This window comes from Zootoca vivipara, chromosome 3, assembly GCF_965207765.1.
Source record: "Zootoca vivipara chromosome 3, rZooViv2.hap1.1, whole genome shotgun sequence".
NCBI classification, from domain to species: Eukaryota; Metazoa; Chordata; class Lepidosauria; order Squamata; family Lacertidae; genus Zootoca; species Zootoca vivipara.
Genome location: NC_142586.1, coordinates 95164856 through 95236041, shown reverse-complemented (window position 1 = coordinate 95236041; position 71186 = coordinate 95164856). Strand labels below are relative to the sequence as shown.

The following is a 71186-nucleotide window of genomic DNA, read 5'->3' as shown; positions in this document are numbered from 1 at the left end:
AAACGTGATCCACCTGGAGCAGGAACTGGCAAGCCACTCCAGTATCCCTGCCAAGAAAACTCCATGGACAAAGACAACAGGCATATAAAAGTTATGACGCTGGAAGATGAGCCCCTCAGGTCGGAAGGCGTCCAACATGCTACTGAGGAAGAGCGGAGGACAAGTACAAGTAGATTCAGAGCTGATGAAGCGGCTGGGCCAAAGCTGAAAGGTCGCTCAGTTGCGGATATGCCTGGAAGCGAAAGGAAAGTCCAATGATGTAAAAGAAAAATATTGCATAGGAACCTGGAATGTAAGTACCATAAACCTTGGTAAACTGGTTCTAGTAGTGCTCCAAAAAGTACAAACAGGCTCTTCACTTTAAAAAAAGGTGCCTAGCTCTGCTGTCCATCACCGTTCCAAACAAACTGGTGGATAAATTTGTGCAGTGGCAGACCTTGGGTTCTCAAATTTCAGCGGCATAGGATCGCTGCCTTAAGAATCTTATAGCTGCTATTCTGGTTTGTCATAATGAGAGCTTGATGATGGATTGCAACAATGAAATCCTGAGGCTCGACGACACCAGCAAGCTGGCAGAATCATAGATCTGTTGCCTGCATGCCTCTAGAGCGCAGGCGAGAAATGGGTGCCTGGATTCTACCTGGCTGCCGCAGCACAACTTGGTTTCAGCCGTAAGTCTCCATGTCTCGAGGACCCAGCTCCAGAAGTTGCTGTACGATTCCCATCACCCTTGGCTGAGTTTGATGAGAGTTGAAATCCAAAAGATCTGGAGAGCCACAAGTTCTCCATCTCTTCTCCGGCTTGTACAGTGCAAAGGTCTGGGGCTCAATGGCAAGTGGCAGCAGTCATTCCTCAACTCCTGAGCCATAATAAACTTAGCTTGAAACCAGTGTTAGCAATTTTGGGTTAATACATTCTTCGGCCAATTCCACAGCCTATGGAGTATGTCTAATTAATTTAATCATCACCCTTAGCAAGAGAGCATATTAGCTGCATGACCTCTCAGGATATCAGGATTAGCAGATTGCATAGAGGAGTTGCAGGGCACCGAGGAAATTGAATTAGCAACGCTAACGAAGCTGGGGACTTTCCACACTCGTGAGCATTAGGGGGTTCTGTGCCTTGGGGATCAGGGACACCAGGCGTATTCTTTGCCAGATTGTGCAATGTGGATACTTCCTTAGGGATGGGGAGTAAATGTGCATTTGAGTTTTGTATTTATTGAGCAGCTTGTGATTCAAATGACCTAATTAACACACACACACACACACACACACATTCAAATGAAAATACATACAGATCCAGGAACCAATCGGCAGTTTCAGATTCAGCTTAATAAAGGATTTTAGTTTTCTTCCCCCCCCCCTTGACCTAAACAGTGCACCTGATTCTGTCTAGCATAAAAATTCTATTCTGATTTATGCCCACTGAATGAAGGTGGGTTAACTCTTAAATTCTGGATCTCAGAGGCATGCCAATAATCCGCAGTAGTGTTTTGACACCCTTGCACTGCTACTAGGGCAGGCTGTCTTCAGCAAAAAAAAACCATATTGTGGCAGGACAGCAGCAGCACAGTGGGGAGAAATGGGCAAAGTTGGAGATGAGAGCTGAGGTGAAACTTTATCCTTGCCTACGGCTACTTCCTACCCCAGCGTTAATGTAATGTCATACCTTGCAAAAGAGGTGCTATAAGTTAAAACCCTTCACACCATCCACTGGAAGCACCTCAATACTGCTTTAGCAGTGGTCTCTTCCAATCTGTTAGAGCAATACCTCTTCCCAGGAAACACTGGGAATTGGTCGATGGGCCTGAATCTAGGGCACCATGAGGTGCCTCTGCAGCTGCCTCAGATGGCTGGGGGAACATAAAAAAGGAATGTGCTAATTAACAAAAAGACCCAATGTTTTCTGATGGGTGCTTTTAAAAATTTTTTTATTTTAAATAAGACATTTTAACCGAGCACATTCCAAATTAAGATGAGGGCAGCACAGCACAGCTCATCACAGCACAGGAAAGGAGGAAAAGTTGCTGGTACAGCAGCGGATATTGGAAAACAGCAGCAGAGAGATTCAAGAAAAAGTTACAATTTGGAGGATTGGGGAGGGAAACTCTGAAAGCACTACTTCCAACCTGAAATATGAAATGGGAGATTGTTCAGTTAAGTCCTGAGGGCACAGAGAGGTTTATTACGGTCATCAGCTGTGTCCCATTTATATAAAACCCAGTAATTATATTATCTTGTCTGTGCACCGAAAGCATGCCATCCACTGTTCAGTATTGTCGTGTTGTGGGCATGGCTCCAAAGCTTTTCTGGCTGCCAACCACGTTCAAGGTAGGCAAGAGGTGCAAGGTCATGCATTGGCTCAATATATTGGACTTTGGCTATAGGAAAGCTGAACTGTAGCTACAAGGCAAAATAAATAAATAAATGCTAGTACAGTGTTATCATTTTGTTCTCCATTGAGTGGTGGGAGTTCTCTTTAATCCTCGTGAATCTTTTTAAGAGTCAAATGTTTGACCCATGCATCTCTAAGAGCAACTTAATTGTTCTAGAAGCTGCACAGTGCCACCCTGGGACCTGTTACTTGGACACAGTCAAATGTGACACAATGTTCATTTATTAATTTAATTTATAAAAATATTGATAGACCGTTATTCTTTTTAAATAAAAAATACAAACAAACTGAAACAAACCATAGCGGCTTACAACCATTGTACACAAAACCATATAAAATGTTAAAATCAGAAATCAGCTAACTGTTGTATTCTTAGGTAAAGGTAAAGGGACCCCTGACCATTAGGTCCAGTCATGACCGACTCTGGGGTTGCGGCGCTCATCTCGCATTATTGGCCGAGGGAGCCGGCATACAGCTTCCAGGTCATGTGGCCAGCATGACAAAGCCGCTTCTGGTGAACCAGAGCAGCACACGGAAATGCCATTTACCTTCCCGCTGTAGTGGTACCTATTTATCTACTTGCACTTTGATGTGCTTTCAAACTGCTAGGTTGGCAGGAGCTGGGACCGAGCAACGGGAGCTCACCCCATTGCGGGGATTCAAACCGCCGACCTTCTGATCGGCAAGCCCTAAGCTGTGTGGTTTAACCCACAGCGCCACCCACGTCCCCGCGTTGTATTCTTAGTTGCCTGCATAAGCCCGATGGCATAGAAAACTTTTCAGCAGGCATTTAAAAGTTGGAACGAAAGGTGCTTGCTGAATCTTTGTTGGCAGAGTATTCCACAATACCGGGTCAATGACACTAAATGCTTAGTTTTGTTGTTGTCAAATGAGCCTCACCAACTTGGGGAACAACCTGTGATGCTCCCCTGCGACTGAGCTGGAATATAAGGGTTCAGGTGGTCCATTGAGGTACCCTGGACCTAAGCTGTTCAGGGCTTTGTAAATAACTATAAGGACCTTAAACCTGGTTTGGTAATAGATGGGCAGCCAACACGCTGTTTTAACAATGGGGTCACCTGCTCTGATGCTCCCATTGGCCACAGCCTGGCTGCCACATTCTGCACCAGCTGAAGCTTCCAAATCAGGCCCAAGGGCAGCCCCACAGAAAGCGCATGGTAGTAATACAGCCTGCTGGGAACTCTCTGTTATACATTATTATGAGACAGACAGAACAGCCACAGTTAGGCTTATCTGCTATGAAACGAACAAGTTTACAATTGTGTTTGAAGCTGGCCATAAGCTGAAGTCTCATAAAGATGAAAATGGAGAACGCATCTCTTCCACATTCTAATTTCACCCTCTTTCCCCACAGCAGGTAATGAAATTATCTGCGAAGCTTCATGGTAATAAAAGGTTCTTATTTAATTAGCTGTATCTAGAGATGTGATATGCCTCTTGCCCAATCCCCCACCCCTCTTTATGTCAAGACAGAGGCTGGTGTTTTCAAGGTTGACGTGTATTATATAAAAACAGCAGAAATGAACAAATCCAGACACTCTGGTGTCTTCGGCTGAAGCAGTTCGCTAAGAATGAGCCAGCCGAAGCTGAGCACATTGAAGATTTCAGATGTCGTATTGCAACTTCCGAGCATTGGCCAGGCTTGCTAGGGCTGATGGGATTTGGAGTCTAGAGACACCAGGAGAGCACAGGTTCATCACCCCCAATGTAAATAATAAAGCAAGTTGGCATCTATCTGTTGACTTCACGTAATTGATTCTTCTCTGACTAGCTATGGCAAGGGCATGATGCTTCATTTTTTAAAATTAAAATGGCCCTGGAAGTACAGCTACTTCATTTTCTGCTCCTTTATTTCCTTTCCAAGTAACAGTCAAAGAAGGAAAAAAGATATTAACATGTTAATCTTCAGAAAATAAAAGGTCGGCTTCAATATCCCGAAACCATCTGGGATCCATGTTTTCAAGATCCAAGTGTTCTTGCCAAAGCACAGGGTATGTCAGCTTCTGATGTCAGTTACCCTGCTTTGACTTGTCTTCTAGTTCAGCTGATACTGGAGTGGGGGGGGGAACTGTTCAGGGCTAAACCATGAATAACTATTCCTCTTCAGCTTTAGGGAGCCAGCCCTATAGGGCTGGACTCAGGCGTAGGTCCACAACAGAAACAATAAATCGCCCGAGACCCAGTGCAGTCAAATCTTTATTCAAGGAAACAAACCACAGCTCAGACCTAATAGTCTCAGCAACACTTTCTATGTGATCTTGCCCCAATGAGGCAGTTGAGAGCACTTAAGGTTCCCACCTTCCCAGTGTCCACCAGGACTCCTCCTCTTCTGGGTCTTTCCCATGCAGTCTCAGTCTGTGTCTGCGCACAACCACCCTCCTCCTCTCTGCGTGTTTCGTTTCCCTGCAAGTTCTAAGAGACCAGAGAGGAGAGGAGCTGGTCACAGCAGGAGGGGGAGACTCACTGGATTCTTCAGCAGCCTGCCTCATCTCTGTGTCCTGGCCCCTCTCCCCTCCAGCCTCAGGGTCTGAACTGCTCTCTGCCACAGCCTCTTCCTGCTCACTAAACTCTGTTGCCTCTCCAGCTTCCACCACCACCTCCTCCCAGTCTGCTCTCTCTTTTCCCTCTGGCCATTCATCATTGTCTCACCCAGTGCCGAATTTACGTATAAGCTAAACAAGCTATAGCTTAGGGCCCCACTCTCTTGGGGTCCCCGAAAAAAAATTGGATTCCAAAATACATTTCCAAAATATAAGATAAAAAACAAATAAAATAAAACCTACATACAGCAACAGTGTTTTGTGCTGTGTAGGCTCCTATGATGTAAGTAATGGGCCCCGGCTGCTAGCCTGCTCCCTAAAATATCACTGGTTTGCTCATTTCTGTATATAGGGTGCCTACATTCTGCATGTGCAAATGGCTTTTGATACCTATTAGGTTCATAAATTACCATATAACATATATTCAACACAAAAAACAGCAACAATTTGGTGTTGACAAAGGACAGCTGGACATATAAAGGGCCCATTACCTCCAGTGGCTTAGGGCCTGATCAAACTGTTATGTACTGAGCTGAATCATAGAACAATAGGATCCAGAATCAGCAGTCTGATTGGTCCGCAGGAGCCACCCAATCCAGCTCCAGGTGGAAGTGAATCCGCAACCTGATTGGCCTGCAGGAGCAGCCAATCAGGCTGCTGGCAGAAGTCAATCCACAAACTGATTGGCCCACAGGTGTAGCCCTGAAGTAGCCAATCACGCAAAGCCCATTGTGTAAATAATGTATATAAGCAGATGGTTTTGGGAATACAGTAGGGCATTCTTCTCCTTGATGACTACGAGCTGAATAAAGAGCATGAAATTCACTCTCGACTCCGAGTATATTTCACAAACCTAAATCCGGCTCTGGTCCCACCACCAATCCCCTGGCTCAGAGCCTTCCCCAGCTGGTGCCTCCCGCCCCTCCTCTGCATCCAGCCAGTCCATAACACTGCCTTCTTACCTACAACCAATCCAGGAGGCAGTACTGCCTATCAGCTTCCTCCTTCATAATTCCATTGTTTTCCTTTTTAAGCTCAGCAGAGAAAGATGGGGACAAAACTGGAGTTAATTCGGTCTGCCTGTCACTGGCTCTGACTATTGTGGGCCTCTCCGCCTTCTACCCAATGGGCACCAGCCATTGCTGCCTCCTTAGAATACAGAAGGGAAACGAATCTGTATGCTCCCATTTCTACAATATGGAGGTGGGCTGGGCATGCACTCTCTCCTGTACAACCCCTTTCCCCCATTTAGAAATAGAAAATCTCGGAATGGGAATCAAGGGAGCTTGTATTTCTTCATTCCAGATAGTGCCATAACCCCTAAATTGCAACTCTTCTGAGCATGCTCAAATATGACTCCAATACTGTTATGGTAAGTGTAGCACTGATACCAACTGCAATTTATTTCCTTTTGCAGTCACCTTTAACATTGTACAGAGGGGGCCTTATAGAAAATGTGGAAATACACTTATGCATTATGTTTGTAGCTGGTGTGCCCAGAACACCTATTGCCATATTCCATACATTGTGGTCAACTCATGTTTTCATACACTCTGAAGATTTTAAAAAGTGGAAGAAAACAGCTATAGGAAAAAGCCATCCTCTGAGGCTTCCAGACTGTTTTGACAGCTTGACCACCCTTTATCTGTTTGCAGAAAAGTGTGAGGAAATCAGCCGGCAGCTATAATATTGGGCAATATACAAATATTTAAATGTCGAATCCAGAATGAAAAAGAACTTGTACCTTGTACCATTTGCCAGGACAATCATGGTGTTAAGTCAGTGTAATGTAATGGTTAAAGTGTTTGAATAGGTCTTGGGAGACCACAGCATTCAACTCTCCCTTCGGCCAAATAGCTCACTGGGTAAACTTTCGCCATACAGTTTCTCAATCTAATGCCTTTTATTGGAGGAAAGCTGGAGTGTAAACACAATAATCTACTCTATATTTTGGGAAGTTGTTTGTGTATCAGATGAGGGAGCAGATTTTCATCTATCTTTGAATGGGTGCCGTTCTGAATCAAGGTGATGGAATGGACCTTTCAAAACGGCATTGATTTTAACTACAGATTTCAAAATTGCCCTGATGGCTTGGTTTCCTGGAATTTTCCCAGCAATGCCTGGTATAACGTTGCTAGTAAATAAATAAGCAAGCAATCTGGATGTTATCCCCAATGACCCCATGCTTCCTATTGCTCGATAATGTTATTGTTATTTATTTATTTTTTAAGATAACTGTTACACATTTACAAAAAGAGAATTTTAAAAAGAAACAAAGTAACCCTCAGTTTGAGTCTTGGAATTGGTACTTGATAGTATTGTATGGCATTTTCACATGCTACATATATCTCGTTTTTGAAACCACATGCAGCCTAATTAAAAATGAGCTACTTTCTTGTTTGCAGCTTTACATTTAACTTCTGAATAAAACACAATGATAAAAATAGACGTGCTACCTAAACTCCCTAAATGGATGTTTGCATAAACAGCAAGAAGCATGTGACTGTGTTCTTAAGTCAGTGTTGGTGCTAATTATTCCAACTGGTCTCCTGACTTTGCTGCATGTACCTTTAACAAACACTCATGTTTTGCATTAGGTTTGTCCTTCCTATCACATCAAAAAGGCTGAGCTAAAAGACTTGATGCTTTAAGTTTAAAGGATTTAACATTTCAACCACTTATTCTCCATGTATTCTTCTACCTTGCATTGGATGCCCCCATCATCAATTAAATGAGAATCTACCTTCTCTTCTTGAGTGTAATGACACCCAGAAGCCCCACTCCAAAATAGGCACATTGGTCATTTCCATACAGTTTCAGTTTATTGAGCATTAATCCTGGTATGTTTGCACAAACTTTGTAGGGAGGTTCAGCAGCACCGGATATTTATTAAGCATGCCTTTGGATTAGCTGGCGGGGAGATTATAGGACATTCTGTGGTGGGGAGATTATATGACGTTCTGAGAGCCAGTGTGGTATAGTGGTTAAGAGCAGTGGACTCGTAATCTGGTGAACTGGGTTCGATTCCCTGCTCCTCCACATGCAGCTGCTGGGTGACCTTGGGCTAGTCACACCTCACAGTGTGTTTGTTGTGGGGGGAGGAAGAGAAAAGAGATTGTTAGCTGCTTTGAGACCACAGAGCCTAGGGCTTGCCGATCAGAAGGTCGGTGGTTTGAATCCCCACGAGGTGAGCTCCCGTTGCTGGGTCCCAGCTCCTGCCCACCTAGCAGTTCGAAAGCATGTCAAAATGCAAGTAGATAAATAGGTACCACTCCAGCGGGAAGGCAAACGGTGTTTCCGTGCGCTGCTCTGGTTCGCCAGAAGTGGCTTAGTCATGCTGGCCACATGACCTGGAAGCTGTACGCCAGCTCCCTTGGCCAATAGAGCGAGATGAGCGCCGTAACCCCAGAGTCAGTCACAGCTGGACCTAATGGTCAGGGGTCCCTTTACCTTTACCTAAGGAGAGTGAAAGGCGGGATATCAAGTCTAAACTCTTCTTCTCTCCAGCAAGTGTTACCCCACACACAGAGGCGTAGGGGGACGCTGCGACACCCGGGGCAGCAAATTGCCATGCACCTGGGGGCACGGGGGCGCTACGTAACAACGCATGCGCCGTTATGTAGCGCCAGATCTAGCGCGTGCACAGTCAGCACAGGGTCACGGTGACCCTGTGCTGACTGCGCACGCGCTGGATCCGGCGCTTGTGCAGTCCAATCGGGGTGCCGCTGGCCTGCAGCGGCTCCACGGAATACCGCTTGTGCACAGCATCCCATTAAGGGGTGCCATGTGAGAGCGACACCCCGTAAGGGTTGCCAAGCGCGTCCGGAACACCGTGGAGCCGCTGCAGGCCAGCGGCACCTCGATCGGACTGTGCAGGCGCTGGATCCAGCACGTGCGCAGTCTGATTGGGGTGCCGCTGGCCTGCGGCGGCTCCACAGAGCACCGCTGGTGCACGGTGACTCGTTAAGGGGTGCCACCCCAAACGGACTGTGCATATGTGGGCGGAGGCGAGCCAGGGAGGCCGAGTGTCTGTCACCCCCCCCAGTGTCTGTCACCCCCCCCCCGCTTGCTCTGCCCCTGCCCACATTCCAGGTGCAATGCCCCATTTCTTTCCTAATTTCAAAGTGTCTGGATATTTTTTTTGGGGGGGGGGGAAGCAAGTTTGTTGTGCAAGTGTGCCAAAACAGCTTTAATTGCGCAACCTGATTTTGTTGGTGTTGTGATTGAATCTAACCCAAAAATAACAACAGTGCAGAATCCCCCCTGCTCTGTTACAATCAGGACACCTATTTGCAGAGCTTTGAGGGCATGGATCAAGGATAGATACAACTGGCAACAAAGGAACATAACAAATTTCTCAGACTTTATGTCTGTCAACATATAAATACGCTTCTCCCTCCTTTGTTTTGTTTGGCACATCTATGCACTTAGAATTGCATTGCACAGGCAGCTACAGTAGGCCATCGATTCAGGGGTTTCAGACCTAGTCTCTCAAAAAATGGGTGGCAGTAAAAGGGAAACAGGAAGTTTAGCAGCATTGCCTATTGTTGCTGTTTTGGTACTATGGTAACTCATGAGCGCTAATCCTTATTTCTAGTCCACGCGGAGTAACAGTGATCACAACGGGAGTTTTCCCTTCCCCTTCCTGAACCTGTAATTTTAGAACACCGATCATCTACAAATATGTTTGAGTAATTTATCAGTGGTGTAAAAATGAAAGTGAATGCCCCTCCTCGTAGCTCACTCCTTTTCTTGGTTCTCAAACGCCTAGGATCTCGAACAACTTGAAACCCAAACACTGCAAACCCGGAGGTGTTCCGATTTGCACTTTTTTCAAAAGCCGAATGTGCTCTGTTTTGAGTTTTACTCTTCTGATTTGAGTGCCACACGTTTTGAGTGCCACACGTTTTGAGTTTTACTCTTCTGATTTTGAGTGTTATGTTTAGGTCTGTTTTTGCTATTTATTTTGCGTTTTTGCAGGCGGTTTTGTGACTGTGGAACCCAGTTCAGCTACTGATTGTGTTACTGCAGGACATTGTTTATTGCTTTCATTTTATGGATTAATGGTCTCATTAAGATAGTAAAATTTATGTTAAATTTCTCTTTTAGGGGTTATTTTTAAAAGTCTGGAACAGATTAATCCATTTTGCATTACTTTCTATTGGAAAGTGCACCTTGGTTTTGGAACAGACTTCCGGAACGGATTAAGTTTGAGAACCAAGGTACCACTGTGCTTAGATCTAGACTGGCTTGTAAACTCTGGCACATACTTTCCAACTTACTCCTTTGCAACCTCTAACCTCATTTCCACTGTGCTCTTTGCTATTTTTCCAATGCCATTCTGGTACTCGAGTCAACAAATTTGTGTTAGTTTCTGGCCAAGGTTCATTACATAATTCACATGACCTGAATCAGTACATCACTTTCTCTCTGCCCACATGTTGGAGCATGCCAATAGATTACCCAAAAGACCAAGCACAAAGAGTCCTGAGAGGTATAAACTTTATTGATTTATATCCAATCAGCATGTTATGATATGATCACACCTGCTCATACAGCTGACATTCTTACAGCCAAAAGACAGATTCCCCCCCCCCTTTTTTAAAAATACATATTTCCCCCCTAGCAGGAAGGAACTTTACAAACATTATTTATATTAGGAATTAAAAACAATGGCTTTTGTCAAAGACGTGCAGAACAGGGCTGGTCAGCACTGGATCTTGTAGTGCTTTAAACTTCATTCCCCCTACGTTTTGATTTTGATTTAAAAAATAACACTTTCATCATCAGCACAAAGAACAAAATCCAAACCCAAACAAAATCCAGAGGTGAAACAAAGAGGTAGACAGTAACCACAATGCACAGTTCTTTGGGCTGCGCAATGTGCTTCGGCTCGCTCCTAAGAGTTCCATTTGTTTCTACTTTCCTATTACGGCCACTTTGCTTAAAACATTGACACCACTTGACTAAGGGTTCAGACTAATGGCATCTCTGTGCAAACAAGGGCTTCCGCCAGGTTTGTGTAGGACTCAACCTCACAATGGTGTTCTTATAGCACGCCCTACCCAGCCACATGCAAATCTGAGCTACAGTGGCAACTCACAAAAAGGGTCGTGTAGTTGCATAATCACGGCCATAGAGGCAACCCTCATTTGCGCTTGCAAAGTAGTGTCTCTACAGAAGTTCTGTCAGCTTACAAAGCCACACCTTCTCCCTGTGGTGTTGCTTTTAACCTGAACCAGGCCTTAGTGTTACTAGAGCGCTGCATCGCAGGGCTGTAAGTCCATGGCACCATGGCACCCTGTATTGCTTATTTTAAGCTAAACGTTCTTCAAAGTGGTTGCATACATTTCAAACAAACAAACAAACAAACAAAGATACGTTATGGCAGCAGCCTTCTTCTTTCCCTTAAGCAACTCTGAAATGTTCATACCTTTATATTGGTCACTAGATCCCTGCAAACATCTATGCAGTTATTACTGTGACTGAGTTAAAATGGCAGGTGACAATCCAGTCCCTTCTTGCAGAAAAAGACGAGTCTCTATGCTATTCCTGAGAACTATAAATAGAACTATTCCAGCTGGAAGCAGAATTAACAAACCATATATTTAGCTAACACACATACAAACTTGCAGCAAGAACAAATAACACAACCGATTCAATGTTTTATGGGAAACAAAATGAACCCAGCACATTATTTCCCTTTCTTGTCTATTAACAGCTGTAATATGGAAAACAAAAACTCCAAACCCAATAATGCCATATATTTGCCTGCGAAGATGAAAGCATTTTTGGTATCTGCAGAAGTATAAAAAAGAAGAATGTTGATTGGTTATTTATTTTGATAAAGAAAACGTTTCTGAGAGAAAAAAATCAACTTGAAGCACAAAATCCAAATGTGACCAGTCCTTTAACAGAATCACCCCATGGTGCCTGTAGTCATTCCAATCACATATGGCATAAAATAAAAGGGGAAGAAAAAGATACACAAAAGAGAAGGCAAGAGACCAAACTAAAGAATATGGCATCCCAAACCCCATCATCTTCATCACCATCAAGGAGGAAATTCAATGCAAGATTTTACTGGACATTTAAGAAGTATAACAATAAAATGCATAGACTTTCTCAAAGCCACCATATGTTTAAGGAATTTTCGTAGGCAGGTATTCAACAGGACAACCTACAAGTTTTGTACAAGAGCAACAAAAGTAATTCACAACTAATTGTGATGACCTTGCAGTTTAATCTTCCCTTTCCAACTCCCTCCTTACAAAACCAAGCGTATAACTCTGCAAAACATGGTTATTTCATATGTACTTTTTCATGTGGCTCCCCACCTCCCCTCGCCAGTATGGTAGCTTCAGCTGTAAGCTTTGTTGTGTTTGTTTTTGGGAGAAACAGAAATCCACGGCCAAAGGCCAAGTGTCAATACCATTCATTCATTCATACCAACCTGTATGCTGAGAAGTCCAGAAAGAAATTCATTAACTTTGGTCCCAAGTGCATGTAACGTTTTATCTAGAGGAAATTCTCAAAGCCTGAACTGCTGCCCCACACAATTGTTTGGTATCCTTGTTTCCAGAAAGCAGCTTTGGGGCACAGAACACCAAGTGCTGCAGCGTTAGGATATACTGTAATAAGGGGGTCCCCATTAAAATGAAAAGAAGCCGTGGAGTAGATATAGGTAGGTTAGGCATGGTTTGCATAATTGTATTAGACTGGCCCAGTTCACAGACGCATGTTCTATCTCTCAATGAGCCATCACTGACCACAGGCTCAACATTACTTCGCAATGCAATGCTTTTCCATAAAAGCAGTTCGCACATTCAGTTATGAGTCACGTGCTGAACAAACCAAGTCGCAAAAACGAACGTTTGCAGATCAGACCTGACATCCACCATATTTTGGCTGGATTTCAAAGGAGTATGGTCTTGCTTCCTGAACACCACAAGACCTTTGGATCTTTATAAAGTAAGGTTTACAATTGTAACTGTAACAGAAGTTCTTGCTAAAAACAGCATAACGCGCAAACGTTAAGAAAGCTTGCAGAACAGTGACTTTCAACTCAAAGAGTGGGGAGGAAGGGATCTGTGTGAATGGCACGCATCACCTTAAAACGGTTAAGGCCATGATGGTTTCTTGTTAATAAATGGTTAGCCTTCAAAACGCTTAAAATCTTCTTCGGTTGATGTTTTACACTACCTAGTCAACATACTGATGCAAAATTGCAAGACTAAAAATAGGTTCAGCTGAATCTCCAACACCCACACCAAACCTGAGAAAGCATCGTAATTTTTATCCTTGTGTTTTCTACTGTTCCATAATGTTGAAATGAAACTGTCTCATGTAAAGCAGTTAGATTTGTTAAAACAATGTTCTGCTGGGCATATTATTCTACACAAACTATTCTGGATAGAAAATAAATACGCAGGGCATAGTAAATCGAGCTTTGTGAGTGGGTGTTTGCCATCCACCATTCAGGCTTTGCCAAAGAAGCCTTCATTATCGTGGAATGCTCTCCCTAGGGAGGTTCAGCTGGTGCCTTCATTATACACCTTTTGGCGCCAGATGAAAGGGTTCCTCTTCAACCAGGCCTTTGGCCAACTAACATCTGATGAACTTTTAAGTGTGCTCTGTGCGTGTGTGTGGGATTAACAGTTTGTTCTTGTTCTTCTTTTTATCGTGTACTTTGTGTTCTTTATGTTGTAATTCTACGGGTGAAGGGCAGTATACAAATTTAATAATTAATTTTAAAATAATTATGATTCAGAGTCTAACATTACATCCTCCAGTCACGCTGATGAAAAATGCATGTGTGTGTTAGAGAGTCACAATGTCTGAATTGCCAGGAGAGTTTTGCATGATGACCCCAACGCATCAAGGTATGTCCCACAGCCACCAATCCCCGTATGATGGCATACAAGTATGGTAAGCTTCAGCATGGGATGAGCTGGCTCTACACTATGTTTTTGGAGAGAAAGCAAGGGTGCCTATTGAAGTAGTTCGACACAAATTAGTGGTCCCTTTCTAATCTTCAACTATTCTGATACCATTATATAAATGCACCTCTTTCATTGTATGCTTACACAGAGGAACATGAATTGTAATGTGAGCTAGCTGCTGCAAAGATGGAACTGCGAGGTGCTCATCTAGATGACTCGAACCAATGGATTCAAGTTACAAGAAAGGAGATTCCAACTAAACAACTCTGATGTTTTATTATGTTTTTAGATGTGTTGGAAGCCACCCGGACTGGCTGGGGCAACTCAGATGGGCGGGACTTAAATAATAAAATTATTATTATTAATATTAATATTTTTATCATCATCAAGAAGAACTTTCTGATGGTAAGAGCTGTTTAACAGTGGAACGGACTCCCTTGGAAGTTGGTGGGCTTCACTGGAGGTTTTAAAGCAGAGGTTGGATGGCCATCTGTAAAGTGTGATCTAGTTGAAATTCCTGCATTGCAGGGGGTTGGAATTGATGACCCTCGGGGTCGCTTCCAACTCTACAATTTGGATACAGAATTGTAAGATACTGTCTTATGTCGGATTAGGTGATGCAAAAGATGTTGAGGAAGTTCATTATATTCCAATGTGCAATGAATCCTCTGTCTCCTCTTTGTAAGAGGCAGACAACCCAGGACAATGTCCACTCATAAGAACAAAAGAGCCTGCTGGAACAGGCCAATGACAGCATCCTCTGGCCAACCAGATGCCTATGTTGAACCCTCACTCACTATGAAATACTTCATTAAATGGAAGGCTCAAGCCAACATTAACACAGGGCGTTTTCAACTGAACTACTGTACTCAAAAGGACACAGGCGGCACTATGGTCTAAACCACAGAGCCTAGGGCTTGCTGATTGGAAGGTCAGCAGTTCGAATCCCCACGACGGGGCGAGCTCCCGTTGTTCAGCCCCAGCTCCTGCCAACCTAGCAGTTCGAAAGCATGTTAAAGTGCAAGTAGATAAATAGGTTCCACTCCGGCGGGAAGGCAAACGGCGTTTCCGTGCGCTGCTCTGGTTCGCCAGAAGCAGCTTAGTCATGCTGGCCACATGACCTGGAAGCTGTCTGCGGAAAAACGCCGGCTCCCTCGGCCTATAGAGCGAGATGAGCGTGCAACCCCAGAGTCGTCCGTGACTGGACCTAACGGTCAGGGGTACCTTTACCTTTACTGTACTCAAAACTGGACCAACCTACTGCGTATATACAGCATTTCATGTATATATACACACATTTTAAAAATGTTCTCTTAACTAACTTTCCATTTTTCTGTATTCCGCAAACGTACTCTGGATTTGGTTCTGATGAATTCAATGCAGCTATAGCAGAACAAACAGGAAGTCTGATGAAGCAGCACAATGCATACCTAATTTTCACTACCTACATTTAGATGCAAGCATGGGCATAGCCAAGGAGGCAGGGAGAGCAGCAGCAGCAGCAGCAGCAGCAGCACCCACCCCCACCCCCGATCAAGTAAAACAATAGAAATACTTAACTGACCAATCATGTCGGTTCTGCCTCCCCTAACAAAAGTCCTCCCCCCCCCACAAAAAATCCTGGCTACGCCCATGGATGCAAGTCTTTGTTTTGAGAATAATCACGCCCTTCCTAAAATAGGTCGTATGTCCAAATAAATTATACACTAAAACAGCAGCTGCTGCTTTGCATCCCAGTTCAAGATGTTTGTCATTCAGGATCGAAGCTACATACATCAGTACCAGAAATGAAGCAAACTGCTTGCTATAACTCAACAAGGCAAGGAGGATTAAAAACCAAAGAACTCTGGCCACTCCCCCCCCCAAAGGCTTCCTTCTGTAAGAAGTGCTTTATTTAAAATGGATTTTATTTCTATGTTTTATCCTTAAGTTTGCATGAAGTTCAAAAAGCAGGTCTGAACTGCCAACTGACTTTTCCCATTGTATCTGCAGTGGTCTCATTCCAGTGAAATGTACTGGAGTTATCTTCTAGAATGAATGGCGGATGTTGCCATCATCCATGCCAAAATGCATTTCATTATTTAAAAACACTATTCGCCTGTATTCGGTAAGGTGACGTTTCATTCCCATAGCTAGGGGAAATTCATCTCTTCCCATTCCCCCTCTTCCCCACTCAAAGCAAAAGAAAAAAGGATGATGCTGTGGTTTTATATTTTTATTTTGTATACTACTCACCAAAATTGGTTCTCATGTGACTTTGGGGGGGGAAACCAGGAGAATATATACCTCAAACTTAGCACAGACAACTACTGTTGGCTTGGCTTGGCTCTTAGAAAAACTTACAGTCCATAAAAAGACAACATTCTGTCATTCAAGCTTCGTTTGCGCGTCTGTATGTGGAAATTAGGAACTGTTTCCTAGGAATGGTTCTTTTTAAATATATCTTCATATAGTCATACAGACAGGATGCCAAACGTTCCAAGAGTGATAGGTAACAAATATATTTCCTTCAAAACCATTATAAAACTGTAACGTTATTACCTGAAATCCTGCTTTAGTGCCAGTCTGCCTCTTAAATTGAAATTCCCTTTCTATGACAGTGACATTTTTCAGCAAGATGGCAGATTTCGTAATGCTCTTCATGGTTCAGAGAATTTTTACATTAGTTGAGGATGGTAAAGCAAACGTTTTACCCAATGACTAGATATACTGTTTCATGACTCTGCTAACTTCCTTTTATATTTCCCCCCTATAAGCAAAGAATTGTGGTGCTTGGCATAAACCCTCACATGGATGTTCCAGTACTGTTGTGTCAAATGGAAAAAGGCCTCTATAAAGGTTAAAAACAACGCCCACCCATATCACCTGGGCTAGACTGTGGCAACAGGTACACTTTAGGGATGGCAATCCACAGACCTTTCTGAACTGCTAATAGCTATCAAGAATCCAATTTGTCATGGACAGCATCAAAATTCCTTTCAAGCTATGCTCTTTTCTACCACTGTATTGCATTTTCAAAATTGTTTTGCAAAGAAAGAAAGAAAAGATCCCTACCAATTTACAAAATGCACCGTAAAACCAGAACGGAAAGCGGGTTATGTGATGTGCCATCTTTGAAGTACCTTTACACAAGGAAAGACAGAAAACATGGTAAGAACAGATGGGTCAATGAGGTATGCACAATTTCTTCAATACTTCATGGCACAGTAATGCCTTTTGCAGAGCGCTTTTCCTTTTCTAGCTTTCCCATACAAGATCTCACTGAGATATTTTTTTCCAGAAGAAGAAGAAGAAGAGAGAGGTCTCTACTAAACAGGTAACATGGGGCACTCACAATACCATAACCAGGTCTGCAGAGTACATTAAACAGATCCAGCATGATTAATTACAATACAACTTGAGCTTGTGCAGATGAGGGATCTCTACCACAAGACTTGCAGTACAGACTACTGGAGAGAAAGTTGCTGAAGATTCCAAGTTTTTACTAATGCTGAATACTACCTGCGGTGAAAGCAATCTTGCTGCAGATGTTCACCTGTGGTGGTTGTATAATTGTATCTCCTGTTCAAACACCGAATTTGCTGACGTGGATGTGCGAGGAAGACACACCCTTTAAAAATATGGACAGTTCTTAAAATACATCATTAGGTTGCTGTGTTACTGATTCTCTCTCCTAGCGGAGTTTAAAATTCCCGAAGGGGGAGAAAGTCCATCCAGTAATGTTCCTTTATCCTGGTATATTCACATTTGAACATAACATGATGCACTCTGTAAAGTACCAAGTTCCTCCTTTTGTTCTTAGGTCCCATTCATTCACCTTTTAAAATAGGCATTGATAAAAATACTGAAGAACACAGTACCACATACCACCTGACAAAAACGCAAACAACTGTACGAGTATCAGCCACAAATTGCTAAGGGTCATCTCCCGGGAAACAATTTCTGTCTGTCCCTGCAAAGGGGGGAATGCTCCTGGAAGAGAAGGAACAGTCTGTTAGTTACACATTCAAGCTGCCTTTTCAGTGTGTTGCCACATCATGGACAGAACAAGAACTCGGTGCAATGCAGATATAGCACAGCACTGCTCTAATTAATCAAGATAAGGGTTACTCAACAAGCCATCTCATAACATAATTAAGTTTCGCTAGTGTGTTTTCTTCTTCTCTGCAGTAGGAGAAAAGGACAGATTTGGATCTACAGGATTGCAGATTTGTTTAGCTTCTTAGGCCCTCCATAATTTCCCCGAATTTCAAGTGAAATTAAGGAAGCAACAGCTGCGCCATTTTTGCAATGAGACAGCATGACAATGGCTTGGCAGATTTGTATACACATTAATATACTGGGTGCGTGGCATATGTAGTAATTAGAAACATAGAACTGTAGAGTTGGAAAGGATCCAAAGGGCAGGTAAAGCTAATTATTTGTAAAGCAGCCTCCACCTACAGATGGTATCAGATTTCCCTAATGTGCATAGGGTGGAGAGCTGATTGCTTGGATCTTCCTAGTAGACCTAGAGAAAAAGGGCTCAATCGGTTAAGCCAGGCTTCCTCAAACTCGGGCATCCAGATGTTTTTGGCCTACAACTCCCATGATCCCAAGGTAGCAGGACTAGTGGTCAGGGATGATGGGAATTGTAGTCTCAAAACATCTGGAGGGCCGAGGTTGAAGAAGCCTGAGTTAGGCTTTCAGAATGAGATTTGTAAACATTTGTTAAGAACTACCTCGGGCAGCATGGTAGCAGCATATAAAGTTAAAATAACATGTGCATTTTAAAATGCTTTAATTCTCACTGGGGAATCTTCCTCCACTTCAGCATTACCACTCTTTACAAGTTATGCTTTCCCCTCTTCACATGTCAGAACATTCCCTCCAGCTACTGTGGAAGGAGAATTTTCCTGTTGCCCTTCCCAAAGGCTCATGCCGCTCTGTATCTCGACTCCCATGCAATAGCATCACGAAGTGCAGCAAGACGGTAAGAGAATATGTAACGCCAACTTTTGCAATACCCGCATGGCTGATCCCATGCCTGCAATCTTAAATTCATGCTGCAATAAAAGCCCTACTGAATTCAATGAGGCTTACTTTTGAGTAGACATGTAGAGGACTGGGCTGAAAGTGGCACGTTCAATACTTTTTAAAAAGAATCATTTTTGAATATGTTATTTATTAACTGGCACATAACAAAGCCAACAATACAAAAAGAAAAAGAAAAAGTTGCGCAAAATTCAGGTACATTAGAAATGCAATGCCCAAGGCCTGAGATGATAACTAGAGATGGGGTGGCTTGGGGAAAACCCAGAAAAATTGGGAGAAACCATAGGGCTTTCCCAATTTTTCTTTTTTTGGGGGGGGGGAGGGGGAACAGGAAAATAGAAAAATTGGGAGAAAACGTCCACCTTCACATCTCTAATTATAGTGGAAAGCTTAATCCTGGACTTCTAATTAGTTGAACATTAAGTGAAAACATGCATGAAAGGAGCCGAATTTTAAAAATGCTTGCTTTTTATCTTAAGAAAGTGTTACCTGTTTTGTAAAAGTGTGACAAAAGATCCTCCTTTTCGATGAACCGTTGATACAACCAAACGGTGAGGGCTGCAGGCTCAACAGGTACATCTTTAATTGGAAAAATCCTGCATTTCAAAGACAGACAGAACAGTACACTAGACATATGGAATAATTTTCCATTTGTAAGGTGAATCAGGTGAACTCTGGAACAGGACCTGGCATATTCTCCACTACAGCATTTATTCATTCTATTCTCAGAAGAACTGTTTGCATAACTTTAAAAAGTGACCAATTTGTTGGACTCATCTCTTACAACAATATTTAGGGGCACACTTCAAATATATTAGATTCAGGTAGGTAGCCGTGTTGGCCTGACGCAGTCAAAATTTAAAAATTGTCCAGTAGCACCTTAGAGACCAACTAAGTTTGTTCTAGGTATAAGCTTTCATGTGCATGCACACTTCTTCAGATACACTTCTTTTTCAAATACCTTAATTAGTCAAGTGCAATCAATCTGAGGGCATGTCTAAGCAAAAGATTAAAGAAAGAAAAAGTCATCACCTGTTGGTAAAAGACTATAAAGAGGAGGCAAAACAGTTCTCCTTAGGAAGGAAGATGCAGTCAGTGCAGCCACTAAGAAAGCTCTTCTACCACCTTGTCAATGTACTTTTTTGGGGGGGGGGGGAATGCAGACTCTGAAAGTTCTTATATTCAAACATTGGTTCCCTGTACCAAACCAGTCCAATTCATATTTCACAATGAGGAGCGTCCATCAAGCATATTTATGTTGGCACATTTCTTCTCCAACTTTCCTCTGCTCCTTTCTCAAGGCCGGTTCCCATTGCATCTTCAACATTTATAATTCTATTCATATGTAAATAAAACATGTCTGCACATATGCAGTGCCTTCTGTTCCTGAACACATTCTAGTTCCCTGGATTCAGAATTTCAATTTAGTAAGCGAAGTACGGACAACTAGTATTACCCTATATTCCCTCTATCTGCTGCAAAGGAGAGTGTTGGGGGGGGGCAATTGTGCACCAAACAGGACTTTTCCTTAATGTCAGAACAGCATCATTTATGCCACAACAGCCAGGGTCAGTCCTCAAAGGAAGAGCCAGGGAAAAGCATCCTATTGTGCTATCACTATAGCACTTAACTCTATGCCTCAAATACTCCAAAACACAAGATCAAATTGCACCCCCTCAAGCCTTCATTATACATATCATAATAGGATGGCTAGCTAGAGGAACATCGTTTCATTGCCCCATGACAAAAAGTTAATTTACTGAATGGAAAATTTCACGCTCACTTCAACCGCCAAATATTTATCTTACTCATTTCACCAACAAATTTCCATTCACATCATCACGGCCTCTCTTTTTCTCCAGGATCTTGCTATTACGTTTTAGCTTCAACAAGCCTGGAAGATATCGAAAGGTCAAGAAAGTAGCTGCTCTCCATTCTCATTAGCGATCTCTTTAACGTAAGTGCCTTTTGGCTTCTCTTACGTAAGACTGCTGTGCATTGGCCTTCCAGTTAAAGGCATGAAATGACTAGTTGAGTTTAGTCTCCAAAAGAAAAAGTCTTTCATAATAGGATTCTGTTTGCCATTCCACCTTTCATTCGCCCTTCCTACACTGTTATGTTTTCATTACCTTCAGCAGATTTCTGAGTGCTATTTAAACTCTAATGCACAACACTGAAAAGATTTTCAGGAACAGGCTGCAGCTGTGTGTGCAATGTTTTATATACAATACATGTTCTCAAGGGGGACCTGGGAGGTGACTGAATAGGATTATGAAGTGCCAGGTCTCAGCTCTGTTCAAATGTTCTCCCCCACCCAAGCATTTCCCCCACTGATCTGTCATCCTGGTCTCCTGGATTCACAACTGCATGCATACCAGTAGATTCCTGACTTGACCTTTGGTCTTACCTCTCTCCCTTAATGCTTCAAGTGGAAGGTTCACCTTTTTAATGTTTAAAAACTGCTGCATGCATTTCAACTGTCACCAAATAAAGCACAAAACTGCTCCAGGGGTTACATGGGAGGGTAAAATGTTCCTTGATAGTATCACAGGCAATTTAAACTGTGCACAGCTGGCTTCTGCTGAAATTACACAGAACATTTTCTATGGAGCTGAACTCTGGAACGGTAAGTGGACTGAAGAAAAGGGGGAACATACATTTCTAAATTTTAATAAATCCACTTGACTATTTTTGTATCAAATATCATAACCCTCCTTAAACCCTTCTCTCCTTCCGCTGTGTGCCAGCTTCAGCATGAAGATCTTGGCTTGTTCTAAAGCAGAGCTTTGCATTGCACAAAAAGTGGGGGAATCTGGCTTAATGCAGGTCAGGATCTTCATGATGAAGCCAGAGTGTGATGGAAGGAGCAAAGGGGTAAGGGAGGGAGGAGCACTTGTTACTGGATTCATAAACAAGACAGGAATGGTTGTCCAAACTGGACCCGAGAAAGAGAGAACAGAAGAAAACAGTAAATGCTGACCCTTCTCCTCTTCCAAATATATTTCTCCCAAGCTATTTCAGGCAACTCAGGCAGGTTAGCAGCCAGACTTAGTGACAGGTCACTGTGGAAAGGTGGGCTCAACCCCCACTCTCTAGCCTGCACTCAGTGGTCTGTTAGTTGTAGGCTGTATGCATTAAAACTAAATGTAATTGGCCCCCAATATTCAGTAAATTTTCCAAAGCCTCTATCTACTTGCTTCGTGCCATTATCTGAGGACCACTTTATGCTGTGTGTGGCAAATCCAGGCTAGATACCTTGAAAGCGAGTCTTGTAGTAAACACCACTATTGTTTGCAGGGCAAATACATGTAAACGCATGGTGGGCATATGGCAGGTGAACGCAAGACTAACCAGACTTCTTTGGCAAATGTGCATGACTGATGTCTGACGTCACACCTGATGGGCAGAGCCAAGTCAGATCTGGCCAGCCCAGCTGCCCCACACAGGTCTTGGTGATACACCTGCTCATCCATGATCAAAGCATGGCTCCGCATGGTTTATTGAAGACTGACTTGGCATTCAGCATTCTTCATTACAGAAGTCATGGGCAGACCCAGTAAATGTTTGCCACACTTGCAAGGGCCATATCGTATGATGGTATGTAAGATCACCATGGATGGGTAGATAGGGTCTCTATGTCCAGTTATTAGCCAAGCGAGGAACAACTTCCTTGCTTTGGTTTTCAAAAGACACATTTGACTATAACTGAAGTACTGGCTTTAATTCAAGGAGTATGCTGTTATAGTCTGACTTTCTTATTGCTATTGGGAGGTAAAAAAAAAACCTCACCTATCCCCACAGCAACTTCTATCTACCATACCAACATACACCCCCCAAGTTAACTTATTGAAAGTAATTTGCCTGTCCAAAAACAAAGAATAAAGTAATGTGAAAATTTTATTTCAAGCCAGTCATATTCCAAAATGTCCTACAAGTACCTAACATATTTGTTCCAGGTCTCGATTCAAAATTAACAGAAGACAAACATATTTTTCCTACCTGTAATGTACATGTGTGATTGTTGGTCGCCTGTAGCCAAGAATCCAGGTCTGGATGTCTAGGGGTTCAGCTTTGGGATATGCAATGGTTGTATCTATCACCCACTGAAGACCTTTTGATTTACTTTCTAAGAAGGGGAATTACAGAACAAAAGAAAGGAAACAGAAAGAGTAAGATTTTCAATTGTTAGTATCCTACTTCTGTTCTAATACAGTACATCACGCCAACTCATTTGATAATCTGCATTCTATGATTTGATAAAGTACCATCCTACCCTGTTTCTCCAAAAATAAGACGCAGCCATAAAATAAGCCATAGCAGGATTTTTAAGCATTCAAGGAATATAAGACATCCCCTGAAAATAAGCCATAGTGTGTTTTTTTGAGGAAAAATAAATATAAGACGGTGTCTTATTTTCGGAGAAACACAGGTACTACACGATGCCAAAGCAGGTTATGTTCAGCTCTTACTTCTCAAATTAGAGAATTAGCAGAAAACTCCCTTATATTCCAAATCATAATATAAAAAAATGGCTACCCTTGATCATGACTTCATACATTTCAATTACAGTGGTACCTCTAGTTACGAATAACTCTACTTACAAATGTTTCTACTTACGAATGGAGCTCCGTCCGCCATCTTGGATGCAGTTTAGATAGGATTTTTTTCTACTTACGAATTTTTAGATAGGGTTGCTTCTACTTACGAATTTTTTCTCCCAATGCATTCCTATGGGATTCGACTTACAATTTTTTTCGACTTACAAATGTGCGTTCGGAACGCATTAAATTCGTAAGTAGAGGTACCACTGTATTTAAATTCTGGTTATCCAAAGACCCCACTCCATCCCCTCCCCAATCCCTCTCGCCCTGTTCTCTTACACAAAATCTACCGTGTATCCTCCAAATAGCCCTAGGAAAGAATAATTCAGGGTATATTATTAGCACTGCTGCTTGCTTTAAAGAACTTCTCTTATTGAAATACATAGATGTTTCTATGGCTATATGTACATTAGTAGGATTATTCAGATGTACAATGTGAGGATGCTTTAATAACAACATAGAATCATAGGATTATAGAGTTGGAAGGGAACCTGAGGATCATCTAGTCCAACCTCCTGCAATGCAGCTGTCCCATACGGGGATCAAACCGGCATCCCTGGCATTATCAGCACCATGCTCTAACCAACATGATTTAAATTATCAATAAGCATTAAAGGCACACCATTAAATATCTGGCATTCTGTCAACAAGTGAGATGCTAATTAAGCCAAGCACTTAAAAAGCTTAACCTAGTGCCATGTTCGGTGTAGGAGCACTTTCTCCCTGGGCAGAGGAAATGACATACGTCTGATACACTGCTGAAGCCTGCAAGTGCTTGCAACCTCTGGTCTCAACAGGCTTAGTACACAAATCTGTTTTCAATACCAGGATCAGCATGGAATGTATGAAGTAGTATCAAAGAAGACATGGCAACCTACTAATATATTTGTTTTGGCATAAGTTCTCATCGCCTAGAGACCTTTCTTTTCTTAGTTACTCATTCTGTTTCAGGCTTTCAAAAGCTTCTTCATCACACTTTCTCAATGCAGACTGAGCCCTTTTCAAAATATTTTTTAGCAAACAAAATAGTGGCTATTATTTAATAACTCTTTAACACAACAATATATAGATACACATTTTAATTTATAGCCCATTTACATCAACACTTCATTACTATTTAAGTAGAGGTTTTAAATCACAGGAAACCATATATTCACAATCAATGACTAGAGGATATTCTCACAATGCCAAGGAGAAAACCATCACCATACCTAAGAAAGGAAGTCTTCATAGAAACAAGAACCAAAGTACTATATGCCAACTTGGTTTATGACAACAAAACTACCATGAAAATATTAAAAGAGAGCAACTGAGATAAAGTGAAGCATGTGGATGTAGCCTATCTTGATTTCAGCAAGGCCTTTGACAAGGTGCCCCATGATATTCTTGTAAAGAAGCTGGTAAAATGTGGGCTAGACAATGCTACCATTCAGTGGATTTGTAGCTGGCTTACTGACCGAACCCAAAGGGTGCTCATCAATGGCTCCTCCTCATCCTGGAGAGTAGTGACTAGTGGGGTGCCACAGGGTTCTGTCTTGGGCCCAGTCTTGTTCAACATCTTTATCAATGACTTGGATGATGGGCTTGAGGGAATCCTGAGCAAGTTTGCAGATGACACCAAATTGGGAGGGGTGGCTAACACCCCAGAGGACAGGATCACACTTCAGAATGACCTTAACAGATTAGACAACTGGGCCAAAGCAAACAAGATGAATTTTAACAAGGAGAAATGTAAAGTACTACACTTGGGCAAAAAAAATGAAAGGCACAAATACAGGATGGGAGACACCTGGCTTGAGAGCAGTACATGTGAAAAGGATCTAGGAGTTTTGGTTGACCACAAACTTGACATGAGTCAGCAGTGTGATGCAGCAGCTAAAAAAGCCAATGCAATTCTGGGCTGCATCAATAGGAGTATAGCATCTAGATCAAGGGAAGTAATAGTACCACTGTATTCTGCTCTGGTCAGACCTCACCTGGAGTATTGTGTCCAGTTCTGGGCACCACAGTTCAAGAAGGATACTGATAAGCTGGAACGTGTCCAGAAGAGGGCAACCAAAATGGTCAAAGGCCTGGAAACGATGCCTTATGAGGAACGGCTTAGGGAGCTGGGTATGTTTAGCCTGGAGAAGAGAAGGTTAAGGGGTGATATGATAACCATGTTCAAATATATAAAAGGATGTCATATAGAGGAGGGAGAAAGGTTGTTTTCTGCTGCTCCAGAGAAGCGGACACGGAGCAACGGATTCAAACTACAAGAAAGAAAATTCCACCTAAACATTAGGAAGAACTTCCTGACAGTAAGAGCTGTTCGGCAGTGGAATTTGCTGCCAAGGAGTGTGGTGGAGTCTCCTTCTTTGGAGGTCTTTAAGCAGAGGCTTGACAGCCATCTGTCAGGAATGCTTTGATGGTGTTTCCTGCTTGGCAGGGGGTTGGACTGGATGGCCCTTGTGGTCTCTTCCAACTCTATGATTCTATGATTCTATGATTCTATGTTTTATTTTCACCCAAATTAATTGGCTAACTTATTTGAAATGTTTATATGTTGCCTCTCAGCTAAATAGCATTCAAGGTATCTTAGTCACAAAATAACTCAACCACCATAAAAAAAATACAAAACAGGAGAATAAAATACAGGTGGCAACCATTGTGTGGGGGGGCTTCCATTGCTGGCCCCCACATATGTCGGTGGAGTGCACAAATGCCCTCGCTGCCCTGTTCTGTCCACCGTTTTGCCCTTTTCCAGGTCCAAAAGGACCCCTTCATTGGCACTCGTGTGTCAACTGGACACACGCAAAGTTGTCACAGCCTGTAGTGCGCAGACATAAAACTACGGACAAAAGCAGCAGTTAAAATAATATAAGCATGTGTCACATTTTAACTGTATGCTTTATTGTCCACATAGTGCACTGGCCCGTAACTCTGTGACATGTATGCCTTTCAAATGCATATAATGGACTGCTGAGAAACCTTAGGCCAATTGACAGGTTGATTTGTTTCCATAAATATGTGCAATGCATTAGGATTTCTGCCAAGAGCGACGACGTTGCAACAGGAAAGAGATGGTTCCTAAACCCCTTCCTTACATTCTTGACACAGAGATCTCAAGCAGCCAAGCTATTTTGATCTTTCCAATTAGAATACTTTTGTTCTGCATTAGAAGACACTGAGAGTTTCTTTTCAGCAAATGGTCCAATTACCCTGGTGTGCTGGACTTAGCAGCCAGCTATGTACATCAACTTTCCTCTCCAGGGACTGCTTGCTTTGCTTCAGGTTTCATCCTGGCTTTCACTTCTTCCATGCTATATATGTTGATATTCAAGCAACCCTGGAAAATTCCCCCAAGGATCCTCTATACACATTGGAAGCCAGTATAGGCTACCTTGCATTGCAGGGGAAAAAATTACAGCATGAAGAAAGTAGGTCTCATCACTCTCTCCATTTCTGTTCTTAAAACCAGAAGATAGAAAAGGAGGTGTTGCAAGCAACACTAGCTCCAACCTACATGTACACACTCTGCAAACAGTTGAGGGAGTCACTATAAAAGCAATAGCCACAGTGCTGATGTGCCCTGACCAGTGACCTGATCTGCACACTCTGTCTCTGCCAGAGGCGAAAGGGGAAGAGCGCGAGAGAGAAAGAGCACACATGCACAAGCTCCATAGCCACACTGAATTACTGTACTTCCCCAACTAGAGAAGCAAAAAGAACGGTTGCCACATCTTCCACGCTCTTCCTCTTTTCTGAAAGCAGAGAAATATCTGTGTCCTAGTGTGCAGTGATGGGGACCATGAATGTAAGACGCTGGCTTATACAGAGTCAGACCATTTGTCCATCTAGCTCAGTGCTGTCTGTGAGACCAGTGGCATGTCAAGGCTGGACCACAGGCAGTGAGTGGCCTGGAGAGTCAGGATTCGAGGACCATCAATACCTGAGGGCAATCCAGAAAGCTGCACCAGGGAACAAGCCAAGGGTCTGGACCAACAAACAAGACCACAGAGGCAAGTTGTGATAGAGTCAGGTAGACCTTGCGGTTTGAAAAAGGGTCAGCTGAAAAATGAAGGGCTTTATAGCCCTTCCTGCCCAGGCCAGCTTGAGAGAGAAGGTTCTTCCCTGATCTGGTGCTGCACATGGTTCATTGCATGGGGCAAATGGGCAGCAGTTCCTTACACAGCAGCTCTCTGGTGTTGCTAACAGAGGATTTTTTTCGTGCCCTAGCTGAAAGATGCTAAAGACACAACCAAGGGTCCTCTTTGTGCAGATGCTCCACCATTGAAGAAGAAGAAGAGTTTGGATTTGATATCCCGCTTTATCACTACCGGAAGGAGTCTCAAAGCGGCTAACATTCTCCTTTTCCTTCCTCCCCCACAACAGACACCCTGTGAGGTGAATGGGGCTGAGAGACTTCAAAGAAGTGTGACTAGCCCAAGGTCACCCAGCAGCTGCATGTGGAGGAGCGGAGACGCGAACCCAGTTCCCCAGATTAGGAGTCTACCGATCTTAACCACTACACCACACTGAGTCTTGGCCATTCCCTCAAAGGTTGCATCTGTTTGCATGGGGTAATTCTTATGCTCTGAGGGCCAGGGGTGCCCTGACTTCAGTCTTGCAAGGTCTTTTTAAAAGGTCAGATTGCCCACGGCCCACCAATTTGTTTTACAATTACAAAGCATACTTTTTTGATTATTTGATTTCTATGCCATTTAATATATTAAAAAATACCTCTAAGCAGTGTACAAAAAACTGAAGCAACAACAGACAATTTAAACAAAATATTGGAAAAAGACATTGTTGTTGTTGTTGTTAATACATATAAATCAGTACCAATTCAGTTTTCTCCTAACACACCCTACCTTTCAGCCTTCGGGTTCTCAGCCAGGGTCCAATCAAACCCTCAACTCACTCATAGAAAGCTCACAACGAGAAGTTGTGGAAACAGTGGATTTTATCCTAGTCTCTCACTCTAGACTTGCTTTTGTCCTCTGCCCCTCACCCTGCCCCTAGTGTGTGTGTGTGTGTGTGTGTGTGTGTGTGTGTGTGTGTGTGTGTGCACACCCATCCCAAGCAGCACAGAGACATGCTCTACTGCTGCCCCTTGGCTCTTAGCGCCCTCACCTTTCAATTCTCCTGCCCCTGCTTGCCTCCTTCTCTCACTGTGCAAGCACCTAGAGGGCCAAGCAGACGTTCCCTTGGCAATTGCACCCTGAGTGCTGCAGCGGCCCTGCCCGCCGTGCTACAACCTCAGAGGAGAAAGTGGAGAGCAAACGAGCCAGGCAGCACGAGCCAGAGTGTGGGCCTGGCAAGGGTGATGGGGCATAGGCCACATGGGCTTCCACCTCGCTACCGCTGTCGCCATGATGCTGCCATAAAAAACCTGGACATTTTGCAAAAAAATATATATGAAATTAAAACTCGCTTGGAATCTTTAACCTAAAAAACGAAGACGTGTCGGGGGGTGGCAGACACATGGCAACCCTACCATAGGTCCCAAATAGAGGTGGGTCCCCTGCCTGCCTCTTCCCAAAACACCTGAGAGGGTTCAAAAAACCCTGGACAAGGCTTGGTTGTATGTGCTACTCTTGGCCAGCTAAGGCCCAAAATTTGGAGAGATGAATGGAAAGAAGTGGTTCACCAATTATTCCTCCTCAGTCCAGCAAAGAAGTACTTAAAATTAATTTGGGGCCAAAGGAGGGCCAAGGCTGCTCATCACTCCCCCCCCAATCCTTCCACTTCAGTCCATAACTCACTGTAGGGTATATTATTATTATTATTATTATTATTATTATTATTATTATTATTATTATTATTTACATTTGTATACTGCGTTTTGTCCAAAGATCACAGGGCGGTTCACAATATAAACAAACAAAATGAGAACACAAAATACAGAATAAAACAAAAGCAAAAGCAAACCAATAGACCCCCTTATTGTGTCCTTAGCTTCTGAGCCCAAGACAAACCTGTGCTATGGCATCAGAGCTGAAGGAGACAAAGGAGCAAGCTCACCTCTGTGGCTTCCAGCTTTTACCACAAAAGTGCCAGAGTAAAAAGCGGATCAGAGACTAATGCTTCTGAAGAAATCCCAGTTGTGCTCCCAGAAGAAATACAATTTTGTAAATACTTCAGAGACTATTCCTAAAAAGATTTTTTTTTTTACAGCGTTGCTCCACTCGAGAATACTCTTAGCCTTCTCTTCCTCTGGAAGCAAGTAAATTAGCCCACGGGGATTTGAATGGAAACCCTGCAGGCTGCGGCATGTATTTATCTATCACTCTCTACAGGCCCTTCCTTCCCTCTGGGTTCCTTGCAGTCAGGGGCTGCCAAGTGCAATAGCTTGGCCTAGCAGTTCTGAATGTACTCTTCAGTAGGGCTGCTTTCATCCAGTGCCAAGGCAAATTCTCACAACACTCAGAGCAATCAAAGAAACAGAAAAGGAAGAAACATCTTTTAGCATTCGAGGGTAACATTTTGGGCTACACGAATCCCAGCCAAGAAATAAACAAATATATAACACACATACACAATCTCCTTTTAGAAGTTTAGCAACCAGAAAAGTAAGGCATCTTTGTGCCACCACCAATATAATTTGGGTATCATAGCTTTGGAAAGGAGAAAAGGTGTAGTATTTATTAAATACAGCAATAATAGATATATTGCTTTTCTCCCAGAAGCCCATCTGACACTTAACAGTATAGCTCAGACCTCATCTAAATGGAAGCATTTGATTTAAATAAATTCCTGTGTCTTGATATTAAAAATCTGCCAAAATATTGTGGGATAAACACTGAATTGACAAAGTGACAGAACTGCTGGCATCATGCCCTGCTTGTGGGTTTCGTGGAAGTGAATGTCTGGTCTAATGCTGGACTATAAGGTGGATTCGTGGTCTGATCCAGGATGTTTCAAAAATCATTTGCCCCTTTGAATATCCAACATGATGAAAAGATTTTAAAATAATAATAGTTGGTTGAAATAAAAAGATATGGTCTCACTCAACTCTGTTTCTCATTTTGTGGGACCTAAATGCTTAAAAGCACACAGTGTGGGCTGTACTTGATATTTAGAGCCAGGATAGGATTCATTGGTTATGCATGCTGACAGACCAGAAAAAGCAAACTCAAAATCTTAAAATGAAGAGCATATTTATCTTACCACATAAATCAAACAAGACACCCCTTCAGTTGTGAACTGCAGTGAAGATTACAAAATGTATTCTACCTGCATTCAATGGGTAAACATCAAATTGATGAATATAAATAAGCCAGCAGATTATCCAATATCTGTCTATCATTACCCAATTTTATCATTAAAAGCCAGCAATATTTAACACTGCATTTCAAGCGAAAGCTCTAAAATATTAACAAACAAATAGCCGGGCACATCCTAGCCCCATCTGATACGATTCAGGAAGGCATATAGCATATTGCTGCTGCCTATAGACCAAAATAGGTCATACAGGTGTTTTAGACTGGATATTCCATTCATTTGTTCTACAGGTGGCAGTAGCACATTGTAGCAGTGACTTGAATGTTTCCCTATTAATTTAGATTTCTCAAATACTGTGCCCACTTCTCACTCAAAAACTTATCTTATTTCCTACTCCTTCACCTCCTGTACTGTCCATTTCTTATACAATCTCTACTTCTCACTCCTGGTTCCTCTTCATAGGCTAACTCCAGCCAAGTAACTTAGAAATATTGGGCTGATGCTCTTTGCAGGATTAGAACATAAGCAAAAGGTACTATGAGTCTACAGAACAACTAGGGCTGGGTTCATAAAGGTAAACAATTAATTTTAAATCAATTAAGCCTGGCCGAAACTAGAATTAGGCAGAAAGCAGCATGTTCGAGGGTGAGGAGGCATCTATGCATCTATCTGCATGCAGTATATAACAAACTCACAAATTTAAACTGGGTCAGCTATTGCACACAAAAGAAAACACTTCTATAAAATGACACCAGAGTTCTATCATATGAGGTCATAATTCAATAAATAACACATGCCGATCTATGTAAATAAGATCTATTCATTATCTACATTAATAAAAACTTGCATCGGTATCAGCAAGTAGTGCATTGCAACAATTTTTTGTGAACTTCAACTATTTCATTCCATTGTACCTCTGTCACTGAACACTTAATTGCTCAGGTTCAATGTTAAGGTAACTGCAAGCCCATTTTGATCCAATGAGGATGTTACTAATGAGACTTTCTATCGCAGTGTTTCTCAACCTTTTTTGGGCCAAGGCACACTTGTTCCATGAAAAAAATCTCGAGGCACACCACCATTAAAAAAGTTAAAAAATTTAACTCTGTGCCGCCCTATATTGACTATATTATTATGACTGTAAGAAACACTTGCCAAAAAGATAGTAATTTGTGTCTCACTTAAGATTGTATTTTTAAAGTTTGGTTGTTAATTTAAAAGAAATAGTGAAACTTTTGTTTCATTAGTTTGATGAATAAAAATGATGTCCTTTTATGATTATGTACTCAATAAATGGGGTTTTTTTGGGGGGGGGATTCCCTGGATGCGCACTTTAATGAAATGTGTGGCGTACACCTATGCAAAATTGTTTTGCTGGGATTCTCGACAGGAAGTGCTGTGTCATTAATCGAAATGATTTAGCCTGCCTAAAATGAAAATACGTGTTAATATCATGACAGACTTATGCTGAAGAGTTTACTTTTCATCAATAAAAGTTTAAACACACCTACACGGAGTTCATAGCCCCGCCGAGGGAGGAGGAGGAGGAGCGGACCCAGCGACACACCCGCCCCGCGGCCGCCTGCTTGGATCCCAGCCGGGTGCGCGGCAGCAGCCATGGCGGGAGAAGGGCTGCCGGCGGGAGCCGAGCACCTGCCTTGACGGCCCCTGGGCGCCCCGTGAGCTGCGCCGGGCTGCCAACGTCGGGAGAAGGAGACCTGGCTGGCAGAGTCGGGAGACCATGAGAGCGTCAGCCCTGCCCCCTCCCACACAGCGCGGACTCCGGCGGGCGCCTCGCGGCCGTCTGGAGGGCGCCGGACAACTCCAGACGTTCAGGAGAAACCGCCGGAGTCCACAGCTGCGCTTTGCGCATGTGCAAAGGACTCCCGAACGTCGGGAGCGTCAGCGTCAGCCCCTGCTCCCTCCCACACAGCACGGCTGTGATGACGGGCGCCTCAGGCGCCGCACAGCTCGGGAGTTGGGTGCAACTGCCGCGGGCCCCGGACGACTGCTGCGGGCGCAGCGGCTCGGCGCCCCTGGCAGCCCGGCACGCCGCGGCACACCAGCCAGTGTCTCGCGGCACACTACTGTGCCGCGGAACAGCAGTTGAGAAACGCTGTTCTATCGTAACACATCAGGAATAATGCATACATACAATACTCCAAAAGCAGGTTTACAACAACCAGTAATCACAATCTTTAGCAGAAATGTGCTCCTGAAAATTGACTCTTCAATGTGATCATTTTAAAGAGCCCAAATGAATCATGACACACAAAGGCATATCTTTAAAAAAATGGACAACTACTGAAAACTGCTTATACTGCCAAAGTCCAGTATTCTAATAAAGTTTCTGTTAGTCCACATTGCCATTAAAAAACAAGATAAACCTTGAAGCAGTGACGTGTGAAAACCAAACTTACATATATCAGACACTATAACCATGTAAAATGCTGTCCAGGTGAAAAACAGAAAACTTTCATCCTGCGGAATATCAAATAATTGGCTATGTATGCACCACGTTCTTGACAAGATTAGGATATCCTGTAGAGTTATATAAAACAACGAAAGGAAGGACTGTAGACAGGACACTGCTGGCAAGCCCAATGAAAGTGCCAAGCAACTACAATATGCTTCATCAAATACTGCGCAAGACCAACTGTCAATGTCAAGGTCTCAAGAGAGAAGAAATCGCATTTGGTGTGCCAGAAGCTGGCCAGGTAACAAAGAACTGCACGCAAATGAATGAATATGCCTTTTTCCTTGTAAACTCACATTCCTACAGATACCCAAATTCAGCTGAGTCTCAGATCTTAAATAAGTAATTTCACTTACATGGTGAACATAAATTGCTTGTTAAATTCTGCTGTATCTCCAAAAAGTCAGAGACTGTTTTGCAAAGCAAAATGCAAAGAAAGCTCCCCCAGTTTCTCATATTAATTTTGAACACAGCTGAATTTTGGAAAGCATACCTCTAAAGCCCCATTAAAACAATGCTACAAATTCAACACACCTTCACTCTGAAATAAGTAATGTAGAAAAATAATGTGGAAATTCTTCTTCCGATGACAAGGCCACGCACAAGTAACATCCAGGCTACATTACTATAATGTGCTGTACAGGAATTGCCAAAACACAATCATTATATGCTCAATTGGTGGAAAAAGGAAAGTTGGATGTTGCCAGTATGTGGATAGTTGTAACTCAAATAATGTACAAGCATAGCAAGAGAGAAATATATCATATGTTTATTAAATTTCTACCCCCGTTTTCTTCTGGAAATTCAAAATAAGTAGCAGCACAAAGGTACAAATAATCTAGGCAATATCAAACAGCATGATAAAATATCATAATAATGGAATCGGCAAACACAACAGATTATCAGTTCAGTTTCGCACAAATACTTCTTTAAAGAGCCAAGTTTTCATCAGCTGCTGACACTACACAGGCCTCTCTCTAGGGAAGAGCATTCTACTACAGCATCAGCACAACCAAAAGGGCCCAGTTCATGAAGAACCCATCTAAGAGAAGGTGGCAGTCCTTTAGATGCAGTAGGTTATGAGTGATGGAATAGAGGTGGCAAAGAAACATACCCAAAAGGCTTCCTTTGTTCTTAACACTGTAAAGCAGCCGGGGGGGGGGGGGGGAGAGAAACAGCAACAATAATTGAAGACGCAAAGCTAATTAACGGATATGTTGCATCCAGAGAAGCCTGGCTGCAAAGTGTGAGTGTGTGTGTTGCTTTGCAATTGAGTGGGGAAAAATAACTTTCCTTCAGCCCATGTTTCTTCTTCACCCCTGGTCCAGAATTAATTTGTTCATACAAAGATGCCCAGACAGTGTTATTAAACCAATGGAAAAGAAATTTCTCTTTTTAGGGGAGTTAACGGAAACTTATTTTTAAAGAAGTTGTTTCCATGAGATAAAGTCGGTGCTTTTCATTTTCTAGCCCACAGGCTCCATGGTGGATATCACTCCTGTAAGGTAGGAGGAAAGGAATGCAGTAGAAGTGTTTTAAATGCAGCCTACAGCAAAGAACTTTGAATTCTGTAACGCTGCAGGTGAGAGCTATATATTCTCCTTCCGGCAATCAGACTTATAAAAGATGCACAATAGGGGGAAAGTCAACAATATAGAAGTAGTAATTTGCACTTCAGTCTCTAACACACTCACAACTTCCCCTCCTACACTAATAGGTGTATACAGTACTCTTATGATCCCAGAACAGTTAAATGTATGTGGTTAGATAATCCAAGGAGCATGAGATATTTTAAGGCATTTTTTTCAAAAAGGAAAAAAAATAAGCATTTGTTCATTCTGGGATGACTTGAATTTGCTATAGCTTGGAAGTGCTATTTATTTTTGGATGGTCCAAAAATCCCCCCAAAAATCTATTTTTAAAAAACGTTACATTAAAAAATACCTTTATGTAAAACATAAAACCAAACACTCATTTTGACCTGACGCTGATTCTGAGATCCCAATCAGCTGGCAACTGGTTCTTTAAAAAGTTAAAATGACCCATACCTGCTTCTGGAGCATCGCCACCTGCCAGAGTTCCATTTTCTTGCTGAGCTATCAGGTTTTTCAATATAACTTGTGTGGCCCCCAGTCTTGGCAGTGTAACATGTGTAAGAAATGGCAAATTGTTTTTCTTGCCAAATGCCTGACTGGTTTCTCTTCTTTTTCTAAGAAAACCACCTTCTGGAAACAATACAATCCACTTCCGATCGCGGCTCCTATAATGTTTTTCTAGATGTTCTTGGAGAAGCAAAAGCTGCCGGTCACGATAAGCTTTTCCCTAAAATGCAAATGATAAATAGGGACATGTAAGTGCAACTTTCTAAGAAAGTTTATTTTCATGATGCTATTGTTTACTTAAAGAAGTAATAATCCAAAAACAAATTATCTCACTTGGCTGAATTTATAGAGTTGGCTGAGAATTCCTACCCACCCCTATTTCCATGTAAATACTCTTGTCACATACTATTAGAAAGATAATGTGATCCCCTCCACATAGTCTGTGACAGCCTTCCCCAATGAGGTACCCTCCAGATATTTTGGACGTCCAGAAGACACCAGGTTGGAGAAGCCTAGTCTAGAGCCCTCAGGCTGCCCAACTCACAACTGCAGGGTCGTTTCTTAATTGAAATCCAAACATATAGAAAAGCATGATAAAGTATTGATGAAGTTTTTTTTTTAAAAAAATTATTTATAGTTTTCATTTATATACATTTCAATAGTTTAACATTAGTTCTAACATTTCAAACCTCAACTTCCTTCCTCCTCTTCCTGCGGTTCCTTAAATTTATTTTATCATTTCCTGCATATTCTAAATTAACTTATTCTTTTATTCATCTATTTTAAAAGAATATATAAATTGCAGGTTATTATAATAATCCTGCCCATGTCTTTATCTGTTTATAATTTGTTTGCTAGATATTCAATAAACCATTTCCATTCTTTTATTTTAAAAAAAGTCATCTTGACTTCTTATTCCTCTGATAAGTTTCACAATTTCTGCGTAATCCATAAGTTTTTGTATTGATTCATCTCTCGTCAGGATTTCATTGATGAAGTTTGTATATTCATATCACATCTCAGAGGATGATGATGAGGTCAATGCTAGCCATTTTTTACGGACATGTATCCCACAATATCCCACAAGCAACACAACCTTTTGCTTCATACATCCCTCTTCACCAGCTATGCAACACTCCCAGATCCAGCAATTCTAGTCAAATGGCTAGATCAAGCAGCTGAATTTTACTGACTTGTAGCTTATGTCAGTCAAAAGGTCCTATCAGTAATACCCCTACCAAATTAGGTGCAATTAGGCTTGAAAGAATATTGCACCTGAGGAGGAAGCGTTAGGCTTATGCCTGCTCATACCATGCCTAAATAGCCCCAGAGACTCTATAGCAGGCATCCCCAAACTTTGGCCCTCCAGATGTTTTGGACTACAATTCCCATCTTCCCCGACCACTGGTCCTGTTAGCTAGGGATCGTGGGAATTGTAGTCCAAAACATCTGGAGGGCCGTAGTTTAGGGATGCCTGCTCTGTGGCCCTCTACGTGTCATTGGACCCCAACCCACATTATCCCTGATCACTAGCCATGTTGACTGGGGCGGATGGGAGTGGAGTCCACTATGTGGAGGGTCACAGCTTTCCCACATCTTCTCTATAGAAAGTGTTGACTACTTTCCAGGAATGAAGAGGCAGGCTCAATTGCCCTGAAGACATTTCTTTACATTCCATTTCAACTACTATATATTTAGGTATTGCCATATGTTTCCTGCATTCTCTCTTCTCCCCTCCCCTGTTCACATTTAGCCACCTGAAGAATTTTTGGGAACAAGTAGGATAAAAGTACTCCTAAATAATATATTATCGTTGAAACATTAATTTGGGGATAAACAGATGGTTTTGTGCCAAGGTACACTGTGGACATGTTTTTATACACTATGACTACCTAGCACAGTCGATGAAATGGGTGACCACTTCGAAAGCAGAGGTTTTTTAAAAAAACAAAAACAAAAAACCCATTACCTGTCTTATAAAGAAGTCTCCATGAATTAGAGATACAATTCCAAAGTTTGTATATTTAAAAATATGATCCATCAGCCACATCATCTTACGAACAACCTGGGGAAGTTCAGACAATAACCCTGTCAGTGCACTCCAAAGTAACACAACAAATAAACAAGCCAATGTACAACGTAAAACATGGTAACCCTTCAGAACCCATTAGCCGGCAGAAAACCATTTTCCTTACTACCGGTAAGAAGTCTGAATATAGATGCCATCATCGAGAATATCTCTGTACAGATGTAACCACTAAAAGACCTTTCAACAAAGTCTTATTTGCAATAACAAAATCTCCCAGAATTCTACTCCCACTCAATCCAGTATCTTCACTGTTTTCATTTTACAGAGGGGGGAAATACAGATTTGATCTCTATTTGTTAAACATCTTGGGTAAATAATTTGATTCTTGAAAAAAAATATCAGTCACTTCCAATTAAGCTGTATTAACAAGCTTTTACTATGACTTTCATATGCACTTTTAAAAAATTAGTTTTAATAGTCCTTACTTTCAACTGAATACATTCCTTGAATTGGTTTGATTAAACAGATGGGTTTGCTTTCTTGCAAGGGGGGAGCAAGAGAATATAAAGGAAAAAATCTAAGATGGGATTCTCATGATACAAGAACAGCACCTATTCAATGAATTATCTATTGTATTCTCATCCAATGTATTATTTATTTTAAAAACAACTCTAAGAACAACTTTAAGACAGAAATAACCAATTTTTGCTTCATTATTAGAAGTTTATTTGGTTTTTGTTATACTTCCTTTCCTGCCTTTTTGTACTTGAAATAATTTAAAGTCAGGAAATATAAACATATCACGTTTAAGCAATTATCAAAAATAATAAACTCTGTTTCTGTAGATAACCAGCTTTACCTTATTGTGCATTAAACTAACATGATGGTATGAATATTGCACTGTGGGTTTTCATGCTTCTTTGGAAAAATGGTTCATTATTGACTTCAGTGAGGATTTCTTTAAAAATGGTTCTTTGATGAAGGTTTGGTCTTTTCTCCTTCTTCTCATCTTTCTGCTTCACGTCTGCTGCTTTTGCAGTTGCTGCATGATATGTGTGCTGGGAAGCCCCAACTGAGTTTTTAAGGGTCCACTGGCTACATCTTTTGGTATCTGTGACTGGTTCAAATGAACATTCTCTGTTGTCAGATTATTTCTGCTGCCTGTTACAATCCTTCCAGCTGTGCTGAACAGACTCTCAGAGTGGATACTGGTGGGAGGGCTAGCAAGGGAGCCCAAAGAAACAGTGTGTGCTGAGCGCTGCAAATGCCACTTGTGTCCCTGATAAAGCATATAGGTCCTTAGGGCTTTGTTAAATTATGGCAAATCCTCCCCCTCGCAAGTTCCTGCCTTGTCGCTGCTGCAGCTTCATGTCTGGTATAAGGTGAGGAATCATTTTCATTTACGAGTCCCAGACAATCCACCTGGGACTTCTGCAAGACGAATGAGGGATCAATCTCAGTGTCTCTGGATGTTGCCGAGATTTGTTCTGTAACCTTTGAAAAATTGCTACTGAGTGCATCAGATACTTTATGCTGTACCTTACAAACACCTAGTGCGTTTCAAGACAAGCCATCAGTTTCTCCCACCAGATACTCATTCATCCTACCTAACTTCTTTTAAACAGGACCTTCCTCCCTATATAGTTAACGAATCTTGGGGTAAGGTAACCAGCAGTCCACCAGATAATCTCCACCTGAACTGTCTTGATATGCCTATTAGTCAGAAAGCTGCTTGTGAGAAAGGTCCTTTATTATTCCTATTGCCTTGGAATGAAGGGCAAGTTGTAAAAACAACAACTGATTTGTGTTGTTTGCAGAGGTACAATACCACTTGCAGCTTGCTGTTCCAACTTGTAGGGACATCCTGCACAGTGGTAAGTTGTGGTGGTGGTCTCCATCTTTCAGTCTTGTTTGTGAAGATACCGTTTGCTTGAATTAATCACTAATACTCCTTGCAGTTTTAAGTGTGGCCTGCCCTTCACAACCATGTTTTAGCAATGAGGTATGTTGGATCCTACCATCATAGAGTGTCTTCATAACGTTTGTTGCACTGTCTGCTTTGAAATCCAGGCTGGGGAATCAGCACTCAACTGAATGATTGCTGTCAGTTTGCACGCAACACTGACTGCAGCATGTACACAGCCAAATCCAGGTATGTTTAGAACCACCTCTTGTCTCACCAGACTACCCATATCTGCAACTGTAAACCAATGAGTAGTAATAGACATGTAGTCTTGTACTCATTAGCTATTGCAAATATCTATGGTGAGATGTATGGTCCCACCAATGCCATCTTCAAAGTTTGTACTGAAAGCGGGATATCAAATCCAAACTCTTCTTCTGAGAGCATCTTGTGACGAAGAAGAAGAAGAAGAAGAAGAAGAAGAAGAAGAAGAAGAAGAAGAAGAAGAAGAAGAAGAAGAAGAAGAAGAGGAGTAGTAGTAGTAGTTTGGATTTAATATCCCGCTTTATCACTACCTGAAGGAGTCTCAAAGCGGCTAACATTCTCCTTTCCCTTCCTCCCCCACAACAGACACCCTATGAGGTAGGTGGGGCTGAGAGACTTCAGAGAAGTGTGACTAGCCCAAGGTCACCCAGCAGCTGCATGTGGAGGAGCAGCTGAAAGTGCAAAAAACTGCTGTTTGAAAAGTAGTTCCTTCCAGACAACTTATCAAGAAGGGATAATGGTTCACTCCCATGGTGATTAACTATATAAGCCACATAGACCATAGAACTGTAGAGCTGGAAGGGACCAGGAGGGTCATCTCATCTAACCCCGTGAAATTATTGAGTTCCACTGACCTGGGGTCATTGGGATACCACGTTTGCTTCCTAGCTAGCATTTGATGCAGACTGAACTGAATTCCACATGCTACAATTTTGTGTGGAGATGGTGTTGGGGAGGACAACAGGCAGGAATATATGCAAGTACTGTAAAAGGCTGAACAAACAGAGACTGCACTGCCTTTCTCATCTCCTTCACAGTGCCACCCAGAACCCGAGGCAAGTCGTACTTTACTTACCAAAACAAAAAATGAAACTTTATATTTGATACTTTGGGGGGGGGGGTCAGTAGTAATGTAACTAGCTGGAGGAGAAAAGAATGCCCAACCACAAGCAAGAAAGAAATGGCGCAAATCAACATGCCTGATTCTCCAAAGTGATTGATGGTTCAATACTTTTAGATCCAAACCCTTTAAACTGCTTTGCTATACTTTGTCAAAAGAACGAAAGTGGTAAAAGGAAAATTTCTCTGAACCTGTACAACATGGCATATTTTCATCTCCTTCAGTAACTAAAGGGTTACAAAAGGCAACATCTGAGCTTGCTAAAAGATGCGAGTTCCACGCAGATGACAGAGGCACAGAAAAGAGAGTTTAGCTTGTAATAAATTTCACTGGCTCCAAGTCAGGGTTCATTATGCAAACAGGAATTATAAACCTGCTAGGTTTACCATTTGAACAGACTAATTAAGAATTCTGGTATCATCACAATTACCCACCCACCCACCCACACACCCACCCACACACACACTACTGGAATCAATTTCATTTTTTGGACTGATGTTCAGAACCATTTATTTCAAGCCACATTCATTTGATAAAAAAAAACACAAATGGATGGCATGTGTTCCCTTTTATAGCCTTGCACTAACTAGAAATAAAACACTAAATCAAATGCTTCCCATTTCAACCATCTTGAAATAAAGACCATAAATATTCCTAAACAAATATTGTTTGCAGGCCATATCCCATTTTCAGAACTGAAGATAATGGGAAATGCAGAATTCCCATTTTATTACCTGAACATAGCAGTCAAGGTTTATGAGCATTTTATCATGAAAGACTAAAGCAGTGCAGTGCGTTTTTATTCAGCAAGCAGTGTCTACAATATATGAAGGCAAAATTAAAGGGATGTTTGCTATCCTTGAATGCCCCCTGCTTTGCTTTCCATTCCTGGGTAACATTCACTGTGCAACTTCAACTCCTTTCCTCTCCAGAGGTGGAAATGGAGAAGCATCTCTTACTTTGTGCCTTTCCTCAGTCACTTAATTTGATCTGCTTTCCTGGGCCACTTGGATTGCTAAAGGATTCCTGCCCTGCAAACAACTCTGGTGTTTGTATGCCCTGCTTCTATAGCACAGCCACCTGGGAGGATCTGGGCCACTCTGCAGGGGAAGAAGGGCAGCTAGATCCATTAAATGGATGTGAATTTGAGTCTCAGGACTAGGTACCAGACTTGGCAGTGGTCTCCAGTGCTATGATTCGGAGCATATTCTAAATATCGCCTACCCAGTACGAAACAGCAGTGAATACAAAAATAGCATACCGTGCCTTTGTCCTGAAGGCACATCATTAGGGTGCAAATGTCTCCTGTTGCTTGATGGTTCACCAACATCACAGCTTCATCTTCTGAGATGGTATTAATATCATCTCCCCATTCTATGACTATTTTGAAAAAAGGGGAAAGAAAAAACTTACTTAAAATCATGTTTCTAAAAGTTACAAATTCTTTTAAAATGTTGTTACAAGCAAAGTTAAACTGGTTACACACACACACACACACACACACACACACACACACAATTATTTTCTTCAGCACAAAAGAACCAGTCAATTACATTCAAAAGGCATTCTAGCAGACCACGTTAACTTACAAACTTAGAAGAACAAACATAAAAAACCCAAAAATCTTCAGCAGTAAGATAAAACTGAATAGCAGTTCCCGAATTAAACACCAGGAAGAACACATTCACAAATCAATACACTGGTAATGAAGTAAGGAGGACAATATTGGTTACAGAGCATACTATCTTTAGGTGGGGGGGTCATTATAAAATTGACACAAGCACTTTAAACATGTCAATTCAGAAACAGGGATCTGTATTCTGACACCTGGATTTTAAATGCACTAGATAGCAGAAAGGATACCAGGCATTGCCTAGTGTTGCACGAGAACAAATCACAGTGACCCTTGGCCTTGTAGGCTCCCTCTCTTCCTCTAAAGTGGACTAGTTCAGAAGCTTTTCGCTTCTGCTTTTACTTGTTAATGTAAAGTATGTTAGGTTTAAAACAAGCCAACTTAACCACATTTTAAGGCAGAGGTGAGTGAACAATGATTCTCCAGATGTTGTTGGCCTACAACCCCCATCACTCCAGCCAGTGTGGCCAAGGGACAGAAGTGATGGAAGCTGTAGTCTTGCAACATCTGGAAGGCCACAAGTTTCCCAGTCCTGGTTTAAGAGTTTGGCTGCCGTGTTGGATGTGTTTAATGGAAATCAGCAGCTCACCGCAATCATGCCAGAGAAGCAAAGGGCAGCAAGTAAAAGGTTCCCCCCCCCCAAAGGAACTATTAATGCAGGCGGGGGGACGGGGACTCGCAATAGTATAATTCCCACACTTCTTGGGGACAAGACAGCAGTAGCAATCACAAATAATTTATCAGCTACATCTAATGCACAGGCTGTGCTCACTCTTGGAAAGGTGGGACCCCACCATTGTTTTCCATTCTTTTGTAATCACAATGATCAATTTAGTATTAAAGTACTGTAAACAAACAAAATACAGCAAGCCCACAACTTATGCTCCTTTAACTTGTGCACAGTCAGCATTATGTGCTTGGCAAAAAATAATAAATTTAAATAAGGGGGTGGGGCAGAAAGGAAACGGGCATCCGTGAAAAAAGACTTTGACAATCTCACCCGCCACTGAACCCAATGTGTTTTGAGTATACGTGAATTTGGTTTTAGGCACTATTCCCAGAATGCAAGCCCCGCATAGGTTGTGGGTAGTGATATAAGGTGAGAAAATTCTCCGGAGAATGAGAATATTCTCAAGTATATTCTCTGCTAGAAAATTCTCTGGAGAATATTCTCCACAAATTATAAATTCTAATGTAAGAACCAGTTTTACAACCCACATTTTAAAAAATCTAGTAAATAATAAGTCAAGCTGTGATATTGCCAATATAAGTAATGAATAATTATTTTTTGATCCAGTTACATTACTGGGCATTGTGGCATTCACCATAGGCAGTTCTGAAATGTGAGCTACAGAAAACATTTTGACGTTTCTATATTTTTATTTAGTGCCAGTAACTGGTTTTTGCAGTGCCATTCAGTGTTGTTGTTTAGTCGTTTAGTCGTGGCCGACTCTTCATGACAGCATGGACCGTAGCACGGACCATAGCACACAAGGTGCCATTTACCCGAGAATGACATACTGAAATATATTATCATATAATGGTAATATATTTAATGTTAATGGCTTCTTTTTTATATGTATGCATATAGTTTTGTTTATCAAGCTGTGTTTTAGTCACCAAAACAGTTATTAAGTGTTAGAACTATTAGATGCACAAGATAGTTTATTACAGTTTTTGGTTGCCATCTGAACAAGTTTACCCATGAATAAACATGTATATTAACTAATTATATCATTTTCAATGCATTAAAATGAAAATTCTCTAATATTCTCATTAATCAACAATATTCTTGAGAATATTCTCCAAAAGATTATTCTCGAGAATTTAACATCACTAGTTGTGGGTACTGCAATACGTTCTGTGTATATTTGCCCTTGAAACTAGCCTGAAAAGGATAATGGTCCAGAATGCTGTGGCAGATAAACATGTTTAAGCAATATTGCAAAAAACTTGAGAACACTTTATAACCTGGGAACTTAGCAAGCACCTCTATCTGCCTATTGTCATCATTATCAACAGACCAGATTAAGTGAAGTAAAGGAATGTCGTGTTCGAAGCAGGGCCCCCAGTGGTGACTTGGGGCTGTGGAATGACCTCCAACAGGAATTCTGATTGTATACCTCCCTCTCGGCTTTCTGTCAGTTATGTAAAGCTCATTTATATAGGAAAGCTTGGGGGCATGAGGAATTGATGGCTTTAAAAAAAGTCACTCCTGAGTTTTACTCTGTAGGAAAGCTTGGGCTACGTTTCAGCTGCACTGCTATTCTGTGTTTATAGATGTGATGTTCCCCTAAACCTTGATTGCAAAGCTGCCTTAAGCAGTTTTAGAAAGGTGGGCTAAAACAGTAGTTTAACAAACAAACAAACAAAAGTGCCAGAAAGTTGCTGCAAAAGCCAGAGAGACTATTGTGGCACCTTAAAAGCCAACACATTGATGACTGGACAGGTCAGGGGTTCTCAAACGTTCTATCCTCAAGTCACTTGAGATGCTTACTAAGGCCCATCAGACAGAAAATGGAGATACAGGGGAGAAGCCAGTCGCAAAACAGTGGCAGGTGGAGGCAGAGCTTGGCATAATCAGCTGGCAATTACTGACACCACTTGTCATGGCTCTGTGGTCAAACCCTCCCTTCCACAATGTCATGCTCGCAAGTGACCCTTTAGCCTTCAGACCACTGGAGCAAGGAAAACAAACATAGTTCGAGAGATGTTTTTTGTGCTTCTTTCCATGCATAAAGGCGTAAAAAAACAAAAACCTCAATCTATCAATCACCAGGAGTGCAGCAACTAAACAAGATGTGTTCCCCTGTGAAATGGCCAAGGAGCATTCAGAGGTAAACAGTTTAAAGGGCTACTGAACAAGAACAAGCACTTCCATTACAAATTGTTCCTATTGCCGGACATTTGAAGACTGCGCCTACAATCAAGTAATAAATTACAGTACACCAAAGAGAGAGAGAGAGAGAGAGAGAGAGAGAGAGAGAGAGAGAGAGAGAGAGAGAGAGAGAAATGTCACAAATATTTTGGTTTTTGTTTATTTGTAACCATGGACCTGAGGGCAGGCAACTATAGCTCTGAGTTCAGGTGGCTCACAACAGAGGCGTAATATAAATAGATCCATGAACCAAAAAAGCAAAATGAGAACATTTTCAAATACAGTATTAATGATTTAAAATACAGATAGGCAAAGTGGGGAAGGCCACTCTCATTTTTTGCCAGGTGCTTCTACCTTCCTCACCCTCCTGCAATTTCTTGGTTATTAAAGGTAAAGGTAAAGGTACTCCTGACCGTTAGGGCTAGTCGTGGACGATTCTGGGGTTGCGCGCTCATCTCGCTCTATAGGCCGAGGGAGCTGGCGTTTGTCCGCAGACAGTTTTTCCAGGTCATGTGGCCAGCATGACTAAGCCACTTAGTCATGAGCAGCACACGGAAACCAGAGCAGCACACGGAAACGCCATTTACCTTCCCGCTGTAGCGGTACCTATTTATCTACTTGCACTTTGACGTGCTTTCGAACTGCTAGGTTGGCAGGAGCTGGGACTGAGCAATGGGAGCTCACCCCGTCACAGGGATTTGAACCACTGACCCTCAGCAAGTCTCAGTGGTTTACACCATGGCTCAAAGTGGAGAGGTAAACTTGATGAGAGAGAGGACTGGAGGTCCATTATTAGATCTCCCATGGCTCCCCCCCCCAAAAGACCTTAAGCAGCAGGGAGGCTGGCCCAAAACATTTTGGCACCTGAGGCAAACCACAAAATGGTGTTTCCTTCCACCACAGAAGAAGGGATGAGTGAAGATCTACATCAGGAACAAGGATGGGAGGAGACCAGTACTGCTTCCTATTTGCCAAGAGGCATGGGGGGGGGGGTTTGCTGGCCTCTATTGCTGCCAAGGCAGTGGCAGCAGTGGAAGGTGATACATTCCTTAAAGACCAGATCTTCTGCCCCTGTGGATGCTGCCACCCGAGGTAGTAGCCTCACGTTGCCTCATGGGTGGGCCAGCCCTGGAGTGGGGAAATGGAGCTGCAGGATAGCAACTTTTAATATTATTCCCCCCTGCATATACCTACGTGCTCGCTTCTATCTCATTATAGCTCAGTTGGTTAGAGCATGGTGCTGTTAATGCAAAGGCTGCAGGTTCAATCCCCATGTGGGACAGCTGCATATTCCTGCATTGCAGGGGGCTGGACTAGATGATCCTCAGGGTCGTTTCCAACTCTACAATTTTATGATTCTATGATCAGTAGTGTAAATAGCAATGGGGGCATTCAATCCCCCTTCCTCTGTGCAGCAACCCTGGAACAATTACTCCATCTTGCCTCATTTGAAAACTAATCTTTCTAAAGTTCTCAGTCAAAAAATAGTTATTCACTCAACTCATTTGTAACCCTCTACTCCAGGTAGGGCAAACTCCAGCCTTTATCAGTAACTATTTCTGAAACCTCCCTCCCTGTATCATGTTATAAATGTTAATGGTTCTGCCTTGGGCGATTTTTGTGCTATTTCTGCCTAGTTTGACTTTCTTCCTCCCACCAACCTTCAAGCTCCGTAAGTCAAAGTCCTACTCTTTTATTACAAATGCAGGCTGAGGGTTTTTCATTCCTACCTGCCTTGAAACGTATGCCATCTCTAGTCTCTTCTCTGTTGCAGAGAGGAAATAAGAAGACAGCTTGCAGCCAACTTCCACAACGCTCCCTAGCTCTCGAGTCTGATTTACTGTACACACAGAAAAATAAGCTCCCGAGGGGAACCTTGCTTACCCATATGTTTTGACAAATAATTTCTTCAATTAAATGTGCTCTTATTCGTTAAGTTTGTCCTGAGAAAAGAATTATACTGTGCAGCAAGCAAATGTTTATAATCCTTTTTTTAAAAAAGAGAAGCCCAGTAGTTTGAACAAGCTATGAAGGCAGAAGTTCATATCCAACTGCAATTAACAGTTTTTTAAAAATACCTAGCTAACTAATAACCCTGATTGCTCAGTGAAAGTCACAACATGTTTAAAACCAAAGCATGAAAGTAAAATATAATGTTACAATTCTTTGTATGAACAAGGAAGAAGGCTAATGGTTTATTACTTATTCAGCATATAATTAGAAGCATGTTAAAAAGATCGACTTTTAAAAGGATTCATGTTTGAATAATGGATCAGCTTAATGCATGCTACCTATTACAGTGCACATAATACAAACTGACCCAGTTTGCACTCCACATTAAACTAGAATTTATATACTGCTTGACTGTAAAAAAAAGAAAAGAAAAGCATCAAAGCAGTTAGCTAATGGTTTACTATGTATGCACCTATCTGGCCTGTTTGTCTTCTCTTCATATTCAATTTAAAACAAACAAACAAAAAACGATCTGAACCAGAGATTGTGGTTTTGTTTCATTTTTTTAATTACTGGTTGTGATTTATTAGAACAAACTTTGCCTAGAAATCATGATTTGTTGGAAGCAGAATGATTATGATCCCTTGGTGTGGACATCAAAGGGATCGTGACTTGTTTTCTACCAGTGCCCAGCTAACATAAACGGGGAGGAGCAAAATAATGTTAAGTCATTGTTTACGTTTGTCACTGTGATGGAGCATAATGAGAACATAATGAAAATATAGAACACAAAATAAAAACCCGAACCAGCTCTTTCACGACTTCTCCAAGAAGTCCACATTTGTACGACACAACCAAAGGAATTGAGAAGATTCCTGGACTTGCTCTACATGTGGTCTGAGTGTTGCACCGCAAAACATGGGCGTAGGCAGGGGGGGCAGGAGGGGGCAGCTGCCCCCCCTAGAAGCAAAAAAATTAATGTATTTTACAGACCATAACCAGCACTTTTCCCCTCCAAAAACTGAAGTGGAAAGGGCTTTGCTTTAGCAAGAGCAGCTAAGTCTCCGCTTGCTGGGGGGGGGGGGGGACACAGCAGTAACAAAAACACATCAAATAAATAAAGCAAAGTGGCTACCAGTAGTTAAGCAGTTAAGACAATGGAGCATATATCCCCATGCAAGATTCGATAGCTGACCATTTCACCCTATTGTTCTTAAGTGGGAGTTGTTAATGAGCATTCAGGAGCATTAAGAGTTCTATTGGCGATTTAATGAGGGTGCAGACTCAGAGGATTCAATTTGACTAAGGTGGCTCTGCAAGGCTAAAAAGAAGTGAATAAGAAAGGGGGGGCTGTAGCTTTGACAGACACAGTGATGTTTATAAAAAGCATTGGTGTTCCAGTCTGCCCCTCCTCCTGCATCTGTATACTGTAAATCAGGGGTGGCCACCTCCCAAGAGACTCTGATCTACTCAGAGTTTAAAACTGGGGGTGATCTACCCCCTTTTGGGGGGTTCAGGTCAAAGCTGTTGAGTTTTTTTAAAGGAAGGGAAGCCCTGTTTTTTGGGGTTTAGGTCAAACTTGTTGACCTTCTTTTAGGAGGGAGGGAGGCCCATTTTTGTTTAGGGCTTCAGGTCATAGTTCAACTTTTTTGAGGGAGGAGGAAAATTTTGGGTGAGCTTTTTTTACGGGTGCCAGTGACCTACCAGTGATCTACCACAGACATCCAGTGATCTACTGGTAGATCACAATCTACCTGTTGGACGTGCCTGCTGTAAATCAAGCAGAGAGAAAGCTGCTTACAAGGCTCCTGTACATGCAGAGTTCCAGCATCACAGCGTCACCCAGAGGCACCCACAAATATGAGTTATCCCTCTCTCTATTTCTTCCTTCCTTCCCTCCCTCTTCCATCCTTAATAAAAGACGGGGGGGCAGATAAGCCCCACATAGAAAGCCCATCAACATGGGGGGATGACTCTTTCAAATACGGTATTTACCAGTAATTGGGGGGGGGGGAGAGGCACCTAGGCCTCTAGGAGTTGGCTGCTATGCCTAGGAGTAGGACAATTCAAGAAAGCAGAACGATGCATATGGTATGGTAATATATCAATAGAATCGTAGAATTGTAGTCGGAAGGGACCACAAGGATCATCTAGTCCAACCCGCTGCAATGCAGGATTTTTTTCCTAAGGTGGGGCTTGAACCATGGTTGAAATATTATGGTGATATGCAGCAACGCCTCGGAGCCGTCGTGGCTGCGGCCGTGTCTTGCCTCGCCCTCGCCCGCCCTTCCACCCCCTCTCGCCTGCCCGACCCTCCTGTCCTCTTGCTGCAGAGTTCCAGCATCACAGCGTCATCCAGAGACACCCACAAATATGAGTTACCTCTCTCTCTATTTCTTCCTTCCTTCCCTCCCTCTTCCATCCTTAATAAAATACGGGGGGGCAGATAAGCCCCACATAGAAAGCCCATCAACATGGGGAGATGACTCTTTCAAATACGGTATTTACCAGTAATTGGGGGGGGGCACCTAGGCCTCTAGGAGTTGGATGCTATGCCTAGGAGTAGGACAATTCAAGAAAGCAGAATGATGCATATGCTATGGTAATATATCAATAGAATCATAGAATTGTAGTCGGAAGGGACCACAAGGGTCATCTAGTCCAACCCCCTGCAATGCAGGATTTTTTCCCTAAGGTGGGGCTTGAACCATGGTTGAAATATTATGCTGATATGCAACAACGCCTCGGAGCCGTCGTGGCTGCGGCCGTGTCTTGCCTCGCCCTCCCTGCCACCCCCTCTCGCCTGCCTGACCCTCCCGTCCTCTCCAGCCAAGCAGGGTAGCCGCCAACGCTACCAGCCCCAGAAGCACAAGGTGGCCGCTGCTGCCACCGCCACGATGTCATCAGGCCCGCTGGCCCTTTAGCCCCGCCCACTTTGTGGCCCCGCCCCTGAACGACCATGGCTTGCCCCCCCCCCTAGTTTTGATCCTGGCTACGCCCCTGCCGCAAAATTTGGAGAAGATGAAATCTAAAGCAGAATTATGTTCCAATTCATGGATTAGTGAGGGAGATGTGAATTATATCAGTTCACTTAAGAACACAGACCAAGCAAAATTCTACTCTATCTCAAGATTTATGTTTTTAATACCGTATTGTGGATTTTAACACTGTATGAACACGGTTCTGAAAAGCATTTTAAATAAAAATAAAAATAAAGGCATAGTATATAAATTCTGAAAGAAATACTGTCTGCTGCTTTGGTTTGAAATCAAACCAAAAAAGGAAAAACACAGCACTCTGGAAGCCTCAATGAATCTGATCATCGGTGCTTGCAGAGTCCAGTGCACAGGGCTTTGCAGGCATTGCCGAACAGCTGAATAATGGTCCCTGCAAACCCCTTTTGGTCAAAGTCTGTCTTTACCTGTCCCCACCTGACATCATAAATTACATAAGGTGCAAGTCAAGTAGGCGTAACTTGATCAAAACAGTCCGGTATATTATTTATTCATTCATTCATTCATTCATTCATTCATTCCCTGCCCATCTGGCTGGGTTTCCCCAGCCACTCGAATCATAGAGTTGGAAGAGACCACAAGGGCCATCCAGTCCAACCCCCTGCCAAGCAGGCGGCTTCCAACAGAATATGAAAATACAATAATCTATTAAACATTAAAAGCTTCCCTAAACAGGGCTGCCTTCAGATGTCTTATAAAAGTCTGGTAGTTGTTTATCTCTTTGACATCTGATGGGAGGGCGTTCCACAGGGCAGGTGCCACTACCGAGAAGGCCCTCTGCCTGGTTCCCTGCAACTTGGCTTCTCGCAACGAGGGAACCACCAGAAGGCCCTCGGTGCTGGACCTCAGTGTCCAGGCAGAATGATGGGGGTGGAGGCGCTCCTTCAGGTATACTGGACCGAGGCCGTTTAGGGCTTTAAAGGTCAGCACCAACACTTTGAATTGTGCTCGGAAACGTACTGGGTACACCTTATTATACCTGATCTATGGCAGAATATTTTTAAATGCTTCAAGCCAAGTTGTTCTACGATGTTTACCAAATGTTTGGGGTTTTTTAATTAAGATGTTCCATGTAAAAAAGGCTTGAAATTCTTCTATCAATGCAACAATTGAAAAGTTCAGTGATATACAAGCAGCTAGTTATTTAAAAGCTTAGTTGCAGAACAAAGTTTACTTTAGTCTTGACTATGATCTGCTTCCAACCACATCTTGCTATTGGTATACCAACCTTTGGCATGGCCCAAGTTCTGGCTGCTCATTAACACTTGGGTTGCTTGACAAAATCCTGAATGAAATAGGTCAGAGGTCAGTTTCTAGTCTCCCAAAATCATTTGCCTTTTAAGTGAATATAACTGTAAATGATGAACTTTCAAAGAAGCAGCAAAATACATATAACTGGGAATGCAAGAGAGGGCAATGACATTTTAAAAAATAATCTCCTTTTTCAGCCACTTCCTATCTGCTTTACACAGTTCTTTTCACTTCCATATAGATCTGCATAGTCCAGGGGAAGCCCACATGCTACCCTCCATATCTTGTTGTATTCCAACTCACATTAGCTCCAGCAAGCATGGCCACTCACCAGGGATGATGGGAGTTGTAGTCCAACAACATCAGAAGAGCATCATGTTGGCTTATCCTGAGGCAGGCCTTCCTCTCTCCTAATGTTCTACTTTGCAAATGGGACAGATCAACTCTCCTAGCGTGGGTGGCAGTATCTCAAATAAGCTGTTTCTATTTCTGTTCATTGATAAATAGTGTGATGAATTTGGTTAGACCAAATCATCAAAAAGTGCATAATATGTAATTTGCAGGATATGGCTTTCCAGGGTGCAGAACTTTGCTTGATTTGCAGTTAGTAGACCAAAATTTGTTTCAGTCTAAGACAGGCATCCCCAAACTTCGGCCCTCCAGATGTTTTGGACTACAATTCCCATGATCCCTGACCACTGGTCCTGTTAGCTAGGGATCATGGGAGTTGTAGGCCAAAACATCTGGAGGGCCGCAGTTTGGGGATGCCTGGTCTAAGAGTGCAACCACACCATACATTTAAAGCATGCCTTCACCCGGGGGGGGATGGGAACCGTAGTTTGTTGAAGGTGCTGGGAAACGCAGTTCTGAGAGAAATAAACTACAGTTCCCAGAATTCAGAGGGGTAGGTGCTTTAAATATATGGTGGGTCCACAGACCAAGCCTGCCTCAATCACATATAAAGCAGAGACCAGATTAAATTTTTAGAGGAAAGGGGACTAAACCCATCACTCAAAGCTTACCTCATCACTATAGAGATTTAAGTAGCAAGCGCAGGGTTCAGAGCTGGTTTAAACAAAAGGTTCTGCCACTGTCACATCTAGTTTGGTTACTGACCGTCATTATTCAGGGCTATTATCAGATTTGCAATGTAACACTGTTAAGTAATATTTGCCCTGTACTGCAGTGTGATCCAAGGGCTTAAGAGGCAGCCTAGAAGAGATTATGTCTTTTTCTCAATGTAATATGAAGAGAACAAGCAAGGGGAGATAACAGGTTCGGATCACAATAATGTAAACCATTCATCCAATAGTCAAGAGATGAAGATAAAAAGAAAAATAACAAAGCACTAAAAAAAAAAAAGCTAAACCACTGAACGCGATGACAACTTCCACAACAAAGATGAAGAAAACTTTTTTTATACAGTAACCGTTAAAATAACCCACCTATCAGAATAACAAAGAGATATAACAACAACAACAACAACAACAACAACATAAACAATTTATTATTTATACCCCGCCCATCTGGGCGGCTTCCAACAGAAAAATAAAATAAAATAATCTATTAAACATTAAAAAGCCTCCCTAAACAGGGCTGCCTTCAGATGTCTTCTAAAAGTCTGATAGTTGTTTTTCTCTTTGACATCTGATGGGAGGGTGTTCCACAGGGCGGGCGCCACCACCGAGAAGGCCCTCTGCCTTGTCCCCTGCAACTTGGCTTCTCGCAACAAGGGAACCGCCAGATAAAATCAAGTAAGCCCATTCAACATTCAAATCCAAGATGTACTTTTTAACATTGTGAGTGCATAAAAGAAGCTTCCAAGCCTAAACCATGTTCTTTCTACAACTGCCTCAAGATAGCTCCAGTTTTCATTCAACACATGGCATGTACTCATCATACCAAAACTGAGGAACAGCAGAGGAGTTCAGTCTATTATAAAAAGGCAGCAAAATACAAAACTAATTCCACAGCACATTTCAGCCCTGACCTTTCCAGAAGTAAGCAATTTATTCTAAACACAATGATCCATGTCAGCATTTCAATAAATTTATTGAGGACCAGGTCTTCCTGGTGAGAGCTCCCCTGAAAACGTTATGCTTGCTTTTAAAATGTACAGTGGTACCTCTGGTTACGAACTTAATTTGTTCCAGAGGTCCGTTCTTAACCTGAAACCGTTCTTAACCCGAGGTACCACTTTAGCTAATGGGGCCTCCTGCTGCTGCTGCCGTGCGATTTCTGTTCTCATCCTGAGGTAAAATTCTTAACCCGAGGTACTACTTCCGGGTTAGTGGAGTCTGTAACCTGAAGTGTTTGTAACCCGAGGCACCACTGTAAATGAAATTACCTTCAATCCTGGAAGTCAGGGGAAAAGGATAAACTGAAAATTACAAATATCTATATTAAAAGGCGTTAGGTATCTTTTATCTATTTTAAAGGGTAAAGGGACCCCTGATAGAACGACTCTGGGGTTGCAGCGCTCATCTCACTTTACAGGCCGAGGAGCCGGCGTTTGTCCGCAGGTTTTCCGGGTCATGTGGCCAGCATGACTAAGCCGCACGGAAACACTGTTTACCTTTATCTACTTGCACTTTTTTTGGCGTGCTTTCGAACTGCTAGGTTGACAGGAACAGGGACCGACCAGTGGGAGCTCACCCTGTTGCAGGGATTCAAACCACCAACCTTTTGATCAGCAAGCCCAAGGCTCAGTGGTTTAGACCACAGTGCCACCCACATCCCACACTTATCTATTTTATCTAAGTCTAATAGCTGGAAGACTGCTACAACAAAATAATCCTCAAAATGTGCCAGGTGTACTGCAAAAATAAAATAAAACCCAAACAGCCACCTTCAGAAGTTAAGCCGCCACCATTCAATGTCCCAGGGATAATGGAAATAAAGTTGAAAAACCAAAACGGTATATCGGCAATTAGTTATGGTAGCAGTGATCAAAAAATAGGGATTTCAAGTTTTACTATCATGGAAATAGTTTACAATGGATATCAGAATAGAAAATCCAAACACACTAACTATCCAAACAACAAACCTTTTGTCTAAATTTTAAGCTTCTTTAGGATCAAGCTCTAGATCTAAGCTTAATTGGCATCAACACCTAGTATTAATAATAATAATAATTACGATAACCACTACAAGGAATCTGGCACAGATGTAGAATACTTAATCTAGAAGTAAATTAAGTCAAGCTTAAATTCCTCAATTGCTGTGATTGCCTGCAAATGTAATAAATAATAATAATAATAATAATAATAATAATAATAATAATCTGCAATACTGATTTCAACCAAATGTTATTTTTATGAATATACATTGTAGCAAGAGAATGCCTTCACATATGTAAGATCTTCAAGCCTCAACAAATCACTGAGGTATAATTATATTTGGGAAATCAAAACCTGTATTGGTTTTAATAGTTACAGTTCACTAATTACTGGTATATAAGCAAATTGTAATGTAAGCACTTTCAGGTGAGGAAATTAAAATCTGAGTTCGTAATAGATAATGGTAAACACATTTGGTGTCGCTATTTTATTCTTTAAAATGCAATTCTCCTGTAAAATGAAACAGTGAAAGAGATTTATGATCCGATGAGCCTAAAAGAGAAAGGCATCATCTAAACTAAGCCTTGAGCATGTATTTAGAACCACTGCAATATGTTTTCATTATTTGCTAATCTGAGCAAAATAGTTATGACTAGATGACATACAATACCTTATAGCAGTGGGATCAAAACTCTCCACCACTCACTAAAATGCTGAGGTTCTTGGCAGACCACTTACAATATTTTTCTGCCTTCTGTAATGTGCTGTGGTAGAGCCTGAGGCTGTATAATATTCTACTGCTTGTGGTCAACTGTTCCATTTTCACAGAAATGTTAATAAACTGAAAACCTAAGTTATTCCTCATTCCTTTCCCCCCTCCAATGCCCCCTGAATTTTTGAATTTTACTGATATTAATGCAGTGTTTTATGTTGTGTTTTATGCTGTTTTATACTGTTTTTAAGTCGCATTTTAATCAATGTTTTATATTTGCTGTTAGCGGCCCTGAGCCCGATTTTTAAACCGGGAAGGGCGGGGTATAAATAAAATTTTATTATTATTAAGTTCTATGGAATTCAATAGAATTTAAAAAAAACTACAATCAAAACATACAATTTTACAAGTACATTTCTGCTACACCCATCCTGTCCTGTGATCCTGCTTGCTAAGTAAGGCTGCACTTTATCAGTCCATATTATTCTGATAAGAGTGTACGAGATATATGCTTCATAGAGTCTCCTCACGAAGAACGCCCTGGTATGTTTTACTCATAGAGGCAAATAATAAAAAGATTTGCACATTTTCTTCTTTCGTGTCATTTAAGCAAAAGTCCCTTCAGTTGTTTCTAGTCTCCATTCTCGCATACTTCTCATCCCAAAAAGCATGCTGAATTACAATTTTTCAGCCAGAACTCAGTTCCGGCACCTCTCAGGTAGGCGCCATTGCCATTATAAGAGAGCGAGGGAGGTGTTCACGGTGAATTCCGGCACCTCTTTTCTCTAGAAAAATAGCACTGAATAAATCCATTATTAATAACATGAGAAATCGTTTGGTCCCAATTGCCTGACAAGGTAAAAATCATAATCCTTGTCATAACTGAAGTACTTCTTGTTTATTCATATAATAGTGCAAGAAGTGGCAACAGTAGAACACTTTGCTTCCAGTAAGAAATGCTCATCTAACCACAGGACTATAGAAAGCACAGCTTAATTGGTATCACAGTATGAATTCGCTCGCATCATTTTGTTTAGTACAGATTTAATTGGATTCCCCTGCAAGACAGACATAAAAACAATACAGATGCAGTTTGTGCAAGAGAACCCTAAAAATCTGCCAGTCTGGACGCACCCCGACAGAATCAAACAAGTCATAATTTAGTTATTGCCAACTGTCTATAAAAGCTGTGGTTTTAAATTGGTGCCCATAAAATCCATTAGAACCATTGCACTTACATTTCCTGTGGCAGGCATGGTGTATTGTAGCTGCAGCAAGGCAGAACAACAGTAGGACTGCCAGCTATGACTCCATGCTTTTCTGGATTTCTGTTCTGCTCTAGCTTAAAAAAAAACCCCAATCTGCACGCAGAAGCAGGCTTTCATGCATACATCACTTAGATTGAAAACTGTAGTGTACACTGGATGAATAACCATCCATGCATCTAAGAGAGAAAGCTGCCTATTCACGCTGCATTGCTTTTAACACGACATGCATTCCAATACGCATCTTGTAGCAACCTGCCTCACATAACCTAAATTGAGCTTAATATTTGCGATCAGTTTTTGAAAAATGCTATCAACATCGCAACCCAAGTAATAATCTACAACATCCACTCCCATAGGTATGGTAGGAGGGAAAGCATAGCTGCCAAGTTTACCCTTTTCTCACGAGGAAGCCTATTCAGCATAAGGGAATATCCCTTTAAAAAAGGGAGAACTTGGCAGCTATGGGGAAAGCCAGGAATGAAGTGGTGGCTGAGGATAGGGAAAGAATGCCAGAAAGGGAAGGCTTGACATTAGGAATGTAAGCCAACAGAAGAAGGGAGAACTGTGGCTGAGTTTCAAGGTGATGTATAGAGCAGTGAGAGTAAGATAAGGGGAAGTGGGGATTTCTTGTGCTAGAAACCCTTTTGCTTTCTAGCTGTCACTAACAGCTGCCCCTTCATGGATCCAGACCCTCCACTTCTATGTGTGAAGGGAGATCTGGATTAGGCCACTGAGCAAGCAAGCAAGCAAGCAAACACAAAGTAATACAAGTTCACATACATTATATTCTATTCAATTTAGATAATTATTTGATTTTATATTATTATTACATGCTGTTTAATCTGTACTGATCTTGCATCCATGGCATCAACCTGAAGGGTTTGATCCAAAGAGGTGAAAACAGACCTCTGTACATGCAAAAGGATTTTCCCACCTCTCTGCTCTACTGAAGCCCACTTGAAGCCTCTGAAAGTCTGTTTGAAGGACAAGGGTCATCTAGAACAGACATCCCCAAACTGCGGCCCTCCAGATGTTTTGGCCTACAACTCCCATGATCCCTATCTAACAGGACCAGTGGTCAGGGATGATGGGAATTGTAGTCCAAAACATCTGGAGGGCCGAAGTTTGGAGATGCCTCATCTAGAATGATGTCCAACGAGATAGATGAAAACTGGTGGAATTGCAGAAGTGCCTATTTGCACAAAGCACCTTTGGATACAAACAGAAAGCTGCTTGGGCCTAGAGATCATCTAGTCAAACAAAGTTAATCCTTTGTGTTCTTAACCTGCAACTGACCCTGGGGGAGACAGGTAGACATGGCTGGTAAAGGGAGTGGGTTAATTTGGCCTGCGTATTTCCTTCTGTTCCAACCCTCCTCAGTTGTCACTTGAACTCCCTAAGGCTTGTGCTGTCGCCATTCATCTTTCTCTTGAGTACACAGCTAGCCCCCCCCCCCCCCCCCGGAATAAATAGGGTGCACACATGCCCTGGGTGAGCCAAGTGACAGCAGAAGAGGAAGAAGAAACAGAGGAGAAAACATGTCCAACTAATTCACTCCCTTCTATTCCAACCATCTCTCCCTCCCTCCCTCCCTCCCTCCCTTTTTCTTCTCCCAGGCTTCTAAGCAAAACTCAGCAGTATGACTCACTGGGGGCAAGTCAAGTGACAGCGGGGAGGATGGGGGGAAACAGCCCTAACAAATAAATGTTTCTTTTCCAAGCCATTTTGGATGTCAAACATCTGGGTGCAGACAGCAGGCACAGGTATGCAGTTCCCTTACAATCCAGGTGAGAAGAGAACAATTAAGCAAGTTGTGCATTCCGGATTCTGTGTAATGCACATCCTCAACTACAGCAATTTCTTTGTTTTATTATTCTGCCCTATTCTGAAGCTCACAGGTTAAACATGTTTGTTTGTTTTGTTTTTTATATAAAAGGTAAAATACTCTAAAAAAGAAGCTCAATATTATTCCTATTTTGCAAATGGGGAAATTTAAGGATGAGAGACAACAACTTGCCCACACCTTTTCCCCTAGTGACTCAAGGCAGCCACACACACAGCCTTGAGTGTGGTATCCATTCTAGGAAAGAATGTGAAATTTCAATGTTCTGAAATATAGCTACCCCAACCTCTAGGATACTGGATGCTTCTGAAAGAAGGGACAATCCTTCAAAATTATGCTGCGCTAAAAATCTTTCAGAATAGCAGTAATATCATCCTTATCATTGTGTGGAAGCCTTTTTATCTTCTCACCAATTCAACTCAAGTGTAACTCCCCTGGGCTATAATCCATACACAAAAACTGAAGCGGATGCCAGCAAATTTAAGTGGCAGGTCCCTGCCAGAAAAAGCAAAACCAATAGCTGAAATCCTGATATTCCTCCTTGGAAATCAACTTGTTGCCGAAGAGTTTTCTGTGTGCTGTAACCAAATACCTCAGTTGTGATTTGTTGTGTATTACCCTTTCTACAATCCCAGCAACAGTGTCCCCTTTGACAACACATGAAATTAGATGTACCACACCCACAGTGGATAATATGGTTCAAATGCAAACTTACCCTTCTCTGTATGTATACCCCTTACTCTTTGGAGATGAGATATTCCATAGAAAACAGGTGTTCATTTTATTTAGCCTCAACGTGAGGTGGCTCTAGTACAGACATAGGCAAACTTGGCCCTCCAGATGCTTTGGGACTACAACTCCCATGATCCCTGGCTAACAGGTCAGGGATGATGGGAATTGTAGTCCAAAACATCCGGAGGGCCAAAGTTTGGGGATGCCTGCTCTAGTATAACCAAAAATGGATGTGCCTAAAGACAAATGCAGTCCTCACCCATGTGACCCCCAACCATTCAGGGACACTTCCTGAAGGCATTTCCCAACTCCACTTCCATTTTCCAGTGCTTCATCTGATTCATGTCTACCCCTTTCAAATGTTTGTTCTCAGAATTTTGCCAGGGTTCCATAGCCCATAATTATCTATTTTGTCCATTTATAGATCACTTATTGTTAACAGATTCCAAAGCAGTTTACAATTAGGAAATCAAAGGAAATAATCAAAATACAATTGTATACATTAAGACCTATTAAAGCTCTAGAACTTTATGAAAGGTGTATATGCCACCTCTCTGCTAATGAATAGGTTACATGGCTCTAAGCCTACCTGAAGCCTGCCTACACCACAACTCCAGCAAAGTTTGAAAGAAGAATAAGGAGTTTCCCTTAGAAATCTAGGAGGCAAATACAATGTATGGATTGCTATGGTAACCTCCCTCCGAAACTGCTGGAGAGACCTGAGCTGTTTCTTAATTTCAGCAGGGACCAAAGTAGCCTTCCGAGTTGCACAGCCCACCTACTCTAGAACTCAACACTTTGTCAAGTGACAATTACATAATCACATTTGTTAGACGTGAATTCCCTTTAATATTATAATCCCATAGACAGGGAAGAAAAATCCTCTGATGATTTATTCTTCGGTAATTTTACTGCAACACATTCTAATTTTTATTTTTGAGATTCTAGCTTTAAATACGAATAAGAAAAGCACTGTAATAAATAAATAGGCAAATTTATTTCCCCATCTTTTTTCCCAGCTAACCCAAAGGCTCACATCTTACACAATATGAATAAGGTATGGTAAATGTGGGTGAAAAGCTAAAAAAAGTCAGAGGTTACCACGAGATATTTTTGCATAGGCCACAACTGTAACACACATTCACTTTCTTTTATGAATTGTTTTAAATAGACAAAAAGAAAGCCATGCTTATTATTTTTCCAGCTGTGTCATTTCCCACCCACAATTAATCTATCAGAAACTAGGTACAGCCTAGGAAGAGAAAGTACTGCAGAAAGAAAAACTGTATACCAGGCATCCCCAAACTTCGGCCCTCCAGATGTTTTGGACTACAATTCCCCTCTTCCCCGACCACTGGTCCTGTTAGCTAGGGATCATGGGAGTTGTAGGCCAAAACATCTGGATGGCCGCAGTTTGGGGGTGCCTGCTGTATACCATGTGTGCATAGTCAAACCACCCTCCCCATGTTAACAGTTCTTGAGCTCCATCTTCTATGCATGATGTCAATAATGGGTCTCTTCAGTAGCGGAGGCAGTCAACGTGTTTCCCCAAGGCACTTGTGCTAGCTATACTGCCTAAATAGTTCTTTAAAATCCTGAGAATCAAATAATTCTATTGAAGAAAAGGAGCGTTTCCACCCCACATGACAGTTTTGAAAATATACTGAACACTCAGAAACAAGGACCAAAAAAAGAAATCCAACTGTATTACGTTTTTCATATTGCATTATTCCATGGCAATTACAAAGTTCACTCTGGGGTGTTTTACTACAACCCAGTCAATCCTGTTCCACAACCAGATAGAGGTAAAATTATAAACTATAGTTGCATGCTGCACTGAACTTTGCACTATTTTCCCCATGAACATCACGTTACCAGAGTCTATGAACTCACTTCCACTTTGTCCCCACACTTCTACTTTGGTCTCTCAGTCTCTTCTCTAGCTGGAAAGAGCGGCTCTCCAGGATAGGCTTTGTTTGCCAAGCCACTTGTTACCCTCTAATTATATGGGAGGAAAGAGCAGCCTGGTCTTTTATGCCTCAGGTTCTTGGATGCACAAAAGACAAAGTTATCTGTAACCTGATGCAATGAGAACAAATTACGACCTATTAATGGACAACAGAAAACTCCAAGTTCTTGTGTGACCTCCCAACAAACATCAAAACACTCTTGGCTTACCAACTGCGGCTTGTTTGGCGAGAAATAAACCAAAAGCACTAGTTCACAGTAAGCCAACACTGAGTTCTGTTGGTCCTACCTCCCAGCAGTGTAGAACAGAGCAGGAGCAATTCAACGGCATGCACTAGTGTGCTGCTTGTTCATAGTAAGTCATAGTTTAGGCCTTGCTATGATGAGGGACACGGGTGGAGCTGTGGTCTAAACCACAGAGCCTAGGGTTTGCCAATTAGAAGGACAGTGGTTCGAATCCCCACGACGGGGTGAGCTCCCGTTGCTCAGTCCCTGCTCCTGCCCACCTAGCAGTTCGAAAGCATTTCAAAGTGCAAGTAGATAAAAAGGTAACGCTCCGGCGGGAAGGTAAACAGTGTTTTCGTGCGCCACTCTGGTTCGCCAGAAGCAGCATAGTCATGCTGGCCACATGACCCGGAAGCTGTCTGCGGACAAACGCCGGCTCCCTCGGGCATGTAAAGCGAGATGAGCATGCAACCCCCGAGTCGTCCGCAACCGGACCCAACAGTCAGGGGTACCTTTACTTTTACCTATGACGGGTGAATGGGCTCAGTATCTATGCTTGGGTTTTCCTTCTCTAATTCTACTTTCTTTCTCCCCTTTTGAAACTCTCAAGCAAATTCTGTCACCAAATGAACTGTTATTTACCTCCTAATTCCTCCTTCTTATTCAAACAGGAATCCCTTTGTATCTTCGTGGCACCAGTCACCCTTCCTTTATTTGGTGTGTCTTTTTCCAACTTCTCTCAGCATCGGCACATCCCTTCTTCTCATTCTATCTGCCCCAATCTCTTCTGTTCTCTATAGATTTAACCACATAGTTGCCACCCAATCTAAATGATGCCTTTCTTATTCAGTGAACTTTTCCCCTTTCTTGTAATAAACCAGGTACATAGACATTTTATATCTCTCAGTCTTGATCTCATCACCAATTCCTTTAATTAGAGACTCAATTTTCCATGGCCCACCATGACTCTTGGGTTAAAGATCCAGACAATATGGTTCCACCTGTGACCTGTTCATGAATAATCAGTGATGTGTAGATGAGGACATGCGATAATACCATTCCTATTATGATTTCATCCACTTAGTACTAAGAATCGCTCAAAGCAAAGAGTATAGTTAGTTTTGATATATATAGTTTTCTGGGAAGACCCTTCCCAGGAACTGGTCACAGAAAATAAGAAGTCTCAGTTGAACTTCATCCTACCTTACTCTTATGTAGTCTGTTGCCCAAATTCCTTTATCTCTAAACCCAACTCCAACACCAGAAGTAACCAAGGACAAATTAAAAATGTCTATGACAATACTGAGAACCTGTTCAGCTTTCCTCACATGTGCACCTCTTTTGGTGTTAAAAAAAAAATAGACACACCCACCCTTCAGTTTATTCGTGAAGGGTGTCATGCCTAGTTTGGCCTTAATATTGAAGCCTTATATTGAAAACAGAAAACAAAGAACAATTTGTTAACAAGAAATTTGTGTTTTCTTTTGAGTGTCATTGAAGAGCACACGTTTAGAAACAGCTTGAAAGCAGAAATATATAACCAAGCATAAATTGTGGCACTGCGAGTTAAACCACAGAGCCTAGGGCTCGCCGATCAGAAGGTCAGTGGTTCAAATCCCCGCAACGGGGGGAGCTCCTGTTGTTCTGTCCCTGCTTCTGCCAACCTAGCAGTTCGAAAGCATGTCAAAGTGCAAGTAGGTAAATAGGTACCGCTCCGGTGGGAAGGTAAACGGCGTTTCCGTGTGCTGCTCTGGTTCGCCAGAAGCGGCTTTGTCATGCTGGCCACATGACCTGGAAGCTGTACGCCAGCTCCCTCGGCCAATAACGCGAGATGAGCGCCGCAACCCCAGAGACGGTCACGACTGGACCTAATGGTCAGGGGCCCCTTTACCTTTTTACTCTTATAATAGTAGACAAGCCAGCTAATTACTAGGCCACAAAACTATTTCTGGGGCTTTTTCTACACATGTGGCAAAACCAATTTGTCACCATAAATAGAAAATTTAGGCGAAGAAGCAGTCATCTGAACTCTGCATCACAGTTCCACTCTGTTTTAGCACAAGAATGCAAATAAATGTTGACACCTGCTGAGTTAAAGACAAATGCTTGAGCAAATGCTAACAGATGACATAACTGTAAAGCACATGGTAAAAATGTAAAGAAAGAACTGAAAGTTTTTCTTTTTTAGGGCCACTTTCTAAATCTTCCTGAATATGTGATCTTATGCAAATAAGCATTGGCACTTACCTCTAAACATTAAGGAGCACATCAAGTCTTTAAAGTACATATTCACAAGTATTATAGGTATATATGGAATGCCTGAGGTTATGATATTTGGGGAGGGGAGGGAAACAGGGAATAAGAAACGTACTTCTCCTTTCTTAACACAAACATCTGCAGGAAAAATTGCACTGGCTCCTACAATTTCATATGCTCAACTAATTTCTTCATGTATAGCATAAACAGAAGGATATCACCACTTTGTTGACAATGGTATAGTTTGCATGAGCCAAAACATTAGTGTGAATGAACAACATGTGGGCTCCCAAAGAGATGATTACAACTACGGTACTTTTCTTCTCCTCTGGTCATTCTGCTGCTATAGCCATGGTTGGAATAATGTGTTGTCTGGACCCATGCTTGTAAGGAGCTGTAATCAAAGTTTGTCCTATGGTTTACAGCTTGTGGTTTGTCTAGAGAGCACTAAACCTTGAGCTCAGGTATGGGTGACATGCTAAGCCAAACCATGGTTTAAATCAGCAGAACAACTGCAGGAGCAAAGTGGTTAAGTCATGATGTACATTATTAGCGTGATATGCTAACAAGGACCATTTATGAATCCTAAACCAACCTATACAATTTTTAAGTTTGTAAAGGAAAAAAGAGCTAATAGGTCTGTCATAATTTCAATGGCAGATTATGAATATACCTCATGCCAATAATGCCTTTCACACAACAGGCAGAAGAAAAAACCTTCAGAAGAAATGGACTAAAAACAAAAAAGCCTTTCAGAACCACTAACATCATCTAATATCATAGAACAATTGGCCTGAATTTTAACTAAAATTGTCATATTACACCCTCAGGATGATAACCGGGGTCTTTAACCTCATCATTTTTACAGTAAACTTCACATACCTAACACAGTACAGCATCAAAATCCTCTTTCTTTGCTGGAATAATTTTTCTTCAATGTGTGTGTGAAGGCCTCAGATGGAACCTTTCCACTGTGAATACTATGTAGACTGTTTCTGAATAGACACCTTTAAAATCTACAGCAGGAACAGAGTATCTGAATAACCTCTATAACGGGGAGAGCACTTCTGAAGCACTGCGATACTCAAGAAGCCCCAAAGATGTGGGATGCTTTCCAACGTAGGGGCCTTAAAAGCACCCCTGAGCCACACTCCAGCTATTTGTGGCTTTTGTGAATGTTGCTCGTGAATGACAGAAGACTAACAAAAATACAAACTTGCACCGCAATCACATTCACATTTCTGTATAGGCCAATTAAAACTTTAGTGAGAACATTCTATAATATGAACAAGAGCTGGAATCACTGGATAACTAAAAGCATCTGGGTTTTTTTTAAAGTTTTACTCAGAAAAGCCCATGATAGAGTAGACCATGGCATATTATTAAAAAGAACAGCTGTTCTTGAAGTCTACTTTGCAGAGAAGTGAGGAAGTATACTGACAAGGACTCTAATTAAAATATACTGACTAGGAACTACTGGACACCCCCCCCCCAAATAAACATAAAGACAATCCTCTTTTCGCATGGGGTTTATGCTCTGGACACCAAACACATCAGTGGAGGCCTACCCCTTCCCTTTTTGTAATGTCTTTATGACATTTTGGGGGGGGGTCACTTCTGGGTTCAGCATCATATATGATCGTTCGCATGTCAGTATACCTGAAGGAGCGTCTCCACCCCCCATTGTTCTGCCCGGACACTGAGGTCCAGCGCCGAGGGCCTTCTGGCGGTTACCTCACTGTGAGAAGCAAAGCTACAGGGAACCAGGCAGAGTGCCTTCTTGGTAGTGGAACGCCCTCCCATCAGATGTCAAAGAGATAAACAACTACCTGACATTTAGAAAACATCTGAAGGGAGCCCTGTTTAGGGAAGTTTTTAATGTGTGACATTTTAATGTATTTTAATCTTTGTTGGAAGCCGCCCAGAGTGGCTGGGGAAATCCAGCCAAATGGGCAGGGTACAAATAATAAATTATTATTATTATTATTATTCAGATGCGCCTAAAGCAGTTGTTGCCTGCAATTAACTCAGGTTCTTTAAAAGTCCTACAGTATTAGTTTCTAGTTACAGGTAAGTAGCCATGTTGGTCTGACGTAGTCGAAACAAAAAATAGAAAAATTCCTTCCAGTAGCACCTTAGAGACCATCTAAGTTTGTCATAGGTATGAGCTTTCGTGTGCATGCACACTTCTTTAGATACACTTCTGTGACTTCTGTTTCAGTGTATCTGAAGAAGTGTGCATGCACACGAAAGCTCGTACCTATGACAAACTTAGTTGGTCTCTAAGGTGCTACTGGAAGGAATTTTTTTAGTATTAGTTTCTGTTACTGCTAGGAGGCAATATGATCATGTCTAAGCTCTACAAAAAGGAAAAAAATATATATCAGTAGATAAGAGAACATTTTGCAGCATAGCGGCATGGGACTTTCTGTAGATACTGAGTTATCTACCTCTTTTTTCAAACTGTGAGCATATCAATATCCAAAAGCTACTATTACACACTGTTCTAACAAACAAAAGCAAGCCAAGAACAGTCCTCATGCATCTCTATAGTTCAGGAAGCCATTAGTAAAATGGAAGTCACTTATTAAGAATTTCAGAAAAAGCAAACCTGTCTAGTCAAACTATTTATAATATATATAAATAATAAATAATATTATTTCCCCTTTTACAAACGCAGACAAGTGATTGTTGTTCACTGGCATATCCACACATTTTGATTGTCCAAAATATGGTAAATGGTAAGAGTCAAAGAAATATGTACATTAGTATTCACGAAATGTATCTAGAGCTGTCAGCATTCATAACTGAATGCCCATGTTTTCCAGTTTGGACATTTAATACCGGTATCATTCACTCACATGTGCACATATAATTCATGCACATAAAAAAGCCAGTTCCCAATATTCTGTCACACTTTATCACAATCACAAGACACAATCTGGGATAGAGCTCAGGAAGAATAAAACCTGTGAACGTTTACTATTAAGCCATATGGAAAACAGCAAAGTACTGCTGTTTTGAATTGGGGGCAAAATGCACCTACCACACCTGATGATGGAGTTCTCACCGATATAGATCCCATAGAAGGGCATGAAGTGTCCTACTATTCTGGAAGCCTTATAAGTATATATTATGTTTGTATTTACTTTGCAACAAATCTCACCGATTTCAAAAGGGCTTCCTCCTTCCCCAGAGAAGTCAACCTGTCCCACCCCTCCTCCCTTTGGCTAAGTGTGCCTTTAAGCCAGTGTTTCCCAACCAGTGTGCCTCCAGATGTTTTGGGACTACAACTCCCATCATCCCTAGCTAGCAAGACCAGTGGTCAGGAATGGTGGGAGTTGTAGTCCCAAAACATCTGGAGGCACACTGGTTGGGAAACACTGCTTTAAGCCATAATTCTACTATTCGGCAAGCACTGAATATACATCTCTATTAATACTTAAAAAGAATTTAGGAGACATCCACATATAGGTTTACTTCTGTATACATGCATAATCAATTTCAAGTAGTAAGTTGTTCTTACCTGTATATCCTGCACACCAGCCCCAGGAAGCCACCATAGCTAAAAGCCATTTAAATAATACTCCTTCAATATACCAGAACCGTTTACTATCCAACAATCGGAGAGGTTGCAGTACTATTAAATACAGAATGTAGGACGGAATAGCGACAAGGTTATTGGCAACCATGAAGCCAAATCTTAAGAGTGCTTTCAGAAATATATAGGCCGCCCTTCGGGCCTGTTCTAAAGTCACAGCCATTCTCTTCACACGGGAGTCTGTAGTCGTTTCCTACAGAATAAGAAAGAGAGAAATTACTCAACACGAAGAAGACAACTTCCTGCTTACCAATGTCCAATAAGGCCTTATTTCAAAGAAACAGTTATGTGCTTTGTATGCATTGAGTCACCATAGCAAAGATTTCCCCCACTAATTGGCCTGTTTGCACACACATCATCTATTGAGTCACAACTATCTTTCCATCCTGATAAGGAGCTGAGGATTTTTACTTGGGTCTACCGCACAGAATACATATATCCAAGCTTACTTTTAAAAACTGACACACAAAAATCTACCACGCTACAAAAGGATCACTTGTATTAGTTGTTAAACTATGTTTGCGGAGGTTGTAAAGAAATCTCACAAAACCCTTCCCCGGGGACCTAGGATTTCACTTTGTTTTTACAGACACACATGAGTATAATCACATAAATAAACTGCAAATGGACTACATCATCATAATTCAGTCTTGTAAAGTTATTGCACAGATGAAAAGGAAACACACATTCGTACATTCCATGCTGCAAGAAGACAATCAAATGCAGTAACTGTACACTAAGGGGCAGCCCATTTGTCTGCCCCCCCTTCAACAAACAAAGTGGAAAATTATTATGGGTTACACTAAAAGCAGGGTGACAAGGGGAGGTAGCTGAGGGGAAAACAGGCAACCACCAGCTGCATTGAGAGGACCTTTTAGCAGTTACAACCAATAAGCATTGAAGCCAGACATTAGAATACCTGAAATGGCCTCTCTAGCCTTCAAGTTAGTCAGTAAAGAGTGGACACCCAAACATATTAGGGGGCAGTCAGTAGGTAAAAGCAGAGATAAATAGGAGAGGGAAGGGCAGAGGTGGCAGAGAATCCCAGGCTGGAAATGGAAAGCAGGAATGGGGAGGAGAGGGAGAGGGAGAGGGAGAGGGAGAGGGAGAGGGAGAGGGAGAGGGAGAGAGAGAGAGAGAGAGAGAGAGAGAGAGAGGAGACTAAAGAGGAGTAGGAAGTGGTGGGGGGAACACGCCAGCAGCCTGTGGAAGGCAGGAAAGGGATAGTGAGCAACCACAATGCCAAGCGAACCAACGGGACTCCGCGGATCATCACTCACCTTCTGCTGCGCAGAGGGAAGGAGATGGCAGGGCCGAGCAAACTGGGCCCGGCGGCGGCAGCAATGTGCGCCCTAGTTGGCAGCGGCTGCTGGTGAAGGAGGCGGCGGCGGCGGCAGCTCTGACAGGAGGGCGGCGGGCTCATGGACACGGAGGTGGCTGGCCTGGCCCCAAAGTAACGGGCTGGGAGCCGGCTCCCTATTCCGTCTGCAGCTCCCTGAGTGCGGTGAGGGGAAGAAAGGCGCGGAGTGAGCGAGCGAACGGGAGAGGGAAGAGAGAAGCGGCGCCAACGCCGGGGGCTGCCAGCCCGGCGAGGGAGGTCGCCGGCAAGAGGATTTGTCCCGGGGTTGCGGCTAAATCCGCCGCCGCCGCCTCCTCCTCCAGTCTCGGCTTTCAGGGCCTATCGCGCCCGGCTCTCCTAGGCTAAGCTTGTCGGCCAGCAGCCCCGCGGGTGGCTGGGTGGGTGCCCCCCGCATCTCCCACCGAGGTGGGTGGGGTGCAAGAGGGCAGGGCAAGAGGGCGGAGGACGAAGAGGAAGCATGCGCGACACCTGTTGGGGTACAGAGGCGCTGCGAGGAAGGAGAGGATAGAGGAGGTCTCGGGAACTCCCCGCCCCGTTACCTTTCTGCTCCTACAGGTGGGGGGCACCCTCTGAAAAGCCGGGGAAAAGGGACGCCTCTGCGCCCCATTCAAATATGGAGAAGAAGGAAGAACTCCGCGGTGCTCTTCCTGCATGCGCCCCACAGAGGGGAGGGGCTCGGCAGCTCTCGGAAGGAGTCTTGAAGCTGCACGCCGGAAAGCTTCGATTATTGTTGTTGTTGTTATTGTTGTTATTGTTATTATTATTATTAATCCGCTGCCCAACCTCAACCTATCCCATAGGTTGTCGCAAGGGCGACAAGAGGCAGATGCCGGGCAATGCTGGGGAACATCCAGGCTCTGATCAGAGCACCAGGCATGACCCACATGTCGACTATTCACCCACTGGGAAAAGGGGCGGGGGGGGGGGTCCTCGGGATGGAAGGTCCTCTCAAGGGCAGAAACGGTGCCATTCTGCTCCTCAGTAAGGTGGGCTCTCAGTCTTCCCACCATAAACGAAAAGAAGCTGGGATGAGGTCAGGCTGCCCCCGAGAAGAAGTCCTGTCCTTCCCTTGTACTCCCGCCTTGAGTTATCGGTTTTGGGAAGTGACCTTTTCCAGAGCCTGAAACTGCCCATTCCCTTCTCTCCCCGCCACCATGCGGGGAATTGTCTCAAGGGCACCCGAAATAAGGGGACTTTCCAAAAGAGCATCCATAGGGCAATGACTACCACCGCCATGCACTCCGTGGCGTCAGTGGGGCGAGTTTCCCGGTTGTCGGGAAAGAGAAGGATCTTAAGGACACCTCCTCGTGAGAAGCCAGCCTAGAGAGGGCTGGTCTCTCAAGGGCACTATTGGGGTGACGGGCCCCCGCCGCCCCCTCAATCCGAATTCATAGGGACGAATGTCCGTATTTAATCTGCCCGAGGAGGTGGTATGTTCACCCCCCTCTCCCAAAATGGGCGTAGAAAAGCAGCAGCGAGGAAGGGGGCAGGAAGACCCCATACCCTTTCAGCCTGAGGGGGGAATCCATCTCAAGGGCGACAGGGGGAGACCCTTCTCCTCCCCTAGAAGAGGAAGGATCCCGGGAAAGCGCCACCGGGAGCCTCCTCTCGGCCCGCGCGGTGGCTGTGGAGTGGGGACCCTCTCAAGGGCGCCAAGGGGCGCGGGAACCCGTCCTCCGCTTCTCCTCCGGGGGAAACTGCCTCTCCAAAGCCCCAGTAGGCGAATGAACGGCGACCCCCCCCCCACGCACACACATGCGTGCGCCGCTCGCTTCTGCTTTCCCTTTTCCCGCCACCCCCCAACCAGCGCCCCATTTATTCTCGGGTAAGCGAGGACGGACGCGGGGGTGTTTCCGTACCTCCGGCCGGCCGGCTGCCTTCCCCAGGCCGGCTCCCAGGAGCTCGCGGGATGCATAGCGGCGGCCCGGCAGCCGCCGCAGGGCCCGGCCAGCCCTCGCCCACCTCTCGTGCCGGGAAGAGGCTCCGCCGCGACAGCCCGTCGCCGCCGCCTCTTCGCCTCTTGGCGCTCGGAAGGATCCCTCTCGCTCGCTCCCTTTCCGGCTCCCGAGGAGGAGGCGGTGCTGGTGGCAGCGAGCGAGGCAGGAGCGGGCCCCTCACTGCAGCAAGCGCCGCTCCCTCCGGCCGACAGCTCCCTCTAACGAGCCTCGGAAAGCTGGCAGGCTCAGGCGGCCGAGCCGAGAATCCCCCCGGCGGCGGGCAGGGCCTCGGCAGGCCGCCTCCTTCGCTCGACCCCCGCCCCGCGCCCGGAAGGGAAACGCGCTCGGCGTCGCCCTTCCCTCGGAGGGGAAAGTAGGGGGAAGGCTCCTAGGTCGGGGTGGGGGGTTCCCCTTCTCTCTCTCTCACTCAGAAGGGGGAAATGCAGTATTATAAATAGCAGCCCTATATGTATATGCTGCTATATGTTTGCACATATATACAGTATATATATATATATATATATATGCAAAAGGAGGGACAATAGGTGCCCACCCCACACACTTCCTCTTGCCTCCTCCTCTTACTGAGCTTGAGCAAAGCGAGAAAGCTGCTGGATTGGATGGATGCAAGACCCCACACCGCCCTTCTCTCTCCCCCCACCTCTTACATTGTCATTAACAAGCGACCCCTGGCTTGGAAAATGTCGCGTGGAAGGGCTCGAAGCGGGCAGCGGGCACGACGAACACGGGTACATGACTCGTGTGCATGCTCGTGCCTAACGGGGCGCGGGGAAAGATGGGCAAAGAGGAGGCGGGGATTCGAGGGGAATTTAAGGCAAGGGCTATGGGGTTTGGGTTGGGGGGAGTCGGGGGCCGTGCCTCACACATAAGGGCCTGCAGATGTATGCGCTGCGAGGGTTGGGGTGCAAGGGGGGGGGAGAAGCTTGCTTGCTCAAGGTTTAAGGAGCAAAAACATATGTTGGGGGATGTGGATAGGCCAGGTTGGAGTGGATGTGGGAGGGCCGGGAAGTGAAGTGGGTCTGAAAACTGCGTTTTAATTTGGAAATGCAACTTTCAAAA

The 71186-nt window shown here is 42.9% G+C and overlaps 1 protein-coding gene across 3 annotated transcripts; it reads right to left on the bottom strand.

Annotated features, from left to right (window-relative positions):
- Nucleotides 1-16100: 16100 nt before the first annotated feature.
- LPGAT1 (lysophosphatidylglycerol acyltransferase 1) lies at nucleotides 16101-70377 on the bottom strand. Of its 3 annotated transcripts, none has more exons than XM_035111280.3 (9): nucleotides 70029-70336; nucleotides 68090-68304; nucleotides 66735-67002; nucleotides 41678-41796; nucleotides 37289-37384; nucleotides 35266-35539; nucleotides 22934-23060; nucleotides 19424-19530; nucleotides 16101-17872 (listed from the first exon to the last, which is right to left on the bottom strand). In XM_035111280.3, exons 3-9 carry the CDS (start codon nucleotides 66970-66972, stop codon nucleotides 17721-17723), a joined length of 1113 nt encoding a protein of 370 aa, XP_034967171.1. In that variant the 5' UTR covers nucleotides 66973-67002; nucleotides 68090-68304; nucleotides 70029-70336; the 3' UTR covers nucleotides 16101-17720. The 3 variants fall into 3 exon arrangements, with proteins under 3 accessions (XP_034967171.1, XP_034967170.1, XP_088522841.1); XM_035111279.3 differs by lacking the exon at nucleotides 70029-70336 and adding an exon at nucleotides 68709-68948; XM_088666715.1 differs by lacking the exon at nucleotides 68090-68304 and having other exon boundaries at nucleotides 70029-70377.
- Nucleotides 70378-71186: the final 809 nt, after the last annotated feature.

Excerpts from the sequence above, each read along its gene's own strand:
- LPGAT1 (XM_088666715.1), bottom strand. The coding sequence starts at position 66,972 with ATGGCTGTGACTTTAGAACAGGCCCGAAGGGCGGCCTATATATTTCTG. Across the intron at positions 41,797-66,734 it reads CTGGTGTGCAGGATATACAG|TCATAGAATGGGGAGATGAT; the intron begins GTAAGAACAACT and ends TTTTCAAAATAG. Across the intron at positions 17,873-19,423 it reads GTCACACTTTTACAAAACAG|GAGCATTCCCCCCTTTGCAG; the intron begins GTAACACTTTCT and ends CTTCTCTTCCAG.